This window comes from Pavona decussata, unplaced genomic scaffold (assembly GCF_977016875.1).
Source record: "Pavona decussata unplaced genomic scaffold, jaPavDecu1.1 SCAFFOLD_131, whole genome shotgun sequence".
Classification (NCBI taxonomy): Eukaryota; Metazoa; Cnidaria; class Anthozoa; order Scleractinia; family Agariciidae; genus Pavona; species Pavona decussata.
Genome location: NW_028145545.1, coordinates 390,105 through 460,164, shown reverse-complemented (window position 1 = coordinate 460,164; position 70,060 = coordinate 390,105). Strand labels below are relative to the sequence as shown.

Genomic DNA, 70,060 nt, shown 5'->3' with positions numbered 1-70,060 from the left:
TTCTCAACTGATTCAGACCTAACTTACCTAACCGGGCCTAACTTACATTGAGAAAATTAGTCCTGAGGAACATTTAAGGTAGTCTGAAATGTCAGCCGTCTCCTCTCCCTAACCCACAGGGGGCGCGGGAGAGCCCCCTGTGGGTTAGGGGGAGGAGACGGCTGACATTTCAGACTACATTTAAGGTTGACTCCGTCATATGCGGTCCTTTTGCGCTTGTCAAATTCACAATAAGAATGAGGTAGATTAATATATAAGTTTGTATCTAAAACAGCTTTAATAAATTTTAATCAGCAGCAAAGATATATCGGTTTGGACTAACGATCGGTACATTAGGAGATAAATGTAACATTTCTGGAAATGACAGTTGACTACATGTACTTACAACTAAGATCAAATGGAACTTATTTATTTTTCGTAATAAAGTTTTTCTCTATTCCAAAACTTGAGATTTCCTGAGAGATTGACAGTAGCGGAAGGCATGATCCAATTACGCAGCTTGATTAATTTATACAATTAAAACAGTATAGACGTAATATATCTGGCTAAGACACAGAGCATAATACTTTGCTCAGGATATTGATCCAGTAACATTACGATAAGAGAATTCGTCTTTAAAGGTCAGTATAAGGAATAACTAATGTTGACTATATCACAAACAAATTCAGTACAATTCCATAGGGTTTATCTCTCTATGTTTAATTTTATTTTACAACCGGCGAGGTGCCAGCCTTTTTCAGGGACTTGTGACGCACAATTAATTTTGATGGAGACACTAACATAGTACGACTTTGTCTCACACTGCTTTCTCTAAAGAGACATAATAATTATAATGATAACAATAGTAACAACTAGCAGTAATCAAATAATATATCAGTTCGGTTGAAACCCTAAGTGTAGAAATTCAGCTAGGGTGGATTTCACTTATTTCGTTTTATAAGTAATATATATATTTAGCCAAGCCTAAAAGCGGAGCTCCAATTTTTTTTGATAGCATTTATAGAAATCTGCTTATCGTATGGACGTAGTTCCTCATCCTTTCTAAAGTTATATATATTTTTAATGCATATGCAGCAAACTCCCCATCAACAATGTAATACCAGGAGCCCATGATCATCGGCTCCTGGTAATACAGAGAGCAAAATTATTTAAGGCTGATTTGTTGTAACAGAGGGCATTTTTTCTTTATTTTCCTTTCACCTAGCAAGGGTTGGTGATTGGTTGATCTTTGCGCTTGTACCCCAGTCTCGTCCACAGAGCCCACGCGCGTTTTTGAATGGGAATGAAATTCCTAGGAAAATCCATAATCCTTAAATAACAAGGATTGGAACCAGGTTTGTGGGCTCGCGAGAATTGGCACCCCCACACAACCATGTTTTCGCGAAAAGCGTTGGGCTCTGAAATCTGGTTTGTAGTCCTTGTTATCTAAAGTCTCCTTCGCAGCAGTTATACAACAACAACAACAACAACAATCTTTATTTGTGCCCAAAAATTATACAGATTTACATTAAAACAAGAAAGAAAAATTACTAAAGAAGAGGGCACAGCCACTTAGAAATAGCAAGCTAATCGAGCTAAGTGGCTGGGCCGAGCGGAAAAATCTGCAAATACCCTACATTAAGATGGAACTAAGGACACGATTTACCATTATAAGGGTCGTCACGCAACGCTCCTCCCCACAGAGCGTAGCGTGACGACACTAATAACGGCTGCGAAGGAGACTATGTTATCTAAGGTCTTCCGATTCCTGATCCTGGACTCCTTGTACCCAGATTCTTCATTTAAAAAATGGCGGCAATCATGTTCTCAGAGCAGAGCCCGCATTACCCTTATCCAGCGGAACGGGCGCTGGATAAGGGTAACGCGGGCTCTGAGTACGAGCGAAGAGGCGATTTAGTTGTCTTTGCTGGTCTTTGCTTCTAGAGATTTGGATAAAACAGGATAAAAGTAGCAGTGTTCAGACATCTTCCTGTATTAGGATGGTGGATAAAAAAGAAAGGATTAATTTCTGCATAAGTTTTCAGGTTTGGAAGCATCGAATTTTTCCTACGCCTCGTCTTATTTTTCCTGCACGACTGTGTGGAAATGTTCCGTTTTGACAGCAGATTTGAAGGAAAACTTTTAGTGTGATAAGCTTAAATGTCAAAAGTAGAAGGGGTTTTGCTGTGTCGGTGGAAGGCGAAAGGTCCGACAGCTCCGTCAATCAAGGAGGTAAGATAACTTCAAATCTTTATGTATGCATACACACCTTTAAACTGTTTGTAGTATTGTTTTTTTTCTGACGAGGGAGCAATTTTCTAAAAGACATCTTTAATCAAGATAATATTAAAATTGCAAGCTAATACGGACAATAGTAGGCCAGTGTTGTTATATGAATTCATGTGGTCTACTAATACTAGGAGATCGTTCCAAACTGGTACACCGTGGAGCAATTGAAAAACGAGTCATTATAAGTTATAGGGATTTACAAAATATTTAAAATTTCATCTTTTTCTAGTCAAATTGAATGATTTTTTTTTTTTTTTTGTTTAGGTTCTGTTTGAGGGAGATGCGCATTGGAGATGTTTGAATACAGGAGAAATATTTCAAGTCAAATTAGCTTTGTGCCATTTTTTTATTTTCTTATTGCACAGTTGTAGCTCATTAATTCAATAAATTAGATTGAAAAGCTCATTTTTAAAAATTTCTGTTATTCCCAGGTTGATAGCTATTCTTGTGTGCTTATTTTGGTTTTTGTATAAACTCAAACTAAATGGTCAGTTCCATGCAACTGATATTGATTTACAAGAGAGTCAAGATGTCTTTCTTGCTCTTAACTTAATCTAAGAAAGCAGTATAATTTTTCCCATTTGTTTCGGTAGGGATAGGAAAACATTAACCTTTCATAACTTCCTGTCAATCACATTAGTTCCATTGTTTTGAGAGTGCAAAGTGATACCATTTTGTTCAGAGAAACCACAGCAGTAATTGGCTGCCTGTTATTCTTGATATTGTAAAGTCAAAACAACAATCACTTGTGAATGCCTTTTGCTACTTTGTATATATGGAAACTAGTAATAATCAAAACTGGATCAGAGAGTCCGTTTGATAACCTTGATCCTAGCGTAGGTTCTCTCCTTTGCCAATTTTTGGTGATGATGTCATCTGCCCCTGCAAAATCTACAGGGGTTGCCAGATATACACATGTATGTCCCAATATCCTTTCATTCATGGCAATCAACTTTAGTTCTCCCATACAATCTCAACTGCAATCTGTGTAAGGAGTGTGTTCTTTCTATGTCGAATGCAATAAATGTCGTAAGTCTAATTATTCAACGCAATTTTTTTTTTTTTTCAGTCCCTAGTCATTTGTACCTGGTTTTAAATTAAGTTAGTAAATTGCTTGACATAGAATCAAATAACAATTGTGTATAAATCCTCAACTGTCGCTGTCAAAATCTTTACCAAAAAAAATCCATCAGGCAGTTATGGGAGCCGGTTATCCCCAGCAGTTTTTCTACACTTTGCTACATGAGAGTTAACTTGGAGTAAAGTTGGAAATAACACAACAATTAAGGGATAATGCAATTTTGTGTTGTGCAGTACTGACTATACAACTGAGAAAGCAGGGAATTATCCTTGGATGGTAAATTTCTGTGTGGGAAGGAAACCACTTAAATTTTGCATTACCCTAGTGAGGAGATTAAGGACGGTGCCTATTATGGTTACTGGGCATACGTTTTGCGCATCTCGAGATACTCGAGTTTCCTATGAGTGGTGCCTACTAATACAGGAATATTTTTGCGCGGTTTAAAACCCATGATACGGAGAAAGCAGAACTTAGCAAATGCTTTTGGTATCTCATAAGAAAATTGGGGGTAACCATTCATTTTTCAGAAATGATTAAGCGTCAATTTAGGAAAAATCCCATACATTGCTTTATATTTTGGCGCTTTTTAAAGATATTATTGCTTAGTTATCTCTGAAAAATGCATGGTTACCCCCAATTTTCTTTTTAGATTCCAATAGCCCTTGCTAACATCTGCTTTTCCCGCATAGTTATAAACCAAACAAAAATACTTCGGTATTAGTAGGCACCGTCTTTAATTTTGGTCCATCAGTGATAAAAAAAATCCTGGGGTCATAGGTTTTAATCCATCAAAGAGTTTTTCTTTACTTTTCATGAACCACAATTCCTTACTGAGGTAACACTGAACAGAAAACTAAGCAGTTTCGTTCCACCACAAAAATTTACACTGCAGATTTTATTCTCTGGTTTCTCAATTAAGGAGCAGGCCTTGCTCCAACCCATTAACCTTTTGTCCGTACAAGCAAAATCCCAATTTAAGAAGTCATTAGACCGCTAAACACTTCACTCCTGCAGACTCATCACTCCAGTTCATGGATAGCACCTCATCTGCGATGTCCCATTTACACAGCAAAATACCTACCATGTATCATATCATTAATTTTAATAAGCATTCTCTAAAAAATATTCCTTACTTTAATTTTCATCATCCTGTTTTTCCGAGAGAAAAAAATAGAAGGAACAAGAGTGCCTAAAGAGAGTTGAGTGCATGTACAGCAATAGTACTCTTCTGAATTCACAAAATGATGTACGACATATACTTTGCTTGAAGTATAATTTGCAAATTAAAAGCATTATATCACTTTATTCTCCAAAACAATCAGTGGATTAAACAATTTTCATATAAATAAAGATTTTACATAAACCCTGGACAGAATGGAAAAGGAAAAGTAATATTTACCTAGTGTTTTTCCTTAAATGTTACTGAAAAAGACAGTTATACCAGACTATGTGATAAGGTGTAGAAAACTGTAGCACTGGTTACTGCATGTCACAAAACCCATGAAAATTAACAGTTATTATTGGATAATCAAAAGTAAGTAAAAGAAAACAATTTACTTGGTATATTAACATTTTTATAATAATGTTATGTGACAATCACTTCAGTGGAAGTACTCTACTAATTTTTTTTAACTTCCTAGTGAAAATGAATTTTGTTCAAAAAATAGGAGGCAAAAAAGTGACTGAAGCAAATCCAAGAGAATTTAAACAACTATTTGTTCTTGAAGAATTGGGAGTGCTGAAAAACATTGAGAGTTCAAATAACTAAGATTGCACTGTAAAAATAAATAACTGTACATATTTCATAATTCATTACCCACTACCAAGTTTTAAATATTTCTTTCAATTAAAAGAGATGGCTGATAAGAAGTTTGACCTTGTATCTGTTAAATCACAGTCTCCAAAAGAAGCCAGGGTCTGGTTGCATTAAACATGGCCTGAATATCGATCAGTCATCTCCTCTCTAGATGATTGGTGAGAGATGGGAAACAGCTGATATTCAGGCTTTGTAAAAAATATATATATTTAACCAAAGGTAAGGTGAGGTTTTGTCTTACAGACAGTGCAACAAACTCAACCGGGGCCACCGATAAAACCGACACTTTGAAATTTAAAGACATGTTCTCATTTTTGATTGGTTTACCAACTACCAAAGCCAGACTCCTTTGTTGTAAACGTGACCTATGATTGGCTGATCAATGTTGGGTGGCCCCAGTTGAGTTCGTTGCACTGTAAAGTATACAGAACACATTTCCATATAAAAATGTACTTTACCATTTAAAAATGTACTTGATAAATAGGAAACATTAGTTTCTGAATCAACCAATAAGAATCCAAATATACTCAATATGATATCTTAAGAAACTAAGTTGCTGTACTAACCAATCAGATTATGTGTGTAATCTAAGTCTTACTTTGCAGCTACTAAGTTTACGAACAAACCAATCAGACTAAAGAATTTTTACGACCGTTAGAACAGTATCTATGTCGCGCGCCAAAATGTAATTGCCAAATTTAGCATCACCCGTGCTTTGTCTGTCAGCAAACAACTATGCAGACAATTAAAACCTTGTTACCAGCGCTTTTGTTTTATCTTCGATCCGGTGCATTTATTGTCCATTGATAAAAATCAGCTTAATTAAACCCCGACAATCATACAAGAAGATGAATATATTTTACAACACCAGCGGCATTTGTTTATCCTCATAAGTCGAAATCCACCGTTTATCAGGTTGTCAATTGCAAATTAATGCAACTATGTTACATTTCGCACTAGTTATTCCATTCGAAAATAAATGAGCGAAGGTATTTCTCTCGGAAATGGATTCCTCGTTGCTGCTTCGTTTGTTACCTCAGCTCAGGAATTATTTCGCAACTGGAGTTATTTTCTAACACGATTTTTTTTGCAGTACGGGATTATGTTCGTCACAAAAACATGTTGACAGGTATTGTAAATATTCACACGCGGCCGACACGCGAAGAACATTCCACCGAAGCCCGTAGGAAATTCTTCGCTCTACGCTACCTTCAACCGAAACAAAAGGAACAATCGTGAGACGCTTTCGATTATCGTTATTACGATCGGACTGTCAGGTCAAAGTCGATAATTCGACAGGGAGTACCTTTTCAGTCAGCAGTTTCGTAAGAAAAGTGCAATTTGATATTTACAGGATTACATACACTCTGTTGTCAATCGTCAAATCCCATTGTTATGGGAATTCTCGATCTCGCATTTGAATAGCACGGAAAATGTTTTTATATATTAACCAAATACGTAATCGTCAAACGCTGGAAAATAATGTACTGGCCATTCCTTCGATTACGTGAAACCTTGTGACATAATAAGGCTACTTTTTAGCATAACCAAATGATACAGAAATTACCGTCACCAAGCTTCGTTGATTTGGCGCCATTTTATCGTTTCAGCGATAGCCTCAAAGCCAGGTCTGATCACATTTAGTTTATCATTTATTTAACAAATAGCAATTAATTGCGGTACTTACCTATTACTTGTGCTTTAGAATTGATGAGCTTGATCTGCAACTAGGCAATCAGTTTCTTCCAGAACTGAATTTGCGGTAAACACACTGGTCCCTTGAGAATGCTGAACCCATTTATTATTTGGCGGGTAATCCTCTTCCAAACTTCCTCGCAAGCGAGCCGTGTATCGGGTATAGTTTATCGACCGATTTCCAACTTCTCTGAATTCTTTTCTCGCTCATTCTTTGAACGTATAGCGCCCAAAAGAGCAAGGGAAATATATCTTACCCGGTTTCAGTGTACCAAATAAAAAAGGGTCTAACGTGCGAGGTGCTTCGCGGGAAAGTTTCATTACATGATCAGATTACTATCTTATTTGTGTGGATGTCGTAATCTATTTCAGTTCCGTGATCTCATAGGCTAAGACCGATACTAATTCTACAACATAACGAACCATTGCCTTCCACGTGTTAACATGGAAACACATCCCAAGTTGAAAAAGCCAATCAATCTCGTCCACGTATAAAGACCCTGATACATTACACAGAGCTAACCAATGCCGTCCAGTCCACGTGTACCAAAAGATTGCGTGACAGCCGAAAGCGCGCCACTTCTGCACATGTAGCCCAGTACGCAGTACAGCTCTTTATACATTTTAATTTTTTCGTAACAGAGGCAAACTGCAAGTTGGGGCTGTTATTGAATAGTTTGCTTTTACCCTTAAATGGAAATTGTTCATTACGAATTTTAATTAGTTTATCGTTCACCTTATTTTGTTTGCTCACAATCTTTCGATTTTAGAGACCTGAGTACTTGCGGTCTTCAGAATATGACAATATGACAATATGACAATCTTCGTTCAATGGCCGGTGGGAAATACGATACTGATGTTATGAAATGTATGTGAATGTTACAGTGTAAGATGTGCAAGGCAGTTTTATGTTTGCGTTGTTACGAGGAGAAACCACTTCTCGCCCTGTCAATTAAACACCACTCCAAAGGAACAATTGTCATTTATTTGGTAACTGATAACCACGCGCATAAAAAGACATACATGGAAAAATCAGAAATGGTCCTATAGTTGCTAATCATTTTCAAAAAGTACCACAAGAAGCAATGGTATAACCCCCAAGGAGAAAAGATTTTATTTATCGGTCAAAAATACCGTGTTAAAGAACGACCTCTCAAACGTTAAATTTAAAAGTCTTTACATTGAGAAGAAAGTCTTAATTCGGACCCCAAAATTTCTATAACACACTTGTTATCACCACTTGAACATACGCAAACAGAAAGCATTGAGTAAAGTTTAGAGAACGCGGAAAATTGTTGCCTTGAATATTTCGCATTTATACTCTTGAAACAAATGCAAAAACAATGAAGCAATGCTTCTAAGCTACCTAAAATAGCCAGCTTTTTAAGGAGATTTCTTCTTTTTGTGTGGTGGTTCACTTCCTAGTTTCTTTCTTTCCTTGCCTCTCGCGGGAGCTTCCTTTGTTATTTGCACCTGTTTGACAGTAAAACAATAACACAGGCTGTAATAGACGGTTATCTTAAATGCTAAATAATCTTTTTTGGTTGCGGAGTTTATTATTTGGTTCCATGAACTGAAATGTCTGTCGTAAAACCTTGTCTCACACCGACGATCAAAATAGTTGTCATAAGGTGCCAACATGGTAGGAATTGCATCCATTGTTACTGTGTTTTCATTCCTTTTTATTCCTAACGGGTTTTCCTATATATCTTGTTTACGATTCAAAAGGGTGTTCTGCGAGACGGAAAAGCTACCACGATCGAAGGTTTGAGTAACTTACCTTCGGAAACTTGTTGTTCTTCTCAAACAGCCTAAAGAGTTCCTCCTCTCTCTTGTTGTATGCTTCGTCATTTTCCGTTGCATCGGTCTCAGGTGGTTTGTATCTCATTCGCAGCAAATCAAAGATGCTGCCAGCTTCCTGGTAGTCCTCATCTGCCATCTCCTCCCATTGCCTCCTTCTTTCCTTCTCTTCCTCCACAAACCGTTGCCACCATACTACCTCTTCTGGGGTCATACGCACCGAAACATGCTTCAACGCTGCCTCCATAGCCTCGATAGAAGGACAGCGCAAATTATCAGGTCTCTGCACGTACGGGGTGTCTTGTGGGAGCTGTCTGAGTACCACGTATGGTCCTTCCCATTCCTTTTTCTTTGCGACAGCCCAATTTCGATATGACATCTCCACCTCTCCTTGTTCATTTAATTTAAAGCGAAATGCGTGTGGATTACTGTGATTTTTAAGTGTGCATGTTGAGTCACGAAGCCAAGATTTAATGTCGAAAATATTTTCTCTGTATATAGTAATGGGAGAGGGCGTGTAGGCATTGTGTATAATCTCACGGAGTTGGTCCAAAGTTACTGCATTCATTTTCTTCAGGGCTTCGGCGATTCTGCTAAACATCTACAAAGGCAAAGTTTTGCATATTACTATGTTTCATGCTAGTTTTCAACGGAAACCTGGTACATGAAAACTCAGTAAATGAAAGAAAGTGAGCTAGTGATTGGAAACTGAATTCTCTGAAATAAAGCTTAACCTTCTAGCAACAATAAAACATACTGGAGTAGGAAAGGTTCTGCTAAATAACTTGAAAATAATATCAACCTGGTCGATGTCCTCATGTGTATGTCCCACCATCAGATAAGAAAGTCGAACCTAAAAAGATAACAAGATGGCTTGGGTTTTAAATCAACGTTAGGAGCGAGTTACTCAAGGAGAGTGAGGTAACACGTCTCTTCTCTGCCGCATAGCTTTACGTCATTCCCAGCATCTCTTCTACTTTTCAAATCAATTGTGCTCCTCTATTATAACTTTAAATAGTTGTTTTATCATATTTTACCTTTCTTGTATTCCGTAGAAGCACTTTTTCCAAATTTAGTGTTTGGTCGTCCAAACTTCGTTGTTCTCCGATCATCTTAATGAAAAGAAAACGATTTTATACTGTCGAAATTGCTCTTATACAATTCGGAGCTTTTTGTTGTTTGTCTGGTTAATAGTTAAACCCTCTCAGTTTCAAAGATGGACATTATAAATTCATGGCTAAGTCCCATTGGAAATGCAATCTGTCACGTACTGCATGCTAACCCTGGGGGTTGAGGGTCTGGTGGGGTTCGAGAGCGACTGGCTGCATTCTTGAGCTGACAATCTGCTGTTCAAATTTCTGTTTTAAATTTTTACCCACAGAAACAAATTTTTCTTCTTCTCTGCACGAACGCCGGATCTTCGTCGATATCCAATAATGTCAGCGCAATTCAATCCATTTTCCACGTGCAAAACCTCTTCTAAACAATAAGGAGCTTCTCAGCCTACGTCTATTGTGTGAGTCTACGATAAGGAGTGCCGGATGTGGTACTTGCGAGAGACCCTGTCGGTCGATGATGTCAGCTGCAGAAAACACTGGTATAGAGTCGGCGCGGGGAAAATAATTTTCGTACACATCGCCATTGTGTAACTTTGTGCATTAACCTAACAAAATTGTCAACGATTATCGGTAATGTTTCTGTTAAGTTTGTACTAAATTTGTGGCCCTAAAATTAATACGTCACGCAGGTGTAAAGTTAAAGACATATCACGCATGTGCTTCACGCCCCAATCACTCCTTGCTAAAGCATGTAACTTGCTTCCTTTACGTAAATCGGTGAACGTGATGTAGTTCCCTGATGAAGGAAGCGTAACTGTAAGGAAACGTACGTAGAGGTGCCAATGATGAAGCTGTAGAGCACTTTCTGCAATGATCACCTTTGTTGTGATGATTTTTATTTTTCCAAACTTGATTATCACAATTCGAGAACATCATGACTGGTATGTGATGGAAATCACTAACAGTGACGCATTAGACTGATCACGAGATACGCAAGTTTACGAAATTAATTGTGAAAGCAGTTGTGATTTTAAAACACGGAAATACCATAAATTAAAAAACGGAAATATCAGATGATTTTGAAACCCCCAGATATTATGGTTTTGCAACTCAAGAAAATCATGGTGTGTACGTCTACGTCTTGGACCAGAACATACTAAGCACCCTCCCACGTACACGTCCTTCAGTTTTCATCAATTATAAAAGAGCAGAATGCTCCGGCTTCAGCTAATCTATTTGCATCTGCCACTGCCAACACAACATTCCATTAGGTAAGGAGCAAGATTTCTTTACTTTTTTAAAATGAGTAATTACCCATATTACGTTCCAATCCTTCCGTCTACCTCCAATGCTGACAAAACGGAGGACACTTCAAGTGCAAGTGCACCCTACAACACGCCTGATTTCTGGTCGACAGTGACCATTCTCCGAGAAAAGATGAACCAAATGAAACCAAAAGATGCGCAATGGATACCGAAATTAGGACAGAATAGAAGATTTGACCAGGATGTCTTATATCTGATAAAAAGATATTGGACAAACCACTCAAGAAACGTAAGTATCATCCAAGTTTTTTTTATTATTGTCTTTTTGGGCGTTTTGCGTTTTCTGTAGGTAACACGTGTATTTTCCGTTCCTCTCCTTTTACAGAACTTCTACAAGGTTCAGCAGATTGCTAGACTGAACCCGAGCTGTTTCGCTCTTGTCGCGCAAATAGCTGCCGATCCAGCGAAATACACCACATCCCAAAGGATTACCAGCTACTCCTTTGATTTCTTGTCACCTTCGCTATCAGATAGCGAAAAAGAAGACATTCTAAGGGAGGTGCTTTCTGGCGCTAAATCAATTGCGGACCTCAACAAACAGAAGAGGGTGAGTGTTGTTAAAGCTTTACTTTTCAGTCTAAGTGGATTTGTTGATTTTTTTTTTTAATTTTTTTTTGAAATAAAATGTAATTATCACAGAAGTGTCGTAATCTTCTGATTGTGTGAACTACCCCTGACACCCTTTTTCACGACAGACAGGTTTACGCTGGAGCTTTTACTACATGTCATTGGCATGTTTTGTTTATTTCTGAAGTATCATGTAGCCTGCGACCAGGAGGGAGATTAAGAGGGAATGCGTGAAAAAGTGAGAAAAAAAAGTGGCAGAGGGGGTTTAATTTTTGGGGGATTTCTTTATTACAACAAGGGCTGATAATCCAGTGGAAGAAAACACCATTTTCTTGTTTCCAGATGCCACAGGTAATTCAGTAGCAGTAGGACGCTACGTAGTTTTCTCAGGTTTCGACCTTCTACAAAACAGTGCATACAGTTGATGTGGTTTGTTTTTTCCTGAGGAAAACCCACGGAGCTTCAAGATTAAAAGTAACCTTAATTTACCATTAAATAACAAAAGCCAAGGAATCCTCTGACGACCTGATATCTGGAGGCTTGCTAAGAGCGCGTTTTTTCAAACCAAATTTGTGGAGAGCGAAAACCTTTCCGGCATACAAACGATTGCTCAGGGTATTGGGGCGACTTCATCAACTAGTACCCTTCTGGATTTTGTTTAAAGCTTTGGAAGTACAAATTACATGAACGTGATTTGCTTTAATATGCATTTGTTAATGGCTTTGCCAGAATTACTGGGAAAGGCCTAATGGGAAAAGCTCGCAAAGGGACTCACTGAAAGTGCACATACCCTACAAGCCGTTGATAATGGGCAGAGTTCAAACATCGGCCATTTAATATCTAATACATTTCAAATAGTGGCTCGGGTTTTTTAACCATACCCCCCCCCCCCCCCCCCATAATAACTCCCGTAAATCCGTTGTAAGAACTCACTATATAAAGTAATGCTATCATTGTATAGTAGTGGTCGAAAGATTGTGAAAAATATCAATATTTCATTTTAAAGGATGAGGCCGCTGCAAGAAAAAGTGTTAAAGAGAAAGACGCCAGAGCTGCTTCAACAGATCAAGATGCTGTAGATTTGGTTAGTAATTTAGATTTTTTTTTTTTTGGTTGTTTTTTTTTCTAATTCAAATTAGCATTAACAGCAGTGCTTCACTTTTTCTGAGGAGAATCAATTATATGTTTTTTTAAAGGCCCACCTTCACTCAAGAGTCGTTGCGGTAGTTTGTTTTTGTTTCGAAATGCTGTATTGTCCAAACGCGTGATGTTATTGGCTATATGAACTCAAGCGGTTCATGCGGGTTTCCTTTTCGACTCGTGCTGGAGGGAAAGAATATTCGTGATCGCTTATTGCAAACTCACTCGACCCCCGCTCAAATAAAATGGGGGGGGGGGGGGGGGACTGTGGGTCTTTAAGAGCTTTTTTTCTTTCAAAATAAAAACAATGCAAGTGTCCTTTGTCTTTCCGTTTGTAGCAACGGGAAATCGAAAGACTTCAGCAAGAATTGGTAGAGGAGCGGAAGAGCAGTGAAACACTGCGAAAAAATCTCCAGTCAGAGATTGAGACCAATAACGGACTACGGAAATCTCTTCAGATGGTAAGTAAACAAGTTGTGAATATCTTTCCAAAAGACAACAACACTTTATTAAAAATAGACAGTTACAAGGTGTTTATATACCTACCCGCAAATAGCTGAAGCTAGTCGAGGCGGGAAAAAAGATATCACATTCATTAGCTAAGAACCTTTGGATAACGTAGAACAGAGTAGTTCTATGTGGGCTTTACTGTTAACACCGAAATCCCATGAAGTGGCACAACATGGAGGAACTCGCTCTGCTACACGTACCGCCTTTATAACCACGAACGCGCTGAACTAATGGCATGATAGATAACCAACAAAGTACGTGGCGCGCGTCGGCGCGTACATAATCGTCTGAAATCCAACAAACGCGAGTGAAATAATTGTTTTATTTGAAACAACCAAGAAATGTTCTGCTTGAAGCTGATCTCATTTTGCAATTACCAAAAGACGATATCTTGTCCGCTTGATTTGTAGCAAGGTCTTTTGAGAACTAAACCTTAGCCTCTAAGCTAATGGGATCGGCATCCAATGAGGAACTGATATCACCTATTTCCTAAGCAATGTAATACGGACGAGGAGATCCGATTGTATGCGAACCTGTCATTGCTGTTAATGTTTTATCAAGGCCTTGCAGGATAAACGACGTTTAGAGGAAGAAATATCGGGGATAGTGGATAGGAAGGAAGAGCAACGGAAATATTATGAAAAGGTAAACATGTCAAATTGGGTGTACTTCTTTACAATCATACCCTGCGGCTGAAAACTTCACGGTCCACAATTAACTGTTGTTTTCTGCTCTTCTGTTGTAGAACATAGACATGCTTAAGGAAAAAATAACTCAAATAGAAGGACCCATGCTAATGGCAACCTTGGGAGTTGATAGTGTGAGTAAAAACGTTTCTTTCTCTATTACGTAAGTTTGCGTAATAATGGGATAACTGTTTTGCTGTTGGATCAAGAGATGCACTAGATCAAATTAACAGATAGCACTAATAAGGCAAAAATGTGTTCACCTACAGGAGGAGGAGCCGGCCAGGGAAGTGAAAAAAGTGAGATTCACTGAACCACGTGAACAAAATGTGAAGGTAGAGACATGAGACCAAAAAACGTTTTTTTCTCGACGCCCTGATTTTTTTGTTTTTCATTTGCTTATTATATTTTATTTCTTTTATAGGCTGAAAAGAAGGGCTCTCGCTTGTTAGAAAAACGAAAGCATGAAAGCATAACCAGAACGGTTGAGGTGAATGAGTTACTGGTTTGGGCATTGTTAGCATTAGTGTCCCTGCCCGTTCATACTTCTCATTCTGTTTTCTTTGTCACGAAGGTGAAGTCCAAAGAGTTTAACCTCTTGCTTGAGGACGTAAGTTGTGTCCCAGGAGGTTCCACCAAGGTAAATTCCTGTACAGGGGTATTTGAGTATTCCCTATCTATTTTGACTACTTACAGACCATATGTAGAAGAACCTAAAATATCGTGACTGAACTAAAGCTGAACAAATTTTCTTAATTTAACAAGTACTCTTTCATGTTTCTGAAAAGTTCTTTAAGGTTTTCGTTTCTTTACGAATCCATTCAATGAATATGGGATGGGTTTTTTTTTTTTTTTCACTTTCAAATCGCCGTTCCTTTTCTAAGAAAACACCTACTTTTGATGGTGATCACGTAAGAAGGTGAAATCCCTGTAGTACAGCAAATGGGAGCTGTCCTTTTTCGGAGTTTACAGCAATTTGTTATCTTTTTGTTTTAGTCACTTTCTTGGCAAGACGACGCGTTTGACATTATAAGGTTTTATGATAACAACAAGGATACAGCAAATAACTTTTTTAAGCCTTAACTTTTTTATCAAAGGAATCTCCTGATTATAAGAAAAAGGAAGAAGATGACGGTGAAAGCCCTGTTTACGTGCAAGAGGATACCCAAAGCGAACATGTAAGAAAGGCCAATTGTTGTAAACAACTTCCCCGTTGGCTAGTTTTGCAGTGTAAATGTCCTAGTTGTAAGGGTTTTCTTAATACTTTGTACTACGCTTAATGTGATAAAAAATTGCAACAAATGGAATTTTCCTTTTTGAAACTCGCCCTTTTTTCCCAAAGGAATTGGCGGAAAATATCGATTGTGGAGTTGATGCTGATGAACTTCAAAGTTTAGTGCACGACGACTGCACACCAAAGCACGTAAGAAGGGCCAATTATTCTAATAAAATTTGTAGTAGAATTGTTTTCCATTTTAATTTAAATGTCAGAATCTCTTTTACTTGCCTACTGACGGTGTCTTTTTAATGTTTTGCCGGGTAAGGTTCATTTCAATTGAAGCAACAAATTGAATTGTGAAACTCAGTTTTTTCCCCCATAAATTCCAGGAAACGAAGATGGAGCCTCTACAAAACGAGTGAGAAAGGTAACTTGAAAAGATCCCAGAATCGATTGGTATATGATTCAAATGAACCTTTGTGATTGGATGGCCATCAGTGGCTTCTTCTTTTTCCTTTCACACTAGGCACCTATGATAGTCGCACCTGTAATGGGACATAATTTAGTAAGCTTTTTTTTTGTACCATTATTAGAAGTGTATCATTTGCCGTAAATGTACCACCTGTGACTGTGGACAAAAACTCTTAGTTTGAGGAAACCTCTGCTATTCTCCAAAATAAACTATTGAAAACAACTTTCAAGTTGATCATATTCCTTGAGTTTCATGAATCGCTTGAATGTTTGATTTTTATAGGACTGTGAAATGACGCTCGAGCAGTGGGTGGCAGTTTATTTTCCAAATAAGTTCTACGTTGGTAGAATAACCAAGTTCAACAAGGATGGGAATGTAATTATTAGATTTCTTGACCAGCGTCCGAACGACAAGTTCGAATACAGAAAGGACGTCGAAGAAGTGGATAAAAATTGGATATTCTATCGTGATGTGAAGGTCGTTTTGGAAGGTAAAAAGTCCTTCGTGATAAAAGAGATGGAGATTCTCCGCAAAAAATATGCAGAGTTCCGGAAGAACTGCCTCTGTAGAGCAAAGGTAAGGTGTAAAGGTGGCGTAATAGTTTTGGCTTTCAACAAACGCTTATTATGCACTCAAAGTGAAGACACCCTTATTTAAGTTAGTTCTCCTATCAGTATAAATAGCTACGTAAAGCCGTTGCAATCCAAGTTATATCAGTAAAAAAATGGGCCTGAAATATCCCCTCTTTGTCCGCAACTTTTTCCCACGAAGAAGAATTGCGTTGCGTTGCTAGTTTCAGCAAACGCAATCTTTGCAAATAGCGGCTTTCCTTATGGGAAATCTTCATGACCAGTAACTTGCGTTCGACCCTGAGAGACTGATGTGTACTTCATCTGAAAAGTTCATCTAGGTCTTACATTTCTAAGTTGTTCCAGTGCCCCAAAGCTTTAACACTTTACATTTTAATAAACGTTAATTTTAACGAGTGACGTTATGTTAATCCCAAGTGACTGACAGCGTTAGAGTACAGCATACATACATTGCAAAGAAAGATCATGTTCCGTAAATGCTGCTTTACTAAGCACTTCATGCGATTGCAATTACATTGCATTGATTGCATAAACTCTTATATCCCTCCAGGTGGATTCAATGTGGGATTTAAAGAGACACGCCGACCTCGAGGAGGAAATTGGAGACGTCGGCATCACAACAGGCGACTTTAAAACCCTGCAGTGCACCGTCTCAGAGGAAGATGAGGCAGTCCTGAAACGTTTCAAGTCCCGTTTTACTGCTGGCTGGTTAAACGACGAGGTATGTGCATTTCATGCCAAATCTTGGTCAAAGGAGGGGAACGTTCAGTGGGTTTTTCGGCAGTTATAATAACACGTTTTTTTTTTTTAATTTTTCTTTAGGTCATAAACGCTGTCCTCAAAATCATAGAAACTGCAGGGAAGAAGCAGGTACAATGCATCGTCAATTTATGTAGATTTGTGGTAAATTGATTTTAAAAATTTTCTTAAGGCAAACAGAAATACTGCCTAACGTACAGCAAAGTAGGGCCTTTTCTTATGAACCGAGTATGATGTGTAAACGATCTCATTGGATTTTAAAACAGGGTAAAAAGGTTTTGTGTACAACTACTTATTTGTACACAAAATTGGCAAAAAGGGGACCGAGCGAAGAAAACTTCAAAGGATGGATTGACAAGGTAATACTTTTCTTTGTTACTTTATTTCCAAATACTGAATATCCATTCGCGATTTAGTGCCTGTTTGAAGCCTACAGCAAACTGACAAAATACTATATTCACCGACAGAGAGAACTAGAAAGTGCAGACTTGGTCATTATTCCCGTGCACAAGAATGAAATTCATTGGGTTTTAGGGGTAAGTATTGTTTGTTTAGTAATGGATTTATAAATTACATGTATATATTGTAAAGAAAAAAAAAAGCCGGGAGAAAGTCGGGGACTTGAAAAAAAAAAAGAATGCTAGGCTAGCCGTTTAGCTAAGCGTAGTTAAATTCACCACGTGCCTCAACCATTGCCGTTTTGCTGGGCGTTGGCCTCTTAACATACCACTGACCATCGCCAGTATTGCAGAAACATTTGATGCACTTTCTATGTCGGAAACAAGCCACTTTCAAACACAAGAAAAGACACTGAAATGTAACTACATGTATTTCGAGTGGAGTTATGAAAGGTTTGTTTCTTTAGGTGCAAGAACGTGCAGGCCAACAATAAATAACAATGAAATTTAAAATGGATAGAACTAAGAAGATGTTATAATGCAAGTACCATGTGCCCTGCCCGTCGTACTTATATATGCCTTTCAAAGAAGTGAGATATTTTCGGAATTGGGTTGACTTTTACATACCCGTCATGGGGCATGCCAGTCAAGTTTCACGCGTTTGTCTGGCATTGTTAAGCTGCATTTTAAATTAAGTAAAGCATTAATTAAATATATATCATTTTATGGGAACTCACTTTGATACCTTTTCAGGTAGTAAAGAACAAAGAAGGAGTAGTGGAATACTACGACAGTTTTAGGGAGGCTCCTTTGCCCTCATTCTTTAGCAACATCAGGTATGTTTTTGGAATGAAGAATTATAATTATAGTGAATAAGAAATTAGCGCTAATGGATGAAAGTTACTGTAAGACGGTATAAACGCTCTACTTAGTTATTAAGAATTAAGCATTTGAAAGGGCAACAATTGGCTTTATAGACTTGCTTAAGAGCTTGCTGTCGTACTCAGTTGAACAGAATTAAACCAATAAACTAACTGGCAAAGGATAGGCCATTAATAATGAATCGTACACTTAACTCCAACTGGGGCAAGGGAAAAATAGCCATCTAGATGGTTTAAAACAATCATATAAATTATGCTCCCCAGAAATTTTTTTTCCGCGCACGGGATTCGCAAGGAATGGAAAACAATTATTAAAAGAAGCCCCAAGCAAGAAGACTACAATAGTTGTGGAGTGTTCATGCTTGAGGTGAGTGAATTGCTGTTACAGGTATGAGCTCGGCATTGTATGTACCTTAAACCTTTATTTCACAACTCAGCATAACGAGAAGTAAATGTAATTTCACCGTTGTTTTTTTTTTTAATTATCAGAATGCAAAACGTTTGGTTGAAGGAAGGCCACTGGATTTTCGACAGGTATGAAATTTTAAGAATTTGATCGTCAACTGAAGTTAGAATGCTGTAAAGTGTAATAAAAATTACCGTATAGTTTTCAAGTCGTTTCAGGACTTAGAATTGCTTTTCTCGAGTGGCATACATAAAGGAAGTAGTGCGCCACCTCCCCACCCCCCCCCCAAAAAAAAAATCCCGCCATATTGTCTTAATTTTGAAAAGTTTAAGAAATTTGCTGTTAAATTTGCTACTTTATTTGATGATTCTTTCTTCCTTTTAATTATAATCTATTTATGCTATTTTGTGCAGGAAGATGTAAATGATCTGCGTTATGAGATTGCCTTTGCCGTGTTGGAAAACAGCAAAAAAGTGATAGGAAGCATCTAATTACGCTTTTAGACTATTCAAGTTGACATTACTCGAGAAACTCGGTGTCACCGTTTTAGACATTCGTTACAAACGTGCACATTTTTCAAGGTGATTGTTAGTTTGTAGATGAAGCGAACTACCATAAGTCTCAGGCTTCTGTACCAAACAGATAAGTTTATTGCTTTTAACAAGTAAGTGTTTACTTGATACACAGTAAGGTTATACATGAAGAAATTACTTACACGGTATTCACTATTGTCAGACTTGCTATTGATGATATTCGTGCAAGGACTAATAAGGTTTTTCAATATACGATAATACGTGTAATGAGGTATAAATACACTAATTCAGTCAGAATAAAATTGGATAGTATAATCATCAGTAAAGCATTTTCAGTTAATGAGAATATATCCTGGAGCTGACGCAAATCTTTCATACATATGGAGGGAAAACCTTGCTATGGCCGCAACAGTATGACGTCGATTATCTTCAGAATCCCCATCGTCATTCCATCTTGAATGCCCACTCTTCCTAGTATGACGGTTTAATGAAGGCAAATGGAGGAAATTTTTTCCACATTGAGCACAATAAAACGGGCCGTGGTGTGTCTTTTTTAAATGTACTTTCAAGAGCGCTCTTTTCCTTGATTTTGCCTTGCAGTTGGGATACGGGCACCAGTAAATTCCATGAGGGTCAGGAGAAGTTATGATGGTATTCAGTTTGCAAAATGAACCTTCGGAACTTACATAAAATTTGACAAGAGCATTTTGCTTTCCGCCACGCGCTATCGTTGCGGCGAGAGTTATCGAGTGTCTTATATTTTCTGGAGTAGCTGGTGGTACCGTAGTATCCAAATTGATGGACTTGGAATTAAGACCAAAATCTAAACCTGTTAAGTCCTTGCAATACGAGAAGTCCTCATTAACGACGACCCTCAGGTGTGGCAATATCGTCTGATCGTGGTCAAATTCGTCATCATCGCTTTCAAACACGATTTCGTTGCAATCAAAAGCAAGCGACACTGAAATATTATTAACAGACTTCGGCTCTTCTTCGACAACTGTAATTCCTCCATCCCTAATAGCAAGTGTTGTCTTTAAAATGGATAAGGCGGTATCTTCTTCCACGTCATCACCATCGCTCTCCAATAACAAATCAACCTCGAAATTGCATTCGTCATCATCACTTTCAAAAGCGACTTCAAGGTCATTTGAAAGATTTGACGTTTTCGTAGGAGAAACTTCAGAAAAATCCATTTTTTTTTCTTATACACAATGGATCTTTCTGTACTATTTTAGAAATATACGACAAAGCACAAAGATAGTACAGAGAGCTGTACTGCGTACTGGGCTACATGTGCAGAAGTGGCGCGTTTTCGGCTGTCACGCAATCTTTTGGTACACGTGGACTGGACGGCATTGGTTAGCTCTATGTAATATATCAGGGTCTTTACACGTGGACGAGATTGATTGGCTTTTTCAACTTGGGATGTGTTTCCATGTTAACACGTGGAAGGCAATGGTTCGTTATGTTGTAGAATTAGTATCGGTCTTAGCCTATGAGATCACGGAACTGAAATAGATTACGACATCCACACAAATAAGATAGTAATCTGATCATGTAATGAAACTTTCCCGCGAAGCACCTCGCACGTTAGACCCTTTTTTATTTGGTACACTGAAACCGGGTAAGATATATTTCCCTTGCTCTTTTGGGCGCTATACGTTCAAAGAATGAGCGAGAAAAGAATTCAGAGAAGTTGGAAATCGGTCGATAAACTATACCCGATACACGGCTCGCTTGCGAGGAAGTTTGGAAGAGGATTACCCGCCAAATAATAAATGGGTTCAGCATTCTCAAGGGACCAGTGTGTTTACCGCAAATTCAGTTCTGGAAGAAACTGATTGCCTAGTTGCAGATCAAGCTCATCAATTCTAAAGCACAAGTAATAGGTAAGTACCGCAATTAATTGCTATTTGTTAAATAAATGATAAACTAAATGTGATCAGACCTGGCTTTGAGGCTATCGCTGATTACCCGCCAAAAACGATAAAATGGCGCCAAATCAACGAAGCTTGGTGACGGTAATTTCTGTATCATTTGGTTATGCTAAAAAGTAGCCTTATTATGTAACAAGGTTTCACGTAATCGAAGGAATGGCCAGTACATTATTTTCCAGCGTTTGACGATTACGTATTTGGTTAATAAATAAAAACATTTTCCGTGCTATTCAAATGCGAGATCGGGAATTCCCATAACAATGGGATTTGACGATTGACAACAGAGTGTATGTAATCCTGTAAATATCAAATTGCACTTTTCTTACGAAACTGCTGACTGAAAAGGTACTCCCTGTCGAATTATCGACTTTGACCTGTCAGTCCGATCGTAATAACGATAATCGAAAACGTCTCACGATTGTTCCTTTTGTTTCGGTTGAAGGTAGCGTAGAGCGAAGAATTTCCTACGGGCTTCGGTGGAATGTTCTTCGCGTGTCGGCCGCGTGTGAATATTTACAATACCTGTCAACATGTTTTTGTGACGAACATAATCCCGTACTGCAAAAAAAATCGTGTTAGAAAATAACTCCAGTTGCGAAATAATTCCTGAGCTGAGGTAACAAACGAAGCAGCAACGAGGAATCCATTTCCGAGAGAAATACCTTCGCTCATTTATTTTCGAATGGAATGACTAGTGCGAAATGTAACATAGTTGCATTAATTTGCAATTGACAACCTGATAAACGGTGGATTTCGACTTATGAGGATAAACAAATGCCGCTGGTGTTGCAAAATATATTCAACTTCTTGTAAGATTGTCGGGGTTTAATTAAGCTGATTTTTATCAATGGACAATAAATGCACCGGATCGGAGATAAAACAAAAGCGCTTGTAACAAGGTTTTAATTGTCTGCATAGTTGTTTGCTGACAGACAAAGCACGGGTGATGCTAAATTTGGCAATTACATTTTGGCGCGCGACATAGATACTGTTCTAACGGTCGTAAAAATTCTTTAGTCTGATTGGTTTGTTCGTAAACTTAGTAGCTGCAAAGTAAGACTTAGATTACACACATAATCTGATTGGTTAGTACAGCAACTTAGTTTCTTAAGATATCATATTGAGTATATTTGGATTCTTATTGGTTGATTCAGAAACTAATGTTTCCTATTTATCAAGTACATTTTTAAATGGTAAAGTACATTTTTATATGGAAATGTGTTACAGGGAATGCCCTTTGTTCAGCATATTTCTGTAGCCTCCATCAATTGAATAGTTAAAAGAATGATTGAGTGACAGTGCTAACTGTTGCTTAACGTGCAGCTATTGTAGGCCCAGACATCCAGTGGCCAATCTCTGTTGTACACAACATGCTAGAGCAATAGCCCTGCCTGGCCAGCTAATTAAAATCTTAACTGCTGAAGAAAAATTTTATATGCTCAGCGAGTGCCCATTCAATTTGGTTCCTGCTTTCACATCAACATTTATCAAAAGTTAAACAATTTAATACACAACTGGATCTATCACTTGATGGGAAAAGTGCACAAAAACTTTCACACAAGAATGGATGATTTACAAGTTTATGAACTGCCTCAACAAGAACGTCCATTAACAAAGTGATTCATGAGCCAAACTGTGTTTTCATCACATCTGTCATGATCTGTGATGGTAAATAAAAAGCTTACACCAATTTACTTTTTGCTACAGCTAAAACACAAGATCTAAACCTACCAGTAAAGGTTACACCCTCTGTGTATGGCTTTTGTGCCCAGGCAGTGGCAAATCGTAAAACACTCGTAAGTGAGGGTTCATAATTTAAGCAGATGGGGGCCTATGATGATTTTTAAATTTTTCCTTAAGTTCACGTTTTGGATAATGCTACTGTTTGATGAGGTCAGGTTTACGAGATGCCGAATTGTCCAGAATTTGCAAGTCTGATTACCACATCAGGATTCATCGAGCACACGAAAGCAGTGACTGGGGGAAAGCTGGCTGGAAAGGACTAATCCTGCAGGTGGCTGAGATGCCATTACCGATGGCGGTTCTATAAAATGGAATATTTTCAAAGATTTCATGACAAATCAGACCAAGAAATTTAGAAGACGACTGTGACTAGCTCTCTATGAAATTACGAAGATAAAGAATAAAAAGAAATGCATGGAGGGTTGCTCATGACATAGCGTTGCACATTGACGATGCACCCGTTGTCAGATTACATAAGGAAATTTGTAACAGAGAGGGAGGAGAAGGCAGGTTTTTTTTTTCAACAGGACCCAGCTAGTCAAGATTACTTGAAGGCATCTGAAAGTTCAAAAAAACATGTACCTGGCTATAATTATTATTTTGCAACAATTTGTGGCTAGAGTTATACATGGAATTTGTCAAAGACACCTGCAAGGTTAAGAAAGAGCAGCAGTGTGCTTCATGTGAAAATGGTTGGCTGGCTCCATAATGGGCAGAATTCCATGCCCTTTCCTGGATAAAGAGAAGTTAAGGTACAAATTAAAATGTCTTTGAATCTCCGGCTACTTCTTTAGATGGAACAACATGACCAGTACTGGTGATGACTTTATGCCTAATTCCTTCAATGAAGGAAAGCTGAACAGAGCGACAGAAATTGCAGACTTTTCTTCTACTATAGTTTGTGGTTTTTGTGGTTTCTGAGGAGCTAGTGAAAATATACCTATAGTGCATTCAAAACATCTCCTTTTTTCCAAAGATTTGCGAAGTCAAGCAACCATTGAGAAGCGATGAAACAGAGAATGAGGATAACAATTGGGAAGAGTTACTACTATCTGGAGAGTTAAAATCTCTTTTTTTTTTTTTTTTAACTTAACACTCTCTTGAAAAAACACTCCCTTCCATACAAGAAAAAATTGAAAAATGAAAAGGATTGTGCTAATAACCAGTCATCTACAAGAAGCAAAGGGGACAGACATTAGCGACAATGAAAGTCCCAGGCCAGCGTCTTTTAAAAGCTAACAAACCCACATCTGATGATAATGATAAAAAAGGTGGAGGCGACACAGTTGTTGTGGGTGAAACATGGTACAGTGAAACTGAGGGGATGCTGAGTGCGAATGATGATAGTGAGTGTGAATACCATTGCCGGCAAATAAAAAGTGCAACACTAGAAGTGGACACACTGTAGTCAATAATTATTGGTAAATCGCTTAACCCTAAATAGTATAGAAAAGTGCTTAGAATATTGTTAGCTGTTAACTGAAGGGGTATTTTGCAGAATACTGAACGCCGAATGTTGCATTTTACGCCACCTATAACAGTTTGGCAGTAAGGTTACCGTATACCTTTAGGGGTCTTTCGCGTCGAAGCAATGTAGCATGTCCGGTTTAAACTGTAGATATGTAAACCCCTATATCGAATTAAAGCTTATAGAGCTGGCTTAATCAAACTATATCAAGAATTTTGAAATTAAATGAATTGTCGAATTTTTTACCACCTCTAAATGTGAGCATCCGAATCACCTTTGAAACGGCTACAAGTCAAGTGAATTTTGTTTTTCGCTAATTTAATTTGCTCCTCAGTTTCCGGTACACCCAAAGCACAAAAAAAAAAAAACATGTCTGCGTTCTGTGATATTAAATTGCAGTGAAAAGTTACAGAACATTTTCGAAATACCATTAAAGAAATGTGAAGTGATCGTATAAAAATCACTCGGAGAAAAAATATTTCAAAAGAAAAAAATTTGCGACACGTCTTTGTTCCTTATATGTTAAACTAGCTACTGTCCAAAATTGAAGGTAAACAAACAAATTCCATTTGAGTTTTAGCAAGTGCCCCCTTCAAGTGAAAAAATTGATTCAAGAAAACAGCGCTAAAAATTCGACAATTCATTTTATTTCAAAATTCTTGGTATAGTTTAATAAGCTGGCTCTATATAAGCTTTAATTAATTTGATGTGGGGGTTAGGTATCCACAGTTTAAACCGGACGCTCTACATCGCTTGGACGCAAGACACCTATTAAGCAACGAACAAAGTTATGAAGGTCTAAGCACATTTCTTTTCTGTTTAGGGCTAACACTGATTATACAGACGGTTAGCTTTAATTTGTTGTTATGGCAGCCATTGCATTAAAGGACTTCTATAGATTCAACATTCGGTGTTCTGCAAAATACCCCTGCCGCTTGAAAATTAAACCTTAATTCTACTCGGCCTCATGCAAATAAAAATACTATCGGCTATACAATAAGGTACATTAAGGTGTACATGTAGTAAGTAAGGTGTCCTCTTGAAACCCACAAACCCATTTCAGCAGAACTGACATTCTTAAAGCTACATGGATGTGAGTGGGCGGTACAAAAAAATATCAAAATATTATGTACACTGTACAGGAAAATATTCAGGACGGGATTGGCTATTTATCGAGTTTTGATAGTTTTCTTCACGCTCAAAGTATCATTTTGTTGTTATTACTCTTTTTAGTTTTAAAGATAATTGAGGCGAACTGTCACTGTCTTAGGCAAATTTTGTTGATCAACCATAAACCTCAGAGAGAAAGGCTACACTAACCATGAAACAGACTTAAAATATACATGTATCCTGGAGTAGTAAAAGAAAAAAAAACTGTGATAATTCACAACAATCAGAACAGAGATAAACTAACCGAGGATCTTCAAAAATTTGCACAAACAAGCGAACAAATTTTGCGTACGCTTGATGTTATGATGAAAATGAGGTCACACCAATGACTAATTTTACATTCGCTTTTAACGTTCTTTGAAAAGACATATCCTATTTTTTAAAGTATTTGTGTTTGTTCTCTGTGAAGATTGTCAGAAATAAATGCAAAAATTAGAAATATTTGCCAGAAAAACTTGTCAGTAGTTTGTGCTAGCTATATAACGACAACAAAGTGTTACGAGACGTTTGTTTCACTGACTATTTTACCTGAGAATCGAATTTTCTTACATGAAGCAAAAAGGAATGAGATTAGAAAATAAAACTCCAGGGGAAATAATGAACATGGACCGAGAAATGAGCTCAAGAGGCTTTTCTGAAGTTAGCAGTAGCTTAAGTTAAACATGTTGCAGTGTAAACACTGCAAAAAAAAATAACTTGCAAAAGTCGACAGCAAAGTTTTGTCAACAAAATCACATATAGGACTTAAGCTTAAATATACTCACCTCTTTGGAAATTACCAGTCCTTTTATTCCATTGCTGATTTTTTCGTTCGTTTTACAACGTTAAATGAGCAAAAAGTTTCACTTTAAGAGGAAAAATCCAACGTTTCTTCGAGGATCAGATCCGCTGTTTATAATGTGCCGCCTCTAGAACAGTCCTTTTTCGCCGCTATTCGCCTTGCTCTTTTTCCCGCTGTTGGAAAGCAAAATTGGACCAGATTAGCAAATAAAACGCCAAGGGATCGAAATAATGAACATGAACCGAAAAAAAAATGAGCTAAAAGGAAAACTCTGAAGTTAGCAGTATTAACTGCGTGTCAACACAGCAAGAAATCAATTTATTGCAAAACAGCCGCAAATGAGCAAAGTTTTGTCGACAAAATCACATGAATATACATGTACTTGCCTCTTCTGAGAATAGCCAGTCCTTTTATTCCATTGCTGATTTTTTCGTTCGTTTTACAGCGTTAAGTGAGCGAAACGTTTCACTTCAAGAATGAAGAGGAAAAATCCAACTTCTCGTCGCGCCGGATCGGAGTAAAATGATTCACTTCACGATCAGCGACGCTAAAAGCAGGAACGGTGGAACGGCGGAACGGCGGAATGGTGGAAAATCACTACAAATCCTAAAGCATGGAACGGCGGAAATCACCCCAAAAAAATTGTAACCTTGACCCTAACCCTTACCCGTTCCGTGTTCTTGGATTTGGGGTGATTTTCTGCCTTTCCACCGTTCCGGTTTTTAGGGTTGCCCCTTCAAGACTCACGGCGCCTGCTGTTTATGATCAATGCCCCCTTCATGTAAATTCCCACCGCGCGTAGTCTTACTCTTTCTCCCGCTGTTGAAAGGCAAAATTTGGAGGAGATCGGAGGAGATTAAAAAATAAAACTCCAAGGGAAATTTTAAACATGGACCAAAAAAAATGAGCTCAAAAGACTGCTCTGAAGTTAGCAATATTAAGCTCAAGTTTAAATTACACGGCGTGTCAACACTGCAAGAACACAAGATCTTGCACGATACGGATAGCAATCCAGCAAAGTTTTGTCAACAAAATCACATGAATATACTCGCCTCTTCTCAGAATAATCAGTCTTTTTATTCCATTGTTGATTTTTGTCGTTTGTTTTACAACGTCAAGTGGACGAAACGTTTCACTTCTAGAGGAAAAGTCCAACGTTTCGTAGCGCCGGATCGGAGTAAAATGGTTTCACTTCAAGATTCTGATGACGTGCCAGTCAATTTGTTTCCTCCACCGCTAGACGTCTTGCTGTTCCTCCCGCTGTCGGACACATAAATTGACTTTGTATTTTGTCGTCTTTAAAATTATGTTTTGCTTTTCTTTTTTCTAAACCGCAGTTGGCGATGCAACTTCCCGCCGAAAAACAAGAAAAACGCGGTTTGCCACTCAGGTTGACTGTGGCATTTCACAATGGCTTACATAGAGGGGCGGAAGGACGTACGGACGCCGGACGGACAGTGACGTCATAACCAAACCAAAATTTCTCGCGTTCACGGGTTACCAAATTCTCTTAGCTATGGGGCTCCGCTGCGCGCGCCTGCGGCGCGCGCGAGAGCTCTGCTAACACTAATCACTGAAAGATTATAGGAGTGCGCTTTCCTACACGTTTCGGTTGGACTTATTTGATGTAATGTTATAATGCTAAAATCATCATCTTTGAGGATTATTTGAATTTTCTTCTCAAAATTAGCCACTGCAGTTCTGCCCGCAGCTAGTCTGGGCTTGTGCACAGCTGCCCGCCTCTCCAAGGAAAAAAAACTCCTCCAATGTTGGCAGTATTACTACAACTAGCTAAGTTTATCGTGACGAAGTTCCAGTAGAAGTACAAAAAAAAATACAGAGACAGAAAATACAAACAAACCTGAATAGGAATAGAACGATCTTAAGTTTGAGTACTAAGGGACAGCAGTGTGTTGCGACTGAAAACTGTTTGTGATTGGCACTACATAAGGACAGTCATTGATGGTTTGGTTTCGGACTTTTTAAATTGTACCGTTTTGGTATTCAAGAAAGAAGAAACTCCGAAACGCTGAAAAACTCCACGACAAGAAGCGGCCGTAATAACAGCAACATCACAAGCGCATTCACTGATAGAAAGGTAAGCTGTAAAAATGTTCGCTTTGCGTGAGAATTTAATTATCAGCAGCCCATAGACATATCTTGAAGGTCTTTCGGAAAATTTGCGAGCACGCGGTCATTCGCCGTTTTTTACTTCCAAGGACGTTAGATTGATCGGACCGGATCGCTAAAGCCGGCAACACACCTGTCGATTTTATACGCCAATCGCGGCGAATTTGATCGCCAGCGAAATTTTCAAGCGGTTTTCGCCTCCGATTGAAGTGGACACACTTGGCGATTTTTTTCACCAATCGCGGGTATGTGGCACTTCAACATTGTTCATATGATAGAACCGCCCAGCCTGATTAATTGACTTTACTATTCTTAGCGATGGGCGTAGAAAATCGCGGGAATAGGCACACTTTGCGAATGCCGACGCATTTAATCGCCGATATCTGACATGCCAGATATCGCTAGGTGTGTCGCCGGCTTAAACGAGCCATGTGCCTTCGTTAGTGTGTGATTATATTTGGCAACAAACCATATTTTATCAGCATCTGAGTATTTCAAAGAACAATTCAATGGTCTAATCTAAGTTACTTGCGAAGAAACAATAAAATGAAATAATTATTGATGTTAGAATAATATAAAGTGAGAACAATCTTTCAAAGTTGCGAAATAGAGAAAGTAATTTTATATAGCTATCACTTTTTAAAGAATACACGTTTTAAGTCAGTTATTACTCATGACGAGAATTTGCATTTGGTCCACAATACATTAAAAATGAGCTACGTTTCAAGGGGCACTATTTTAATGAAATCATCCCGTGATCCCATTCTTGTTGATCAACTTAAAACACCCTTTTTAAATGTGCTGACGTAATGTTAGGGCGGTTTTACGAGAGATGATTTTTAACGCAATATTGTTGCCTGAAAGGCTGGTACTGTATAATATCGCGCGGACAACTTTTAGAAGCATCAGGCCAATTTCGATATATTGAAATTAAATTCTACATTACCTACTACCCCAGCTACGTCCTTTGTTCTCTCTCTCTCTCTCTCTCTCTCTCTCTCTCTCTCTCTCTCTCTCTCTCTCTCTCTCTCTCTCTCTCTCTCTCTCTGTCTCTGTTTTTTCAGAGATGAAATTCAGCTTAGATAGCTCAATGGTATAAGTCAAATGAGTCGACTGAGCTTGAACAAATGAAAATATGGTGCATATGTTATAGCCTTGCTTGTCTAAAACACAGTTTTTTTGTCAAGCAATGTAACTGGTGTTAACAGACGGCCTTGAAGCCCGAACTTAGCCTGTCATTTCAGGATATGTTGTATCTAAGAAACCTTTTAGCCTTTGTTTTATGGCACTCATTAAGGACATGATTTCTAGCCCAAAAATAAGGCTAACAGGTTTTCTTAGATACAACATATCCTGAAATGACAGGCTACGTTCGGGCTTCAAGGCCGTCCGTTAACATCAGTTACATTGCTTGACCAAAAAAATGTGATTTAGACAAGCAGGGCTATAACATATGCACCATATTTGCATTTGTTCAAGCTCATTGAACTCATTTGACTTATACCATTGAGCTTATTAGCACAAGGGTATAGGCTCGAATTTCCCAGAAAGGATTGATATTCTGCTTTGCATCATAAATCACTTCAGAATGATCCGTAGCAATCAAATGAACAAGAAGCGGTGCTTTCAAGAGTTGTATTTTTGGGCTAGAAATCGTGTCTTTAATGAGTGACATAATACAAAGGCTAACAGGTTTTCTAAGATACAACATATCCTGAAATGACAGGCTACGTTCGGGCTCCAAGGCCGTCTGTTAACATCAGTTACATTGCTTGACCAAAAAAATGTGATTTAGACAAGCAGGGCTATAACATATGCACCATATTTTCATTTGTTCAAGCTCATTGAACTCATTTGACTTATACCATTGAGCTTTCTGAGCTGATTTTCAAAAAGGTGGCTACAGAAATTGAGCACATTTTGAGACTTTCTAAGCTGAAGGAATATGCTAGTCATTAACAATACTCCAGTTACGGTTCATCACAAGAAGGTAAGGTCAGGAAATACTATGCAAGAGAAAAGAGGGGCTTTTCTTTGGAATTATACGTGACATTGACATCCGAGTGAAATGAAACATGACCTGTGATCCGACTAAACAAGTGTGACATGGCAATTATTAACGGCGCCAACGCATCGTTAATCTCACCCAAAACCCGGTCTTTTAGCGCTCAAGTCTAGCTTTCTAAAACAGAATCGGCTTAATCGGAGCAAGACAGCGTTTTAAATTGATTTTTCGTCTTCAGTCTAGATCCATGACACAATCCGAATCACGCCAAGCAAACATCTGGAAATTATTTATGACATTGAGACCGGAAATCCGACCCAAAATCGCACTTCTTTACTAATCGATCACTAGCTTAACAACGCTACAGTTATAAAGGCGAAAAATAATAGAATAGCTTTTCAAACTCACGCTTCTTGAAGACAAAATCCTTGCCCATTCTTGCTAGTGTTTTCCATATCAGCTTAAGTCCCGGATGTAGAAATCAACATTTGAAAAGGGAAGGGTTAGCGCCCTTTTCCACCACAAAAATATACTAAGTCTTTGGCTGGTAAACAATTCGCGAAAATTTCACGTTGCCCGAAAATAACTCATCCCTAAGACCTACTTTTTAAAGCCAAAGACTGTCACCTCCTCAAGCAAAGCCCACAATATACAAGCCTTTAATAGTCCAAGCCCGAGTAACTGAAAATTACCCGTTTAGCTGATACGAGGACTACTGGTAACAAGCATATTAGACGAGACAGGAACTGCACTCGTAAGACTTTTCCCTCACTAGACTTAATGATGTCCTCAGGAAAACTTTGCTCCAGGAAGCCAAACGAAACGCTGGGTCTAATGACTTAGTTCTGAGCTCAGAGCGCGCGCCGAATTCAAAGCCAAATCGTTGAGCGGTTAAAAGACGTTTGAGAGAGAGTGGGGCTAGGTTAACAAACCAGGGAGGGGGGGGGGGGGGGAAGAGAGAGAAATATTTTGATTTTATAAATATTTGCTAATGACCATTGTAATATATTTACTTACTGATGTGAAATTCAATAGGAAACGCTAAAAAAAAAATAAAATAAATAAATAAATATCTTAAGAAAAGTTAACAAAAACGTCAATTTCTGTAACCACCTTCTGGAAAATCAGCTCAGATATATATTAGCCATCGCATCGTTCTTTCCTTGGGGGAAGGGAAGGGGAGGAGTAATCCATTATATAATCTGTATAGATTTGTGCCGTTCGAGTTAAGGGGTATAGTTCGCGATATTGAGCCGTTTTGGTATACGATAGGTTTAACATGGGTTTATGTTTTAACCATTTTGTTCCGAAGTCTAAAAGCGGGTATGGATTCTATAGGCCAGCCCTGAAAACGACGCTGAAAAATTAAATTACATAGCATATTTTTGGTAAGAGATAATGAGCCCGAGTCTCTTTAACAAAATGACGATCAATCATACGCGAAATATACAGGGACAGGGACATTGCCATCCATTTTAGTGACCGCTTTAGATATCCAAAAATCACCCTTGCGTCAATGGAAATGTTAAGATATTGGCTTAGCGTTGTGTCAAAAATTACATGCATGATAATTCATCTTGTTCATAGTACAGATGGCTACGATGGAAATGAACTGCAAGATCCATATGCATGTAATTCCGTATGTGTCTTAGAAAAATGACTAAAACTAATAAGGTATATATATGGTTATTTTTCCAGGAAATAGCTTGGAATTATTCTATTTGTGCCTTTAAGATCAACCACGTTTGACCAAGATATACTTTGTCATAACAAAGCACCAATATTCGGATACAATGCCTCTAAGTTTGCTCGGAGGGTGAGGGTGAGGGATGAAGGGGGGGGGGGGGGGGCGAGGGAAGTTGTTGGAAGACACCCATATAAAAGCCACAGTTATGTTCGTCGAATGCAAAACTGACGCAACATCCTTTCTTAGTAAAGCTGAATATCTCCTTCAAAGTAACTACGATTCAGTGAAGAGAACAAGGTATATTTCGATATACTCGGTTGATCCAAACTCACTTCTAAAATGACAATAAATTATATTAACATGTTCTGCTTATAGAAAAAACAAATGACAATCCAATAAGAATGCATGATGGCAATGAAGTAACGCTTTGATGCAGTTTCACTTATCACCCTTCTCTATGCTATAAATACCACTTACGAACTTGTTTTAAGATTACCACTGAAGATGTCTTAGTGTATAAACGAAAGATATTCTCTTCTCTAAATCGCGGTTACTTTGAAAGGTAGATAAAACAAACACTCAGACTGTATATATTATATCTCTCTCCTTTGTTTTATTTTAGGAAAAAATATCGGATTAACAGCTTTGCCTTCTATGAAACCTCATGTGCTATGTTAGGCACATTAAACAATCATTTTGGTTTCTTACAAAGGATTATAACGACACTTGGTGTCGTAAACAATGTGTCACGCGCCACTCTAGGACTGCCGTGTAAACAATCTTCAGTAAGTAATATAACCCTTTTTACGAAAAAAGCTCAGGCAAATTATAATTTACCCATTAATTATAGGAAAGAGAAAATGTGTTAGTAGTACAATGGAAACAAATAAAAACACATCCATATAACGTTAAGGGTAATTGGCATTTAAATCAAAAATGCGAAACCTAATAAAGCACCATATTTTTTTCCAAAGATATGAATAGTGCATGCGTAATTCTAAGCGTATGAACCAACTTCGCATTCGTTTTTCTCTTTCCGGTTGATACACGAGCTGTTCGAAGCTGTCCGACAATGGACACAGATTAAATCTTCAACGACCGAAACATAAGTGTATCTTGTAATGTAAACATCTAGTATTCTTGGTTCTTGAAAAGCTGATTGCACAAATCCTAGTCGGATTGCAACTGCGCCTCGCTTTCTTTGGTCCCAATTGTCAACTAACGGACACGAAGGCAATTTAAGCGATAAAAGATACCGCTTGTATGAACGAATTACTAATCTCTGCAGTTTTTTGCGGATATGCCGTTAATAACAACTATTTTTATAAATAGTTTTATAAACCTTGAAATGCCGGAAGCGAACATAACCTATATTGGCGTCTTGCTGTGTTCCTTGGCGAATTTTTGTTATCATTGCCAAGATATCCTTAGAACTGTAGTATCAAGATTTAGCATACGCAATCCATTCTGTGTACCAAGAACAAAATTCACACGACGAAGTAAGGAACATACTGCCAACTTTGATAAAGTTGTTTCAGTGTCGCATCAAGATAGTTAAAAATGGACACCAAATCTGAAGGGCTTCAACATAACATGGCAAGGGATGAATGGAAACAAGCAACTCACGTTCTGTAAAATACGATCATCTTTTCCGAGTCCTTTCTTCTTTGCTGCCAAGCCCTGTTAGAAACTGTCAGCAACTACCAAAAATACTACAAACTTCAAAACACTTTCAAACCTTCAGACTAACAATGGAAGGAAAACTACAGACTACTACTACTACTACTACTACTACTACTACTACTACTACTACTACTACTACTACTACTACTACTACTACTACTACTACTACTACTACTACTACTACTACTACTACTACTACTGCTGCTGCTGCTGCTGCTGCTCTTGTTTCTGCTTCTACTGCTACTAACAAAATTTCCATTACAGAGACCAAAACGTACCACCACAGAGTACAGCGAATACAACTAAAACTACTGGACTAAGAATAAGAACTATTACAAGTGCAATCACAGCTTCTAGAAGAAACGCCATGTAATTATAAACTACAACAATTACCAATAAGACTATTGAAACTGTATTGGTATGGACTTAAAATAGCACTACAACTCTAACTATACTACGCAACACCTTCATCAACAAAAAATACAACTAGGTCAATTAAATCTGCAATAAAAAAAATCAACGGCTCGGTTGGAAATAATTACTACGTCAATTAAAAATTATTAAGATAACTACTACGAGTGCGACTACTCTAACTTTTAGCACAAGCACTGATTTATCCGTTCCTGTTACTATTCGCCGATGTCACGCGCGGCCATATTGGGAATTTCCAACATGAAATCGAGGCGATGCGTGTCTGGTGTACTTGTCGGGATTGTAGTGATGGCGGTCGCGATGGCGACCGTTTCTGTTGTGTCTGAGTTTTGGCACAAAAACCTCGACCAAATACCAGTTATCACTGGCTCGTTTATAGAAAAATTTGCAAGGGAGAACCTTCCTATAAAGGCCACGTTGTCAAGAGGGTACAAGTTTTATCATGAAGGTTTTATTCATGATGTACAAGGTTTGTGGTTTCTCAATAAAAATGTGTTCGATAAGCAGTTGTGTTGGTGTTTTGATTGTAGTAAGCTTAAGCTTAAGTGGTTTTTCTGTCATTTTTCGTGGAGTCCGGCTTCGTCTAGTTCCATCGATAATTGGTAGCCGTGTTTTAGCGTTTTTTCTTTCACATGTCACACGCAGTGAGAAACCCCTCAAGGACAGTTGGTTGTGCCGTGCGTTGCCGTTGTTTTAAAGGAAGAAGAAAAACGAGGAACCACACTTAATCACTGTTGTCTTTTCTAATCAAAACGATATCGGGATAGACAGTTTCAATTGCAGCTGTGCCGCTGGGAAAGGCTTGTGTCAACATACAATTGGCTTACTGTATGCGTTAAATCATTACCAACTTCTTGGTTTGAAAAGTGTTCCGCCGATTATTTCGAAAACATCATTGCCTCAGGTATGTGTCAAACAGCTTTTCTTTTCTTTTTTGGGGAAAATAGAATTTTTAAAGTGGAATTAAATTGTGTATGGGTCTGGGAGTGAATTTAACTGGCTTTACATGCATAAACAAAACGGGACACGATTTATGAAAGCTGATGAAAAGCCACTCGTGAACGTAAAAGTTAATTTACGATCGTGAATTTAACTGGCTTTATATTTACGTGCGTACGTATACGTATAAAATAAAACGAGTCGAGAGGCAATGCGTGTATGAGAAGCCACACGTGGGTAAACGTAAAAATTGAACTTTGTTTAATTCGTAAAATTTATGCGGAAGTGTTAAAAATTACTAATTTTTGATTTAGGTAAAGAACTGACACGTGGTGAATAAAGTTTAAGTTTTACGACCTACAATTGTGTTTACAAACGATTGATTTTATTTCTTAGACATGGCATATTCCAAAAAGAGTTGATGGAATCAAACCAAGGCCAATGTCCGAAGTGACAATTGAGAAGCCCCCATGTAAGCCCCCTACAGTCGATACTGGTATAAAGAAAAAACAAAAAATATCCGGTGTTGCCCCAAAGGTGTACACGCCCTTCAAACAGCCCCTTGCAGACTTGGATGTGCCTCGAAATTTGAAACCCCTGATTAAGGACACAACTCCAGAACCAGGGTTTTTAAGAATATGGCCAGACAGTGACGAGGATACCCCGCTAGTAGACAGCAGGTTTGGGATGGTCCCCAGAGGCTGTGTGTTGTCGTACCAGCAACCACTCTCTGCTTCTGACAACTCTCGTGTGAGTCATTCTGGGATGACTGAAGCACCAAATTTCAACTTCCCGCACTTGACATATCCACCCATAGTTCTGGATGAACAACAACAACTCCACTTCGATAGCCTTCGGGTTACCGAAGAACAGTCCCAGGACTATGAGCGTCAAACAAGGGAGCAGTCTTTCAGTAAAGACTGGTACAGATTAAGAAACTACCGTCTGACTGCGTCAAATTTCAAAAGTGTGTGCTCTAGGAGAAAAAACTTTGAAGCCCTTGCTGATCGATTGCTGAGAGGATCAAAAATCCAGACCGCTGCTATGAAATATGGAATAGAACACGAGGACGAGGTGGCCCAATTTTACGCCGAACATTTCAATCGCGATGTTTTCAAAGTTGGTTTTGTGATCAATCCCAGTGTGCCCCATCTCGGTTGCAGCCCAGATAGGAGGGTGTACGACCCTTCTGAAAGTTCTCCCTGGGGTCTCTTTGAAATCAAGTGCTCTATGAAAGACGAGCGGAAAGATGTGCCATACCTCCAACAAGATCTAACAACAGGAGAATACTCTCTTAAGAAAAGCCACCTATATTACTATCAAGTGATTGGCTGCTTGGGGATTTCTGGTAGTGGGTGGTCAGAGTTCTTTGTGCAATGCCAAAAAGAATACCATTATGAACGAATCTACAAAGATGACAACTTGTTTTCAAACATCTGTGACGATTTACATCAATTTTATTTCAATTATTTTCTACCAGCATCAGTAGCCTCAGGAAATTAATTAAGATTGAATTCAGGGGCGTAGTTAGGGGATGGTCCTCAAATACTCCTCCCCCCTCACCCACTGGCCATCATGAAGTACCGTAGTAGTGTCCAAGATGTTGCCATTTGGGCAGTAGAGTAGAGAATTCTGGACATAATGTTTGAAATTTTCCAATGATGGGTGGGGGCATGACCAACATTGCACCTAGACAGCAGCCAGCACCCCTTCCCTCTCTCAATCAAAAATCCTGTCTACGCCCCTAGAATTACTATGTAAAAATTATTCTTCAAAGGTGCTAGGTATCTGGCTTGAACATTCAGTCTCCACCGAAATTTTTGGTCACTGAACAGTATTCTATGTTCAGTTGACAACACTGGAAAAATCAATGTTTCACTTTAAACCGTTTTGTTACCGTACACACATTTGCTTACTTCCCGGGGAAAAGGTTTTTGGTAGTCCTTCCCCCGGTTTCTTCTGGTGCAGGCATACTTTGCATACATTCTTATGGAGTATTATTTCTTGTAAATAGACATTTAGTTATAATATTCTTGTAAATAGCGCTTTAGTGTTAATAGTTTCAATGTGTTTTTGTCGCATGAAATAAGCCCGTTGATCATGATAAGGGCGCATGTTAATAATTGTTTTATGTCATGTTATTTTTGGCGGGGGACCACTGTGTTGACTGTGCAGTCATTGTTGTTTATTTTATTTTATTACCCATTTAGCATGCAGGGGTATCATGGGGTCACCATCCCCACTCATTGTTGCTCATTGTTGTTGTTGAGCTTCAAATCGATGTGGTTCCCTGAACCCCCTCCCCTTATTATAAGTATTATTAAATATTATTTTACTATTACATACATTACATTATATTACATCACATCACATCATATCACATGATATTATATATTATAAGCTGAATTGTGTTTTCAGTCTAGGCTATAATTGTTACCCTAACAAGGGTGGCTGAGGGGTTGCTGGCACTTGCCAAAGGTGCCACCCCAGACTCTGGTGGGCAGATGCGTCCATATTCCCACAGTGGGCTGAAACATAAGCTTGCCCTACCCCAGTGCCCATTACCCTCAATTAAATTTTAGCATATATTTATACTAAAAATCAGTAGTTATGAGTGGAACCTAAAGATTTATTTAAGACTCTGGTTAGGGCGGGAACGTCCAACTTCCCGTAGTAGGGAGCATAATTTAAGCTTTGCCTACCCCATGCCCTCACAAGCTAGTATTCAATATTAATTATGATTTTTCATAAAATAGTGGCCCCTGAAAATTAGTTATGAGACATGCCACTGTCCACAATTGATTGACACTGAGAGGAATGATGCCATCAAAGAAATGAAATTCTTTGACACGTCGTATGGCTCGCTCGACATGCACTCTCAAATTGTGGATGCGCTTGCTCTTTGTCAGATCTTCCTTTGTAAACTGACCCTTGCTGCTAAGGAATGCAGGTATTGCTAACTCACACCCAATGGGGGTTAGGAGGTCCTTGATTGTGAATCCCTTATCAGCAAGAATCTGATCACCAGGTTCAGGTAATACCAAAAGGCCAGACTGCTTCACAAGTTCCTTATCGGAGATCGATCCAGCAAACAGTCCACTCACATGAATTACCTCGCCAGAGGGGGAGATGACAACATTCCCTTTGTATGCGGTGTGGCTCTTGTAAGAAGAGTAGAATTCAGTGTTCAGCATTAAACTGGAAGGTGCTTCTGTTTTAATCTCTGACGCGTCGATGATCCCGCGACATCTTGGATAGAGCTTTTTGAAGCACTCAGGCATGTGTTTTTGAATTTTTTTTCTTGAAGGCCAAATTGGCATAGTGCCAAACACAAAATATAAAAAATTTGACCATGAAATAAAAACACGACTGACTGTTGCAACTGAAATGCCAAATTTGTCTGCAAGGTCCTGGTTAAATGATCCCAGTCGCAATTTATGTAAAAATAAATAGAATTGGTGAAACAAGCTTAACTTGCAGTTCTTCATCGCATCCCTAAGTTGATCCACTTCCTCAACCCCCTTATGTTTTAAACGCTGCATTTGGGACCATGAGAACATTTTTTCAGCAGTTGGTTGAATAACATAAAATGTGGCACTTAGAACATCATATGAGGGGAATCCTGTGTAAAATTTTGTTATTTCATCTGGTTTGGACTGGAGGTCCACAAAAGAATGCACTGCCTGTAAATGATTTAGCTTTGTTTCCAGCTCATGGATTCTGTTTTGAGCAGCTAAGAGCATGTCCTCAGTAGATGGTGTCTGGACTTGATCTTCACTGGTAATATAGTCATGGTTGTTAATAGTTGGTGTGCAGGTTTCTGGAACTTCACTTTCCTGTTCACAAACATTTTCTACAACTGAATAAAAATAATTCGGGCGTTAATAAGATCCACACATACTTTTTTATACCTTTAATTATTATAATAACACAAACAACAATTTGCATGAAATTGTGCTCTAATAGCAACATTATTATGTACAACTTTTTAATTATAAGCCAGAATTAAACAAAAGAACAAAAAGGCTATAGATTGTATGATAGAATACCTTCCAGACGCAGTCACTTATTCATTTACATGTTATTGCATCTTATTGAATAGCTTTTGTTTTTGTACGCCTCGTTCAAACTAAGACATGTAATTAGCGACCGAGTAGTCTAAAATCTAATATTTTATCGGTGTATTTTCCGATCGATTCGCAGATGAGAATATTTTAACATCAAAAAATAGCTGCTCGCTAGGCCGCTCCGGATTAGCTCTTGTAGTACTGGTACACAATTACAAGGCAGAAACAAACGACTATCCACTAATTAAACGACAGTCTAATTTGAAAACGAAAACTATCAAAACAACGACCTCCGGGCCGCGCCGATGAATCGCTCCAACTTTTATCAAATTATGTTTACATTTTACGCAATACAGTTTCTCGGAATTGCCTTTTTTTGTCGGAATTTACCTTTTTTTATATCTCTATATTCTAAAGTGAATTCCGGACTACAAAAATTGTAAAATAGAAAATGTGTTTAGTACGAAAACAAGCAAATACCCGTGTGCGGCAAATTCGTTCGCTGAATCCTGCTTGTTGTTCTGCATGTCGGCCTTTTCTTAGGTGATTTGGTCCATTTAAATATACAAGGAACTGCTCCCTGGGCAACCACAGTTTTCCTTGTTAATGTTTTTTTTAAGTCTTGTGGCTGGAAGTGCTCGGAGCACACCTTTGTGCTGTCTGATATCTGAAACAACAAGTTGTTGTTGTACTTACTACTGACAGCAAATAGTCAGCCGCACGAAAATGACAAATGTGACAACGACGTTTAATTTACAACTTGTAAACATCAAGCAAGTCAAAACGTTTGTAAATTCAAACTGGCAATAATGTATGTAATCATGATAAAAATAACATTTTGCACTTTTTATCTTCCCAACGGCACATGCAGCTTAACAGCCGCGGTCGGCCGCCGGCGGGAAAAAGTGGACAAGCTTGTGCATGATGTGAAATAATGCGAACAAAAAACATCGGCTCACCTTGAAGAATTTGCCCACATCTTGGCGAATTTTTATGACCCAATCTTTCTTGGTCTTTTTAATTGCTGGAAACCTATGAAAAGTTATCCCTCGTCTTCGTGACTCTGCGGACCTTTTGTTGTGACACAAAGGTACGCAACATCTGTCTTTGTTCGGCATGTTGCGACGAGGAGTTGCGGTGGCAACAGTTGCTGTAAACAACAGCACGCATCGCCTCGATTTCATGCTAAGATGGCCGTCGCGTGACATCGGCGAATTACTGCTACTACTACTAGTACTACTACTACTACCACCACCACCACCACCACCACCACCACCACCACCACTACTACTACTACTACTACTACTACTACAAGAACTAAAACTGTAATATCTAGAGCTGCAAAAACAAGCACTGCTCCAAATACTGTTACAACAACCGTTTTGGGGGACTGAAACGAAAGTTACTACAACTACAAACACGAAGACGACTAGAATAAATTAACGTGAACTATAACGTCCCCACACCTGTAACTACTACTACTTGAGCTATTCAACTAAAACTGTTTCTATAACTTGAGAAAGTATCGACAACGACGTCTATTTCCCAATAACATTATCCTCAACTCACAAGAATTTCTGATAATTGCTTGGGATTACGAGTAACTAAATTTGAGGAGGGAAATAGACAAAATCTGCCAAACTAAGATATTAAGAAGTACTAAAGACTTCTGGCAAGTTGCTGACAATAACTACCAAACGAATCAGAATGTATTAACAGATGACGGATTGGCTGCTCTTTCATTTGTGGCTTTTCCTCATGACATATTGATTTCCAGAGTGAATTTGTGGCTTTCCATCATAACTTATGCCATTTATAACAAAAAAGCCCTTCTTCCTATCTAACAATGTTAACCAATATTTGACATTTTACATTAACACCTAGCAGTGCACATAATACGGGATTAACAGCATCCATTTCTGCAATGATAAGCTACACAGGTAGATATACGTTTGTCTTATCATCCAGCTACATCATACTACGGATAAAATAAGGGTGTGACGATCCAAAGTAAAGGTTGGGAGAATGATCGTCGAGTGTTCAGTTAGAGTAGTTTACAACCTTGTGTCAAAGACAGCTATGTCTTCATCGGGAGTTGACGATCCCTTATCTTGTGACGGTTGCTCTTCACCATTTCCAAACTTCTCCTTTTTCTTTTGCCCTGGTTCTGAAATCACAACAAAAATTCAAGAAGCGAAAACCCAGGATGAAGGATCAAAGATAAATGAAGAAGCAGTGGTAGCCAAAGATGAGGTATCGGAATCGGAGGTTGCTTCTTAATGTTCAATCTCGACTTGTTCATCCTCAGCCCCCTTTGCTTCAAAATCAACACCCTTTTCTCCTTGAGCTTCCAACACTTCGTCTAGATCCTCTGAGGCTTCACCCTCCGATTCCGATACCTCAGCTTTAGCTTCTTCTGCATCTTCCCTTGTTTCTTTTGTTTCATTCAGGGTCTCTCTTACTTCACTTTTAACCTCCGTTGCCTCACCTTCAACTTGCTCTGTTTCTCCCTTTATCTCTTCTTCATCATCCTGGGCTTTCCTTTCTTCATCTTCAGTCTCCACTGATTCACCTTCCTCTACTACTGCGTGAACATCAAATGTCTCTGCTTTTTTAGCTTCCGCGATCTCTTTCTTAGATTCCGATGCTCCACTCTCAGCTCCAGCTGCTTCAGCATTACCAACGGCTGTTTCATCCTCACCTTTCAATGCCTCATCCTTATCCTCAGCTGCCTTATCTTCTGCTTTCACTGTTTTATCTTTGGCTGCCACTGCTTCACCAATAATGTTCTCAGCTTTATGTTCATCATCGCTAACTTTATCCTCACACCCCAGTGATCCATTTCCAGTATCTGCATCTTCCTCGACCTGTACTGCTCCATCCTCTGCATCCGCGGAGTCATCTGTAGCCTCAATCATTTTGACCTTTGCTCCTACAGCTTCACCTTCAGCATCTGCTGCCTTACCTTTAGACTTTTCTGTTTCAACCTCAGTTTCCAATTCTTCGTCTCCAGTTTCAGCTGTTTCATCTCTCACTTTCTTTTCTCTGTCTTCATCAGTTTCCTCTATTTTCACCTCTGTTTTCATTACTGCATCTTCAGCGCCCAGTGCCTTGCCAACAGCCTTGTCTGCCTCACCTTCAGCCTCAGCTGTTTTGCCATCAGCTCCTGGTGTTTTATCTTCACCTGTTGCTGCTACCTTTTCAGCTTCTTCTCTTGCTGCTACTTTAAACTCTGCTCCTGCTACCTGAGCCTCAGCCTCCGTTGTCGCAGTCTCTCCTCCTTCAGCTTTAGCCGCTTCTTGTCCAGCTTCACCATCTTCCGTGTCATCTGCCTCCTGATGAGCATCGCCTTTTCCTCCTGTTGTTCTAGCCTCTACCTCTTGTTTCACTTCAGCGTCAGTTTCAGATTTGCTATGATCTTCACCAGCTTCTGGCTCTGCTTCATCTTTTGTTCCTGGTTTTTGTTCTGGGTCTTCGCCGTCGTCATTTTTTCCTCCTTGGTCTATCATCTCGGTACGAGGACCTGCGTTAATACAATAGCACACATAAATGAAGTAATCTGATTCAAAGTATTCAATACAACAATGGTAAAACCGATTAAAATGTGGAAATGAGCGGGAAAATACAACTCAATGAAGGAACCAGGTAGTTTCGTTTTAACTTGGGTTTTTAATTTACGATCTAATCATATTACAACCTAATGACTATCAAAGCACAGTCCTAGAGGCGTTTTGGAGAAATAGAACGAAAGTTAAACCGAATAAGTGCATTTAGACGAATATTTAGGCAATAAATGCGAGGAAACGGTGGTTTGTTTCAGTAATATTTCGATATAATTCTATATCATCGTCAGACTAGGTGACAATGCGGTAGCTAAAGTTTAAGTATTAAAAGGGTGGTAAATTAGCATCAATAGGCACGTCAGAATGAAATAAGTACAGAACGAAAAGAGAAAAACTGTCATGAGAATAAGCAGAGTTCTCTGCTGGCCTTCAAGCCATTGTTTAAGGATGGCGATGAACTTTTTATGTGATAGGCTTCTTTGTATAGAAGGAGGTTCCAATTGTCGTCACTGTCAATTATCTTTGTTTTGCTACGCACGGTTTCGGTAAAAAATTATTTGTTGGTCGTAGAAGGTGGGCCGGTCTTATTGGAGAAAATGTCTGGTAAATTATACAGGCTTGAATGTGTTGGATATTATCACACTGTCGAAGATGTTTGTATATAGCACTTTCTTTATCCGTGAGCGCGTGTTCTTGTGTGCGAGTAAATAGAGTTCTGTTCGTTTTGCCGATGTAAGAGCAATTGCAGCCGGGACAAGTGAATTCGTAAACAACATCTGATTTGCATAATGGTGGTGTTTTGTCTTTAGTACTCGTGAAGAAGCATAATTTTGTGGTCTTCTGTTTTATTCGAATGTCCACATTCGGGTCGATGAGACTTCTGCGCAGTTTATGCTTAAGTTTCTTAGTAAGCTGTGTTGTTAGTTCACCAACGAATGGGATGGTAAGCCATATAGTAGTTGAATCCTGGCTTGTTTGGGAGGTGACATTGGTGCAATGATCAGGAGCCCTATATTTTGTGCCATAGTAGTAAAGCGTTTAATTAGCGATTTTGCAATACGCTTGGGGAAACCGTTCCATGATAAAAACTGTCCGATTAGTTTGAGCTCGGTTTTAATTTTGTTAAGAGTGCAGATTTGGTGTACGCAGTCAATCAGTGCTCTAACCCAAGATATCTTGTGTCGCCAAGGGACGAAACTATCAAAATTAGTGTACTGCCCGGTAAAAGTATCTTTACGGCCTTGTCTGCCTCACCAACAAAGAACCAACACCAAAACCGTGCGTAGCAACACAAAGATAATTGACAGTGACGACGATTGGAACCTCCTTCTATACAAAGAAGCCTATCACATAAAACGTTCATCGCCATCCTTGAACAATGGCTTGAAGGCCAGCAGAGAACTCTGCTTATTCTCATGACAGTTTTTCTCTTTTTGCTTTGTACTTATTTCATTCTGACGTGCCTATTGATGCTAATTTTACCACCCTTTTAGTTTTTAAACTTTAGCTCCCGCATTGTCACCTAGTCTGACGATGATATAGAATTATATCGAAATATTACTGAAACAAACCACCGTTTCCTTGCATGTATTGCCTAAATATTAGTCTAAATGCACTTATTCGGTTTAACTTTCGTTCTATTTCTCCTGAAATTATCAGCGGTAATGGTTTCTAGAGGAGTTTTCTCGGGTGCTTTTTTACAGTATTGCCCGGGAAAGCGAAACAATTAGCTGTTTCCTTCATTTACGTTTTCGAATACAATGACTCGGTGCCAGCCCGTAGGCTTATAACAATTATAATTGTGATTTATACCGTTCGGTTGCATTTTTCAGCAAATTATTTCTTAAGTTCTATGGCGATGCTGGCATTTGCTTGTTATTGACGGGATAGCAATGTCACTCCTTGCAGCAGCTACGAAAACCGTACAGAACACTTGCAACTGAGGACCTCTAACTTATCATCTGTCTTCTCTTTAAGGGATGTGAATAAATGAAGTGCTTTACCTCGTGCGACGACGATCGCTGGCTCTTCCCGTTCATAATCTGCTTTAATAAAAAAAAAATAATAATGGTCAAGGCTGTTGTACTTCTTAATAAGATTAAATAGAGTCACTTCCGTAATACAGGTCTCCTGAGGAGGCAGGTATCATTTAATCGGCAGCTTTATAGTGGGTATTTATCAATACAGAAGCTTTTCTTTAAGTTCCTATTGATTTTGATTTTTTTGATTGACTGATTATATGTTCTCTGAGAGCCTAAATTTATTATGGTATCAAAAAGGTCACCCTATCTTAAGATGGAGGAGTTGTAAGAAGCTTTGTCGAAACTAACTTATTAATTAAGGAGAAGCTTCAGGGTGTAATACAGGCGTACCTGTGTCCGATGATGCATCGCTTACTTCTGAATCTGAAAGCAATAAGAGGGAAGAAGTCATATCAAATACTCTAATACTCATTTGACGTTTTAGTGACGTATATGGTGAAAAACTCTTTATTGTCTCATGAGAAAAAATGGACAAAGAAAGAATCCTGAGTTAGGCCATCTAATATACATGAGTGATAAAATTGCGCACATACCACACACTGACATTCAAATCCTAGCAGTGTGCAGGATGTTTGTCCCATAAACCTAGTTTAATGGCCTTAGTTCCTACTGGTCCTCTTGATGTCAGTGGTAGAACATCCGAACTAGTAAGGTTTTAGGTTTGACTCTTGAAAGGAGCACTCGAATTTCCTCTTTCCGTATATGCCTCTGCCATTCACTGAATAATACATATTTCTCAAAGAATACCAGTCCTTTTTCTGACCACAAGGTAACTTTTACTTTTCGAAGATCCATTTATTACAAGAATATATCTTTCTTCGAATTTTCGTTGTCTGTTATTCTGTAGGTATTCTGTAATGGTACACAGCACTAGATTACTCCTCGAATCACCTTGTACAGCAGCTGCTTGACCGAGAACTTGCATCTCCAGCAATTCCTGGTCTTGTTCATCTTCTGGCAAATTAAAGGAAAGCCAGAAAAAAATACAACTTATTAATAACAAGTTATAAAGAATAAATGCACAAGTATTTTACTAAATAAAGGCAAATATATAACCAGGAATAGAACGAGACTAGTGTTTAAAAAGGCGCCACACTATTAGTGAAAAGCTTATAGTACACACTAAAAAGGACGAAAATAAGGGAATATCAGGCGGCGAATTGTACTTTAATACTAGATAAATTTACCGTGGTCGCTCTCATAGTCGTCAGTGTCCTCGTCTTCCGATTCATTATGTTCCTCTTCCCCTCCTTGTTCTATTACAAGCAACATAAACGTGAGAATGGTAGTAAAAACTTAATTTAATTTTAATTTCAGCTTTATTTTTTGAGGCACTGGCTACGGACAACCCAAAGCTGGTTCCTTTTGGGGCGTTTACACAGCAATATTGATAAACAAGTTGACATGAAAGTGCCGAGATTATTTAAAACTCAGAAAAAGTTTTAATTGTACTAACCTTCATCGCCTTGACCACAGAGAGGAATCCCACGCAAATAGCACCAGAGCTTTAGCATTTTCTGTTTTAAGATCCCTCGCACCTGAGAAATAAGCCGTTTAGTTAATTGTTAAAGTTTTCATTAATTATTTTAATTTATGAAAAATAACAAAAGCTACCAATATGGTAAAGTAAACAATCATGTTCACACTAAGGGGGGGAAAGGAATTGGCCAGCATGAACTTGGAACCATCCTACACTGCGACCCGTCCTCAAAATTTTATTTGACGCTAACATAGCAAAACATTATTTTCTGTGTTTCCATTTTTGTCTTTCTTTATGACTTATTTGATCTCCTTACCGCTAATATTACATTTTTAAATCGTTTTTTTTTTTTCCTAGCTTGTGTGTACGTTTTGTCAATTTTGTGGTATCGAGAGGATTTTAAGATAAATGAGGATATAAAAGATGCCGGGATCTGTTATTCCTGGGCGTAAAAGGTGTGCAAAAAAAAAAGCAGTATGTTCTTTTCGTGCACTACTGAAGTTGTACAAACGTAGGTTTAGTTCATAAACACTTATGCAGATTGTACTATTAAAGAAAGTCAATGTTCCCCCATGTTAGCAAGATTCACTCAATGAATGAAGAGTCTATTTTTGTAATAGCTGAATTTTTTCTTTCTAGATTGTCTAATGAAGGATACAAGAGGTTACATACCTGTGGGGTTGCAAAGGTGTAGAGCACTGGATTCATTGCTGAGTTAATTGGTAGGACAAAGACAGCAATCCACACGGCGATATCGTCAGGTGGCTCAAAGGCTTCGTTTAACACTGAATTCAAACCAATCACCACAATCGGGATCCAGGATACAAGGTCGGTTAAAATAATCCAAAACACACGTTTGGCGAGGGACGTTTCTCTCTTGGCATCTCTTGCCCTGGCTTTTCGTTCCCTTCTTGTACCTTGACGGGTGAGCCGCCATCTCGACATGCAGGTCTTGTACAAAATCATGGAGTACGCCACAATAATAACGATAACCAGAGCCACATTCCAACCCACAAATACGGCAATTGAATACTCCCATCCCGAAATAAAGTCGGGGTCAAGCTGGAGGGGGATACACACGACTGATTTACCATAGTAGAATATGCTTTTGTCATGGTCATGGAAATAGCGGATACCGAAGGTTGGCATGTAAGCAAAAAGAAAACCGATCACCCAGATGGCAAGGCAAAACTTATGGGCCTTCTTTCGAGTGAGTCCCTTGAATTGATAAGGGAACACGATCTTCTTCACTCGCTCAATCGCGAGGAGCGCCAGAGTCATGATGGATACCTGGCTGGACATCGCCGACATTCCCCCTACCATCTGGCATCGGAAACCGGTTCGCCACTCAAAGTCATGCAGATAATATTCACCAGACCAGACAAGATCCATTACTCCGACAGTAATAAGGTACACTCCCATCAGTCCATCCGCAACCGCAACGTGCATCAACAGAATCGTTTGCACGACATTCTTTTCTTTAAAGAACACTCGCCAGGTAATCACAAACACAGCCCCAAGAATCGACAAAATTCCAACCACCCAGATGCACCTTTTTGGGTTTACGTTCCGAAACATACTGTCACAGTTTGCAAAATTGTCATTGATGAGAAAAGCACAGCCGGCGTCTTCCTTGAATTCCGCATGGCAGCACATAAGGTTGGTATCAAGTATTCTGCAAGATAATCATTAAGGCCAAACAATTAACACTTTAAATGAGTAACTTCGAAGGTCGCTTCATGTCACTGTGCAATTGGCTGGATTAGTCAGTAAAGCGTTTAATAAGACTTTTTATTTGCGTGCTGACAATGCGTAAGGTTTGCTTATTGCTAGATAAATTGCGACAAATGTGGGCATATGACATAACATGACCCTGTTAGCGTTTTAGGATTTCAGTATTATTCTCTGCGATGAGCATTCATTCCTTTTAGCCATGAATTGTTGCTATAGGAAAAAAAATCACAAAAGGGACTTTATGTTTTTGAAGGCTTTTTATTATTTTTGTTGAAATATGTATGAAAAGTAGGGTGTAATAATTTGTAGATTTAAATCAAGATCCTCTTGTGTAGAGGGTATACCACTGTCAAACTCAACAGTAGGGCAGGAAATTTATACCAAATTTGGGCATAGCGTGACAAAAATGTGAACAAGCTAATCCCGTAACGTTCAAATACTTCCCGTTATTGCCAGAGCTCATAAGGCCACAAATTTACTGGGACGCGAATGATCACCTTGTAACTTACTGGTTTCGAGCACGGGTACAGCAAGTCAAAGGATGGAACCCACCATAAAAGAGACTAAATGCTTTATCGTTCATATTTCATGCCACGACTTCATACGCCTCTTAAAATGACGTGCAAACTATGTCCTTTAAAACCCAACAAGAGTTTGCATTTTTGTTAAAACAGTCATTCTTAGTTTCCCCTAAGCCTAACTCCTGGAAATGAATCAAAACCTGCCAATTACAGCTAACAACAGGATTTCGTATCTGTACAGAGCTAAATTTCCTAGTTTTCAATAGGTTTTCTACGATCATTGGCATCATTGGTGGAGTTTCCATCTTCTTTGCATGAAGCTATTATGAAATATTGAGACCCCGGTTCCTTTTTCTGTACAGTATGTATTAATTTCAAAGTGCGTAGACAGGTTTTCACAATAAAATTTGTTTGGGTATTCTTTATTGGAAACTCAGGACTAGTCAAGTAGAAATTCGCTTTATTTAGTCCGCTGAATTGCATAGCCTTATAACAATTATTTTATCAAAGAATATTACATGTGTGTTATGTTGTCCATTCCAGCGAAAAAACCCACAGGAAGTTCAGCCATCAGGTTATAATGCATAAATCTGAAATTCAACACATAAAGATTTAACTTATTTAGGCGCTGAGTTGCTCGCGTAATTTAAGGCCCGGTTAGTGTAACTTTGGAAATAATGTTAAGATATTCAAACATATTCACACAACTTCCCGTCACGATAAATCTTTGGCGAATTAGGTTTCAAAATAATTCTGTTCAGCCTGGTGGGGGATGGGCTAACTTTAAAAGATCGCAACTTTCCTAATATTTGAAGCAACAGCACCAACATCTGTGACCTTACCTAAGATTTATACGAAAGAATGTGATACACCATGTGTTTCCATGGGAAAAGGTGTACCGTCGTTACTTCGCATATTTATTCCATGGTAGCTTTTGATAAAAATTTTCGTTCTTGATTATTTTGTAGTCAGGTTAAGCGTCTTTCAAGACGTTGGATTTTGATCGGTGATGTAATTCTCACGTCAAGTGACGTAATGCCACTTGGATTATGAAAGAAAGAAATTAAGTGGGGTTGAACGCCGGCTAGGTTGACATATTTTTGCACAAAATGATACTTAACATTTACAGCTCTGCGCTTAGCAGAATGGAGTTTAAGCGAAGGTAGAGCTGTAGGCGGCTAGATATTTTTCCATACAAACGAGAGACTCAGTACAGTTTTTAAGAAAGTAAAATTCATTTAAATGCCCAGTCAACAAACACCGTACTATAACGGCGGGATATTCCCTGAAAGCCTGACTAATGTCTTCTTCAAATTGAATCATCAGTGATAATAATAACGGGAATTTCAGTTGAATCCACACAGTGGCTCTTCTCTCCACTGTTTCCAGGACTAATTGGAATTTGTTTTTTTGTGGAGGGAGGAAAACCGGAGTACCCGGAGAAAAACACTCGGAGCAGGGACGAGAACCAGCAACAACAACGACAAAAACAATCAATCAATCAATCAATCAATCAATCAATCAATCATTTAGTCAGTCGTCAGTCAATCAATCAACCAATTAAGCAGTCAATCGATCAATCAATCAATCAATGATTCATTCAACCTATCATCAAACAATTAACCAATCAATCCATTCACCCATCTATCATGCTAAGTATGCTTTCATTTCCTTGAATGGCACAAGGCAATCACTTTGCGTAACAAATATTGTCTTCTAGGGTATTTTTAATTGATGTAACGTGAGACAGAACTCTATTAAAGGCCTATTTAGACGGTACAACTTTTGCTTACACGACTGTCGCTAGTGATTTCCAGAGCGCGCTGCTCGCTTCATAGGATGTTAAGACATTTTTATGTGACGTAAACGACAGTCGTAAGCAAGTCGTAGGTTTAATTTACAAGAAAAATTTCGTGTCTTAGGTCTGTCGTAAGTCTGTCGCATGCGACAAAGTAGTACCGTGTAAATCGCCCTTCTAACATAGGTGTTACACCAAGGTTCTTCCAACAATGATTGCGACCTATAAAGAAATCATTGGTTTAAAACCTTTCGAATTAATTCTAAGCTTAGATGTTTTGTCCACGTTTTTCTTTTTTCACACAACTCACACATAGCCAGCAAAAATGTAAATTGAATATAAATTTGTTCCTATGAAAACCAACGAGTTATGCTTACAAAAATCGCAATGTTTTGACGTCTTGGAAGGTTTCTAAAGAGACGTTCAGGATATCATTATCGTGGATGTCACTACAAAAAAGAGATATGTGTTGTTAATATTATATTGATTTGATACGATTGATGCTTTTATGAAGTTGTCATTTCACAACTATAATGTTTCGAGAAGCGGACACCCACAAGACCATCATTTGGTGTCCGTAATAGCGAGAGTCCACAATTTCATCGTACCCCGCTATTGTGAACTCTCGCTATTACGGACACCAAATAATGGTCCCGTAGGTGTCAGCTTCTCTAAACATTATAGTTGTGAAATAACAACTCCATGAAAGTATTGATCGTATCACATCAATATCATATTGACAGATGTCACTATAATGTTACGAGCCAAAGAAGGGGCAAGTCTGTCTACAACAATGAAATGACAAAATCAGCTAAAATACCGTTGTCGTTGAATCGTTTATTAACATGACGAAGTCTCCAACAGAAATAGTTAGCCTTTTGCATATCTTGGCTGTAGTTTCAGATTGCTCTTTTTTTCCTTCCGATTAGGCATTCTCGTCGCCTTTGATTTGTCAGCTGCATAATAACTGTGGTGACGTTATTTCTGCGTAATATAAGGCGCCGCCGAGTTCGGGAATCGAACCCGGGTCACATAAGGAAAACAAACAAAAGAAACACAACCCACATAAGCTGTCGAGTCCGAGAATCCAATCCAAAACCACATTGGTGAGAGTCGAGTTCTCTCACCAGTACGCCATCCCTGCTCCCAGATTTTATTATTCTTGTACTTTTATGACGTCGAGTAATCCGTCGATTTTCCAAACGTTGCTTGTGGTTCCTTGCTCGAGCAATTCGTTCACGAATTTAATTTATTTGGAAAGATTGGCCATAGTGACAGGAATTAACAATCCACTGTATTGATATGAGGGGACGTCCCGTACGCTGATTTTTTCATGGGCCGATCTAAAGGAAGTTGAATACTCTGATACTGAGCAGCTGGGGATTCGCAACAATTCATTCGTTTGTGCCGAAATGATTTATTGAGGTCCTCTAAATCGTTGTTTTCAGACTTTCTACTGATTAATCGCAATAAGAACGTAACAAAGTAAGTCCCTGAATGGCTCGACTAGCAGCAACATCCTGAAGCGATTTCAGATAGTTGAATTTGTCGATCTTCGAGAGAGATGCGTTATCGTGCACCCTAGATTTGTACACGAGTCCCAATGTTTTCCCCAGGTTGTTACGTCCCCTCGAAATTTGGGATCATTTTCAAAATGAAAGATTAAACAGGTAGGTGGTATAGTAAGTACCACTAATCAAAGCCAACCGGTTAGCTCACTTCGGGGGCATTCACAACCTATCACTTCATTAATTGTAAACTGCACCACAACCATTCTAGCAAAGTCCCCACACAGTGCTGTAAATCATCCTTGAAAATCACCCACGAGGAAGTGGATAATATGATATATGTAGGTATATATGTAAATCTTCTGACTTTAAAGTAACTTAGCTATTTATAACTCTGTGTTTGTCTAAGATATTTTACCCAGTGAAGGGCTAACCGTTGTCTACTCACAGGGACAAAAGACTCCTCATCCTCTTGAAAATCCGCTTGGGTAGTACTTTAATATGATTATTCGACAGATGCCTTCAAAAACCAAACAAGTTAAGAAGGTATCAAAACCAAGAAACTCGACACGCGCTTCAATTTGGTTACTATGTAGACACTTTAAATAATGCTGAGCCATCACTCCCCATTTCGTTCAGAGGCGTATATGAACACCATCAACAAGTTTCCATTTTACACACACATAGCTAGTGTTCACTGGCCGGCTCTTCAGTTGAGGTTTAAACAAAAGGAACAAATAGGGTTTCAGGGTCGTTTAATGTTTCCCTGTAAAACTGTTGTTAGATGATTTACATTTGTATTGTATACTTTTATTAGTTTGTTTATCAATCAGAATTAGTCTAGACTGGCAATAAATGGCATTATTTACAAATCAAATAAGTCCTCCAAGCCTCTGAATTGACCAGGATGAAGCTTCGATATGTTGTTTTCCTCCAGTCTCCTAATATAGTTTTGTAGCAAACAACAAAATATAACAGGTGAGTTGATTATGATGCGCAAAATTACATTTTGTAACAGGTAACGAAACCTTTGTAAAGGGGGAATAAAATAGTGCATACATTATTTGCATACTGTTAGTTCTAAATCGAATTGGTCTAATTAAAATGTTAAACAATAAATTTAAGTGAAAATCGCTGGCTTAAAATTTATTCAGCCAAATCCTCTTTTAAAAATTTACTTCCGAATATTTTATACCAGAAAACCGGCAAATCTCATTGAGATTCATAACACTGCAAAATTATATCCTCCTTATGTTTAAAATGATGTTGTAACGACAATAAACTGTGTGATTATATGTTAGCGAGTGTTTACTTTTAAGAAAGAATATTTATTTCTCCTTCGTCTCACTTGTATTCATCTCGAGGGTTGGTGAAGGAGGCAAAAGAAGTACTAGTATACGCTTTTAAAGGCCAATTATGTTTTATATATCAAATGAAAAGCCGAAAAACCTTGTTAGTTTTCTGGCTAAGATTGATTTGGCAACAATTTGAATGTCATTTTGTCGGAAGGGTTTATCGAACTTTTAATTTTCTAGTTTTATCGTCATATATTTTACATCGTATAGTTAAAGTTTACTGAAAACCTTGAGTACAAATATTAAAACTAAAGCTGTCCGACGTTTCGATGATGCTATCATCGTTATCAATTCAAAGTGGCTGTTTCTCCGTGGTTGAATATAAATAAGTGAAAACAGTATAATAGACATATAGTTTCCCTGTGATAATGTAAATAACTTGGCGCGGATGGAGTCAGCTTGCATGTTCAAAGCTGGCTTAAGATCTTGAATGATAGTCGCGGCATTTTTTCAGCACTGAAAAGTTGTTAGTTAAATTCGGTTTATTATCCCGTGCAAATCGTACATGTGCTTGCCAATTGAAGAATTCAGTCAACTGTGTTCGGCAACACGTTGATTAACTGTCGGTTGGTGTACCCGACATAGTCCATATCGCATAGATCACATTGAAAAGGCAAGCGAATTTCTTCACCAATTGATACGGATACACTTAGCGATTTTTTTTTTTTTTTTGCCGATCGCGGCGATATGGCACTTTAACATTATTCCCAGGCTCCATCGTATCACTGCTAACCGCCATTTTGAAAAGTCGTGTGATAAAATAGCCCATCCAGATTAGTTGACTTACTGGCAATTCGCAGCGATCAGCGTAGAAAATTGCGGGAACGGTCACATTAGGCGAATTTAATCGACGATATATGACGTGCCAGTTACCGGCGATTTTATACGCCGATCGGCGTATAAAATCGCCTAGTGTGTCACCGGCTTTAACTCACGAAATATTGATCATTCGAAGTCTTTAACCAGCTTTGAACGTGCAAGCCGACTCCATCCGCCAAGTTATTTACATAATCACAAAGAAACTAAATGTCTGTTTTGTTGTTTTCTCTTTTTCACGTTTTCAAATTTAAATTCAACAACGAAGAAACAGCCACTTTGCTTTGATAATTATGATAGCATCGTCGAAACGTCGGACAGCTTTAGTTTTAATATATTTTTACAATTGAATATCATGTCAGCGTTTGTAATGTTTTTATGAATTTGTCTATACTTTTGAATCAATTTTAACAGTTTCATGAGATTCTTAAAACATGGATACGTCCTATTACACGAACCACAAAGGGAACGATATACCTTACAGAACCAATTGTCATAACTTTGTCGTTATTTAAATACGTGGGCGGTGCTTATTAATCCCCCACCCCTACCCCTTCCCTCCCGCCTGCCCTCATCTGCTCCCATAAGGCTTAGAAACTCAAAACAGATCAAGGGAAAAAAAAACAAAAACAAAAAAAAAACATCAATACAGCCAAAATTGGTTTGCATTTGTTGGTTTCTATCACAGTTCCTGCCTGATGCAGTTTTCCAATTTAGCGATTTAATTTTTCTATGAGCCAAACCTCACTTACAGTATCTTTATCTTGGTCAAGTTCCTGAAGACGTCATGGGAGAGATTATTAAGTTCGTTGTCAGCCATCCACCTACAAAACATACTTACGTTTTAGCTGTACAAATAATACAACTAGCCACAATTTAGCTAAAAGTACTCAGAATTAAACATGTGGTGCTATAATTAACTTGACCCTTAATCTACACCGGTAAGGGATAAATTATGCCACGGCGACTTTGAACCTAAAAAGCTTTTTCAATATTTGCACAAACTCCATAAAAACTTTTGGACCTTTCCAGGTATTTATCTCGAAAAGTTAAGGTGTGATCGGTTAGAGTCCATTGAGTTGGATGTTACCATGGCAGTCAATTGTTAACAGAGATTTTTTCAAAAAATTGGAAATACCTAGATGTTACTTTTGTGTTTTAGCTGATGTTATCTTTCCCTATTGGTTTTAATTAGTTTTCTTTCAATTTCAACGCGTTTCTGAAGTCTTTCGAAATCCAGAAATCAAAAATGGCGGATCCAATATGGCCGCCATTTGGTAATTATGATGTGTTTTCCGCGTCATATGACGTCATGACTTCTCGTTGCAGACCTCAAAGGAAACATCCTCGGACGTACTGTCTATTCTCCAGGCCTGATTGTCGTAGCTTTTATAGTTGCGAAGTTATGGAGTGGGGGGAAGGAATCCCCTCAATACCCTCCCCCAAAACACAATGAATAATATAATGTGTTAGTTGGGATACATTTTGTCCGCTGGATAGCGACTTATTCAGTGGATAAAGTTATACGCTCTTTGAAAAACCAGAGCCTTGATGAAAGTGGTTAATGCTTCCCAAAAAAAAAAAATACCAAGGGCAAGTGTTAACGTCTTTAGAGGCAAATGGAATCTATCGACAAAAAAAATAATGGAGCATTTTTGTCGAATTCCACCTTACTGAATGTTAACACTTACAGCTGCGTCAGGTTGAAAAGGTTCCCAAAAATCCTGCGTGGTAATCTCTTAATATTATTGCGAGACAAATCCCTGTTGATCCAGGAAAAAAAATACAATTAGGAATCTAGCAAAACACACAGCTTTTCATAACAGCAAGATTAACATCGACTGAGTTTATAGACTTACTTCAGTCACTCAGCTGATATAAAAGCTACGCGTTTCTCTCCCAATCATCCAGCACCAAAGTCTTACTTAGCCCCTAGATAATTTGTTTCTTTTCATTCTAGTAGGTACAATTTTGATCATTCAGAATAATTGTATATGCAGAATGAGTCTATATGCATTTGAATTCTTCAACTACAACATCTAGCTAGGACTCACCTGGTGCACCATGTCGTGGCAAAATTAAAAGTAACTGACACGAACAACTGCACTCATTAATATTATAATTTTTTATTCAATATTAACGTTACATGTCTAACCACCAAATCCACATCTCCTGTCCTCTTTGCTTGAAAACACATTAAGTTGAATTTTACGCGGGTGGATTTCTTTAATGGGATAATCAAGTAAACTCATTTCCTGGATATTATGCATGTTACAGCAGTACTGTTTTGTTTGTTGTGTTTTAAGCGCTACTCATTAATTATTTTTAGTAGACTAAAATTATTGGAAATTGGTAGTAGCACATGACTAAACAATTCGGTAAGACGATTTGATCTCTTGGTACTCACAGTTCGTCCAAGTTTTTGAGATCTGCAAACAGTTCAGCAGGTAATATCTCGATATTGTTATCGTGTAACCACCTTCATAAGACAAAAATGAAGCGAACAAAATCAGTTGAGCCTATCTGATATTGACGTTGCTCGAACAGCACTAGGTTGTATAGGAGAAAGGAAAATAAATCCAAGGCAAGAAAACTATTACAACTAGCTGAAGCGTTAAAACAAGATTAAAAATGTGAGAAAACGGGAAAACATAATTAAAACAGTTAAACTTCTTTAGCATCATTAGAGCCATGGGTGAGTACGAGATTGTGTTTAATCATTAATGAAAATACCCTGACCAAAATGTTAATATGTAAATTGAGATTCACAACTGAAGACAGACTCATTGTTAACAGTTAAGCCATTAAACGATGGTATAATCCCAGGGGGCTTACCATCATCTGAGTGTTGAAACATGGCATAGCTTAGTTTCTTACAGAGACAAACGAGCATGTCATTATTCCTATCTAGACAGGGAGGGTAGGGAAGGGTACGGATTGTGCCTGCGGCAACCATTTAAGGTTCAAAAAGTTAGTAAAAGTTAATGAAATAACTTTGAACATTTGAGAAGACGCCATGAAACTTTAGGTTTTTTTCAGAAACTAACGTGTGGTTATACTAACTTGAAGTTAGATTGCTTTACTCACAGTTCGTCTAAATCTTTCAATCCACGAAACAGACTTTTGTTTAATAGCGTCAGGTTGTTACTGTTCAGTCGCCTGCACAAGTAACGAACATATCAAGGATTACTGACTATTATATTCCGCGTATTAAACTTGATCATTATCGAAATTATAAGCTTCAAATTTATTCTTATTCTTGTTTGTCGCGAGATTTGTCTCTATATATTGTTTATATGAAAGCAGGAAAATAATAATTATATGTACAGCCGCATAGTAATAACTTGTAACGGATGTATTAAAAACCTAGGGAGACTAGACATTATAATTTATGTCTGGGAGCTTTAGCAGATAGAGGGCGTCCATTGAAAGGAGATATTTGATAAGCTCAAACAACTTCATCAATTTTAAGATTTTTTAACAATGTAATTGGAGCTGTAATGGCTCAACAACTCCCTTTAGCCATTGTTCTCAGTTGTGTTTCCTGATATCAGTATCTCTTCCAAAGTTACGGTCGACAAAGTACTGAAGTAATACTTCTTCAGCTACTTAATTCTCCGTTATATATATATATATCCTCAGGAAGCTCTTCACTTGGCCCTTTAGTGCGTATAAGGTGTTCTGGGCCCTGTTGTTCAAAAGCCGATGAACGCTACAACCCAATTAAAAATTAACCTGGGTTTTCTTCTCTCTCATGAAAAGTGCTTTTAAAAGCTAATTTTAAGCTAGCGGTAAAGAAGAGGTTTACATAAATCTGAGGAATAGAAATCTTTTTGAAGATTCTTCATTCATTAGCAATGAAACTCAAATCAAAGTTTACGTTACCCCAGAATTAACGTAATTGGGCTTTGACTGAACTCTGCCCTGAATGCAGGCTCAATAATTATAAACTATTGATTAGTTTGATTTCACATGAAATAAGGGTTTGTTTGATTTACTTCATGTGTAAAAACAAACGAAACAACAACAACAACAACAAAAGCAAAACAAAACAAAAAAGAAACAAATCAGGCTAATAAAGGGTTACCCTGCGGCTTGAATTTCGTCATTATTCGTTCGTCTTCTTAGGCATCAAAAAAGTCATAAGAATTGAAAGTGTATCATTTATAAGGAAAAGAATAGAACGCTACTTACAGCCGGATTAGCTTTGTGTTGTTGCTGAAGATTTTTGGTGGTAGGTTTTGCAATTTGTTGTATTGCATATACCTTCAAACATGACAGAAAAAATCGCGCTAAGAAAAAGGGAAGATTTCAATGATTGTGGAATAGGCCGTTTCCGAGTTGAAAACGAGGCTAAGTGCTAAGCTTTTCAAATGAAAATTAAATTTGTTTGCATATGAATGAAAACAAATTTTCATAATAAAAACTTTGCAGTTAGCCTCGCTTTCATAATGAGGTTCAAAGTAACTCGGAAATGGCCGATTCGAATCGTGATTATGGTCTATTTTAAGGTTTACTTACAAGTGTTTAACAGCACATCGTGTGCAAGCTGCAACTATAGAAAGTCTCACGATCTATTTAGTGCTCAATTTAAAGATGAATAACAATGGTACAGTGTAAATTCAAAAAAAGCTGCAGTTAAATACTTTAATCTGTTTTGCCCGTTCGTCCACTCATTCATTCTCTCTTTTTTTTATTTTCTTTTGCCAACAGGGACAGCTATCACAGCAGCTGTTGTTATTGATTTTTAGCTTGCCGGTAACTGTTTTATAACGGAACGTTTTCGCCAAGTGATGGCACAAGTAAAAGTAAAGTTTCCCTACTTAATGTATCTCCGAATTACCCTCAGAAGATGTTTGATTGAGCTTTTAGTTTACACTTAATCATAATACACAACACACTTCTTTAAAAGAGGCCAATTTAAAGAACAATTTTCAGGCGGAGCCTCTGACGTTTGGACCGTGCTATATAAAAGTTCACGGATTACTTGGCGTTACCTCAATCAGTTTTTTTGTTAAGCAAATGCAATTAACCATTGATCCGTTATGTAGTATCTGTTAAGTTGTATTTTTTCAGTGTACAAAATAAGTAAAAAAATACTTACAAATACTTCAAATTCCTCAAGCCATGAAACACACTTTCGTTCAACTGAGTCAGATTGTTGTCGTTCAAAAGACTCATCATTTACGAAGGAAACACATCAAGTATGTTAGCAAGGTAGCATCATTCAAAGATGACAACGTTTAGTATCGATCATTGTAAAGAATCCTATTATGAATACTGTAAATGACTAAGGTCACCGCGTTGCTTTGTGTCAGGTAGTCATGAACATTCGCTTGTTGCGAATGGTCATGGGCTCTAACATCGCTTAGGACAAAATTCGTTCTGCCACTGAAGGAGTGAACTGAATTACATTAATGGTAGTGTAAAAGGCTATAAGCGTTGCCGGGGGATGAATGCTATGCATTTATGCATGTTGTAGAATGACTTTGTAATTTACTTCAAGTTTCTTCAACGAGATCATGACATTAAAGGACGGTTTCTCCTTTTGCTACAGCTACCGATCTATGCATCACAAGATGGTCCAGGAATCTCGGGTTTTTTAAGAACGGTACCTACTAAAACAAAAATGTTTTTTCTCGGTTTATGATTATACGGAAAGTAACGCAGATCTCAGTAAGGATTACTGGATTAATAAATAAATAAAAAAATAAATATAAGGATAACCAATTTTGAAAAAATGCTTCTACTGTTATGTACTTTAAAACCTTTTAGGATTATTGTCAGTGCATTATCTTCGAAAAAAATAGGCAAGTGGGCATTGTCCTTCAGTAAGGGCATCGAAAACACACCAAAAGACGTTGGGAAATTTGACTTGTAAGTAAGCCGTTGAGCCGGTCCACGAAGAAATTTGTACTTTTCAGTACCTATCCATTAGTTCTAAACAGCTTCCGTAACGAATTTCACAGACTTAAGGGAAGGAATGAAAGTAGGGCTACCTTTAGCTATTAATTAGCTAAATATTTACTCCGACAATACAATGTTGTCGTGTGCCCAAACTGATCCTGCATTGTTAGACCAAAGACAGTTTTTTTTTTTAGAGTAGTGGGATTTTCGTTGCCCCTTATTGGTCAATGTAACTTGATATGGAAAACTGTCTCAAATGTCGGTGCGATAATGCTGATTACTGCTTCATTCAATGTCAGATTAAGTGATGCAAATATGGAGCTTGATCTAAAAAGTACCTCTGAAACGCATTATTTTGTGCCTCCTTCTTATCTGAAGTTTAAGCAGGAGTGTTTTGCCAGATTCTAAAAATAGCATTTGTTGGAGTTGAAATAAAGCATCCCATATTAAGTGGGAGTTCCTGGAGTCATTGCCTGCGTTTCAAAGGATTTTCTCGAGCGCTGAATTGGATCACTTGGCTGAAGAACACAAAGAAAACATGTATAGAAGAAGATCATCGAGAACAGGGAACGACTGCAGATAACTCCCACTTTTCCGAAGATGCTTTAATGTGACTCGAAGGCGTTTCGGTTCTGAAAGAACTACTTAACGGGTACAATGTTTATTGCCAGAAAATCGATTTTTAATAACTTAGAGAGCTGAACCATTGAGACCTTTACAAGGTCAAGAAGCACCTTGGGCTAATTTATACGAATAAACACCACCAATTAATAGGAAATGGATTTTAAAAAAAAGTGCTGGGAGTTTTGAGAAAAGGATCCCCTTCTTCAACTGAATACGAGTTTTTTACTCCTGGCTAAACATTTTATACCCACTTTTAAGGTGGCCTATTTTAAGTAAATTATCTGTCTTTTTTATGCGTTTCTGCACATTTTGATAAAGGTCCCAATGTTCACTTACATGGTCTCCAGTTTAGGACTGTTGTCAAATATTCCTGAAGGTAATTCTTGCAACCCGTTGTTTTCCAACCAACTACAAAATGTAATGAGATCTGTAGAACTATACAAAAGGGCCAACAGAAACACATGAAACGACAACACTCCATGTCCTATATAATTATGCTTTTTAAGATAACCTGTAAATTTACTCTCCTATGGAAGATGGACACTTCGTTTAGCCTTTTGTGGCATTCATGTATGCTCGTTACCGCTGATCACTTTTTCGTGGACGTTCTGAGGTGTCGTGTTACAATTGAAAGATGCATAATGGTTGAGTTGTTTGAGGTGGAATGTTTTTTGAGATTTACAATTTATTTTGTGATAGTTTACCGGAACAGGACACAAAAAAACTTGCAATTAAGTATCGATGAGTTCATGCGGATTTTTACTTAGCTCTCACGTCCATTGTGGTTCAATTTTATCCAGCGAACTTTTGCATTGTTTTGAATTTCAGTGAATCGTTGTTCGCGTAATAAATATGCAGTACAACGCATCTCAAAGGGCCTGTTGCTGCTGGTTTAGTAGAAACATCTACATTATCAATTAAAAAATATAGATAATCAAAATTCAAAAATCAAACGTCTAAAAAAATTCAAAAAGCCATAAGTGCTTAGAAACAATAATTTATTTGTTCCGAATAGAAATCTTTAATGTTGAAAGAATAATTATTAACAATGGTTTGTAGAAGTAAGGATAAAACTGATTTTTCATTCGGTGCATATCATCGTAGGAAACTCTAGTTATGTATAAATCTTGTTCACATTAAACAGCGTTCTCACATCTCATTATTCAATTTCTCCACTTTAGATTAAGATGTGCGACTCAGCGAGCAATAACTTACACATTGCTCAGCCAAGGATTGTTATCGAAGACGCCAGGAGTTAAGTTCTTCAGTTGGTTATTCGACAAAAATCTATAAACGTTAACAAACAATAACTGAAAATTAACTCTTAGTTAGCGGGTTGATAAGCCATGTTTCAGCATGTTCGAATGAGTACAGTAAAACTGCGCTTATATATCTCAGATAGTGGTTCTTTTTACGTACATGACAACTTTAATATGTTAATTACTAGCTAACAGTTATGATAGATATGGAAAGGGTGTTAATTACGTAGACAAGGACAGATTGACACGTGAAACGTGTTGATTGAGAACAAGCTCTTTGCACTTAATATACAAGCTTCCTTCATTTTGAGTTGGAAATTTGTCTAGGCAGATTCCTTAACAATAAACCGATCCGAAAATGACGTAGCGCGACAAGGCACCGGATTTTCAAGATGATTCTACTTGGTTCCGGAAGTAAAAAAAAAAAGTATGTAATTAAAGTCCTGATGAGAGCCAACAACCTCGAAACAGCTATCCACGGTTGGATTTTGATCCTCGGTTTAGTCTCTATCATGTCGCTCAACCTTGCAGTTATTTCAGTTATTAAGGTGGCCGAACACAGTTTGCGCGCGCTAAACTGATTCTGTTACTGATGCTATTAAGCGCGCGCTAGGGTTGTGGTACGCGAATACGGCGGTCGATGAAGTGATCTCTCAATTTCACATGAAATGGATAATAAAGTTAAGTTTTGATCCTAAATAACGAAGTTTCTCGTTTCTGAACTCTTTTTCTTTTCTTTCCGAGCAAAAAAGTCATTCACCAAGACCTTTTGCATGCTTTTCATCTTTGCCATGAAACCCAATTAAAGCCACTCATGCGCATTCGACCAAAAAATTGCGACTGGTTGTTTTCGCGGAAATGAACTGTTTTCTAAGGAACCGCTCATTAGAATTTCGTGACATTTGGCATGAAAATAGTTGCCTAAAAGCGTAACTCGCCTACAAAGAGAAACTTAAATCTAACAGAGGGTATCTTCACAAAACATTAAAATGCAAAATCAATATTTATAGGAGATCTCTCTGTTAAAATTACATGAAAATAGTGCAACTGTGTCAGTATTTTGTGAGCTTTTCTGGATACAAAAAATGGAAAAAATCTAATGAGTACATTTTCCAAAAATGAAGGAAACCTACTATTTATGGACGTTTAATAGTTCGCTGCGTTGCCATGGAAACGGTACTTAGCTCAACAAGACCTACGAAAATACATTCCTTCTTAGTTAGTCTTACACCATACCAATTTTGGGCGTCGAAAAATACATAGTTTCCAAATAACGTCTTCTAACACCTGTACACTAAAAAACTGTATTCGGCCAACTTAAAGTGATTGCATTCTGGTGGAGAGGAAGTGTCACCCACAATCGTAAGCTATCAAATAAGAGGTTTAGTAAATTTACTCACAGCCCATATGAAAGCTCTTGTTTGTCCTCAGATTCAGGATTTAGGTTTGTCATAATCCAATCACTGTAACAAACAAAGGCAAATAATACCGTGGTTTGATCATCTGTGATGATGATTAATTGACATTATTATTCAACAGATCAGTAACACTGCTAAATATGGTTATGGTACACTCAATATTCGTTGTCCGTACCCAAGAGATATTTTGCCATATACATTTGAAGGTCACATTCCACAGGTCACAAATACAGGTCACTAGTGTACAGGTACTGGTATATAACCAAGAAGTTAGCATGCCCTTTGGATTAGCTTTTTAGTATGGAGTTTAATTTGGGCTAGAAGACCCTGTTTAACTTGTTTATATAAAATTATCACAGTGACCTGTGAAAGAAACCTACCAAATTCTGTGTATCACCATCGACATGTTGTGTGCAAATTTGAGTTTGCCTCTTAACAATTAGCCGACATGCTGTAATCCACTTTTGGCGTCTCTCGTCCTCGCTCATTTTGTGAACGAATTGTTTAATTCTGCTGTTTAGCGGAAGACAACAAAATGCAATATTTACCAGTTTGGGGCACGTACTATGTTTGTGTTTGCTGTTGGTGCAGTTGTAGGTAAAAAATACAAAAATTACAAGCCATTCTCGTTTAGAAACTCCAATAAAAGACAACGATTTCTCTCCATATTATCCTTGTATCCATGCTCATGAGAAGTCTGTCGCCACAGGGCCGTTGGGGAAAACAACAATTGTCTTTCAGATTAGACAAGCCGCTAGTACCATGCCAAAAGAAAGTTACCCTTCACCACGACCTTTAATTCCTTAAGAGTCAAAAAGGTTCTGTGGAGTTCCTATCAACTCCTTTTTGAGCATGCGCATGCGATACCGTTGCCTGGGTACAGCTCCAGCAAGCAAACAAACAAGCGAACGCTATGCATATCGAATTTTAAACATAATTACTTGAAACTGTGAAGTTTGTGTAGAAATATGCTGAAATTTTACTAAAACAAATGCGTGTCCGGGACAAGCACCCCAGGCCAACATTTCTTTGCTGAAACAGGAAAATTGTGATCTTGAATGAAATGTCTCCGGGTATATAAAGGATTTTTATGAAGTTCGCAGTTTTGCTGACGTTGGTATCCTTCTGTAGTTCTGTAAATAACGGCGGGAATATTTTTCGCAAGTATGGTTTTCAGTATTCGGTGATACGGCGACCTACTATACGCGTCTTAGTCATTGACAGTTGCACTGTCGCTTTCGGAAAACTGATCAGGCCAAGCACGTGACACTATTTCCCACCACAGGCCATTGTTGCAGCATTTTAAAGGGCTATTGTAACTTTAACTCCTGTTAATATAACTAATTGCACTTAATCACGAACAAAATACTTCCTGGTTCCATTTTCTTAACATGAAGGTTCACCGCGTTTCCACAAAGATATGGGAACATGGCTTTCAACCAATCAGAACAAGCGATTACTGAAGGGTAACCTGGGGGTGATGTGCGAGGTGCGATTGTTTACACAGTATTTTGGTCACAGTTTTTACACCCACGGAACATAAAGACCAGCGATTTTTTTGTTGTTTACTAAGATAGAGCTTTACTCACAACCCGAAATCCGCTCCCAGCAGATTATTCTTATCAAAAACTCCTTGATGTAGGTATTTCAGCTGGTTGTCATTCAAATTCCTGTCAACATATAAGCACAATTTAATGGCTACCATCACTTAAGGTACTACTTGTCGAGAAAAAAAAATCCGTCGTTTCGAAGAATTCGTGTAACAGGATAAATTTCTGTTTCTCTTGTAGAGGAAAGTATTACTTACAGACCTCTCAGTTGAGTAAGTTGATCAAAAACCCTTGCAGGTAAGTTCTTTAGCCCGTTGTTATTTAAGTTCCTGTAAAAATAAAAGAACAATAACTAAAAAACTCATTAACTAGGTTTCAGCATTACAAAGTCCTCTTTATCTCATTAATTACTTCAGCAGTCATCAGTGTAGGTCCACTTACAGAATATACACTCAGCTTTATGTTAAAATCGAAGCAGTTGATTTAATACCAGCCCCAAGACGGTTAAGCAGTTTGTTTTCGAATTGCTATGTTAATAACGTCCTGATTTTCATGAGCAACAAATCTACCGGATTTTATTCAACATTTTACTTTTCCATCCTGACATTTAAATGGAAAAATTATGAAGAAGCACTGGCGTTGCATTCGAACTATGCAAAGTTTGAGAACTTTGATGGTTTGCTTTGACGTGTTAGACAGTTTTCATCTTGTTCAACCAATCAAATCATTTGAACCATTTTAACAAGGATTGCGATGGGCTTATTTTAGCGTGTTTTATGAGAGTACACGAGGAGCCGCGTAGAGGTAGTAAAATTAATTAGGTTGAGTGACGATTGCTATGATCAAATTCCTGAGTTCAAAAGCAGCAATCTATCAACAGTAGTTCAGTCGCGTGTAATGTCTAGATCGAGCTTGCCGCAAAGCAATGAAGTATTTGTGACTAGAAGCTTGGCTTCTATGGAAACGCACTGTTAACTGGAAACGAAAACTCATCCCATCTGTCCAGAAACCTGACTATACATCGACCGTCGGAAATGGAAACATCGCAATTTTAACTAAAGATTTTCGTTTTCCCGCCAATCTAATTGGCGCGCTAAATGGTCCTAAATCGACAAACCATAACATCAATGATGTGTTCGCCCATCGTCTCTACGATGCAAATGTAGAGTTTAATTTATTTTTCGGCAAGCTAATGTCTACATCATTTTCCAATAACTGAGTGATAAATAAAGTCAATCGTCATCCTCCATTCGTCCGCAAAGGTAGGTGCGATTTTTATGTTTACGTTATATATCAGTTTTATCAGGACTCGCGATTTCGTGATTTGGGAAAAAGTGTAACGGCGTCGATCACCAGCTTCCATTTTCCACGTATGTAGGAACTCTTAGCATCAGAGTCAATACTAAATGTATTCTTAAAATGCCTTTTATGATGATATTGTTGTGGTACCGTGTTAGTTTTTTCAGACGGTAAGACCAAAACAAAAATCGAATATCAATGTCTACCACGCTGAGTGCAACAAAAGTGTCCAAAAATGCCGGCTAAATATCCACGGTTTTATTTATGTAAAGGTAACAGACAGAGTTAGGTCAAAGTTGTTCTCTCGGATATGTCGCCTGAGAACAATAAGCAATCGGGTGTGTCGCATTTGCTTTGCTGTGTTTAATACTCGCTGCACATCGACGATAACTTTTTTTTTCTCTGGATTTTTCAATTGTTCGGAGGTTTTTGACTGAACTGGAAATATTCGACTGCACGCAGAGAGTGAATGTTGATTGCTGTCATTTTTTTTACAACGCACTGGGGCTCGCGTTGCACCAAAAATGTTGTTTATAACTGTCAATAGCACTCCCGTAAACAAGAGGCCTCCTGTAGTGATCGAGAAAAAACTTTTGATGGCAAAATCGATTGCTAAGGCATGCGGCTCGCCATGAGATGCAGGGTGACACTACTTATGCTCGTTTGGAAAATGAAGCTTGTTTTGTAAATGAGGGTGACTGCATGGGGAAATAGAATGATTCTTCATCATAAAACAAATTAAGAAGAAGCGTCAACTGTGCTCTGTTCTGTTGTAAAGCACTAAGGAAGCGGCTAGTGCACTCAAGAAGTACACCATACTTCGTTCTCAAGCAGTTTAAGGCCTGGGTTAAGGGCTTTTAAGAGGAAAAATGGTTTATTCCAGATAACTTTAACAAATTCAATGGCACTGAACTGAAATTTGGAAGATAAAAAGATCTTATCATTCTGAAAATTTCTAAGCATAATAAGTAGTGGTATAGATCACATGGCATGTCACGAGATTGTTTTTGTGAAAAAAAGCAAAGATTTGACAGGTAGACGACGGTTTTAAGAGAAAACATCAAACAAAAACGCGTTTCTAATAAAGATTAAATATCTCCATCGCTTCACGTTTGGAATGATCGTCCATTGTTCTCCAGAAAAAAATTATCAGCACAAAGGTCATTTTTTAGTCCACAATTCAACCTTCGATTGTTAATTTCTCCAATTTAAAAACTTAAGAACAGTCATTCCAAACGTAGAAAGTTAAATATTTAAAATCTGCTTCGGAAACACTAATTCAGTTATCTATATGAAGAAAATTCGCCGCCATATCGCCAATTTACGTAATTTTCATTTTTTGGTCACGTGATGTGTCACGTGATCAAAATTATACGTTAAGGCAAAAGAAAACATCAAGTTTAATATTCAGGGAAAATTTCATCCTGTTCTAGGCAGAGAAACCGAAGATATAGGGGATCATTCATAATTTCTGAACACCCTTCAAACCCAGGCCTTAAAATGCTTGAGTTCGTGATCTAGCCGCTTCCTGCGTGATTTGCAACAGAACAGAGCACATTCGAGGCTTCTTTATCTGCTAATTTTGGAACATATGCCTCTATGAACATAATTTATGAACATAAACACTGACTGATCACACCAAATTGTTTTCAGACCTCTTTATTTCATCAATTACTTCAGCACTCAATCTGTGTATGTTTACTTACAGAAGCACTAGTTCTGTGTTGAAATCAAAAACTCCTTCATGCAAGACCTCCAGCTGATTGTTGGCCAAGGTGCTAGGAAGAAACAATAGCAACGTGTGCATAATTATCAGTCTACTCAATAATGTTATTGAATAAACATATTAGCCACGACAAACAGCACCCATAAAAGAATCCAATTGGATTCATTGTTGTTGTTGTTGTTGTTGTTAAAGACTCTTGGAATCAAGACCTTTATGTGGTTGTCACACAGAAACCCGTAATTGAACAGGGATACTATTGTGGGTGACATGAATTATTTTTTAATGTTTGATTTTCCGTGCAGTAAGTATAGAAAATCATCTACATTGCTCGTGAGGTCTAAATAAATGATTCGTGGTCCCAAGACAGCGATGTTTCAAAATTTCATTTTTTGGACTAATCACAGGCGTCCCAAGCTCACGTTTAGAAAAAGCGAAAAATTAATTATCTATTTATTCATATATGCGTCACGGTTTTGTGAGTTGGAACGTGACCTTTCATCTTACGCGGTGTAAGTTTACATGAGAACCGTTGAGAATTTGAGCGCTTTATAAGACGTTGTATGGGGAATAAAATATCGTTCATTTAAAACGCTAAATACTTTAAAATATCCTCATTTTTTACGTAAGATGATTAAAAAAAACTCACCTCTTGTGTGTCCGTTGTGCTTTTTTGTTATTTTCGCTGTTTTGGGCTTTTTTTGCCACCACTGTTCTCTCCTTCATAAGACGGAGTCAAGGCAGCACAGCCGGGTTTCGACCGTTTCCAACTCGGAGGCGGTTTGCGTCCAGAAAATCCATCTGATCGGAATTTTTTTCGCCCACAGTTAAAGCTCTATGATCCTTGCACCCGCAAAAATGTCTCTTCTTCGAAAATCCTCGCGCATTACGCTGAAGGTGAGCATTTTCCACCGCAGATTCCATGATCGCTCCTTTCTGCGGCACCGTGTGATTTTGTGATTGATCACGGCCGCGGAAGAAGCTTGGGTCCAAGGTCAAATTTCGCGCTACCCAGGGTGGTACAGTCGATTAATGTTCATCACTTACAACATTCCCCGAGTGAACTATCGCCTTGCTCCATTGTCCTGATCAACCAATGACATAGCGAGGTGACGCGACGAGATATAAACAACGGACACCATTTGAATATTCTGCGGGGTTTTCCGCGAGCACTTACGAGCACGACTAGACTGGAAGCACTGCTATGTTATCGAAGGCGAAGAGACCCGTCGAAATAGACGACGAATCGAATCCTAAAAGAGTAAAAAGTGGCAAAGGTTCAAGTTTTGTATCGGGAAATATTGATCAATGTAATGGATGTTAATAGTGTCCACTTTGATATATCTACCGGAAATTTACTGTAATTTGCTGTCAAGTTATACGCCGTACGGTGATATAATTCATCGGTCACTGGGATATTTTGCGTTTTTTTTTTTTTTTTTTTTTAACGTTCCCCTTTCACTTGGGGGATGGGGTAAGTGATGAACATTAATTGACTGTACCACCCTGGGTAGCGCGAAATTTGACCTTGGACCCAAGCTTCTTCCGCGGGCGTGATCGATCACAAAATCATACGGTGCCGCAGAAAGGAGCGATCGTGGAATCTTCGGTGGAAAATGCTCATCTTCGGCATAATGCGTGAGGAATTTCGAAGAAGAGACATTTTTGCGGGTGCAAGGATCATAGAGCCTTAACTGTGGGCGAAAAAAATTCCGATCAGATGGATTTTTTTGGACGCAAACCGCCTCCGAGTTGGAAACGGTCGAAACCCGGCTGTGCTGCCTTGACTCCGTCTTATGAAGGAGAGAACAGTGGTGGCATAAAAAGCCCAAAACAGCGAAAATAACGAAAAAGCACAACGGACACACAAGAGGTGAGTTTTTTTAATCATCTTGCGTAAAAAATGAGGATATTTTAAAGTATTTAGCGTTTTAAATGAACGATATTTTATTCCCCATACAACGTCTTATAAAGCGCTCAAATTCTCAACGGTTCTCATGTAACCTAACACCGCGTAAGATGAAAGGTCACGTTCCAACTCACAAAACCGTGACGCATATATGAATAAATAGATAATTAATTTTTCGCTTTTTCTAAACGTGAGCTTGGGACGCCTGTGGACTAATAAACCTTCCCAAACATCAAAAATAGTCTATTTTTTTTTTAATATTTAAGCTTTAACTTGAAAGTTTTATTTTATTAAGGGGAAATTTC

At 38.2% G+C, this 70,060-nt stretch overlaps 6 protein-coding genes and 1 long non-coding RNA gene across 10 annotated transcripts; 3 read left to right on the top strand and 4 right to left on the bottom strand.

Annotated features, from left to right (window-relative positions):
* Positions 1 to 13,816: 13,816 nt before the first annotated feature.
* On the top strand, positions 13,817 to 15,489 carry LOC146468376 (uncharacterized). The gene is made up of 7 exons (XM_085124662.1): positions 13,817 to 13,905; positions 14,006 to 14,080; positions 14,216 to 14,281; positions 14,371 to 14,436; positions 14,521 to 14,586; positions 15,044 to 15,124; positions 15,289 to 15,489. Exons 2-7 carry the CDS (start codon positions 14,015 to 14,017, stop codon positions 15,472 to 15,474), a joined length of 531 nt encoding a protein of 176 aa, XP_084980788.1. The 5' UTR covers positions 13,817 to 13,905; positions 14,006 to 14,014; the 3' UTR covers positions 15,475 to 15,489.
* Positions 15,490 to 15,564: 75 nt separating this feature from the next.
* LOC146468375 (uncharacterized) lies at positions 15,565 to 19,221 on the top strand. The gene is made up of 8 exons (XM_085124657.1): positions 15,565 to 15,592; positions 15,920 to 16,213; positions 16,778 to 16,948; positions 17,403 to 17,522; positions 18,138 to 18,220; positions 18,530 to 18,632; positions 18,755 to 18,799; positions 19,085 to 19,221. Exons 2-8 carry the CDS (start codon positions 15,929 to 15,931, stop codon positions 19,160 to 19,162), a joined length of 885 nt encoding a protein of 294 aa, XP_084980783.1. The 5' UTR covers positions 15,565 to 15,592; positions 15,920 to 15,928; the 3' UTR covers positions 19,163 to 19,221.
* A 3,150-nt stretch (positions 19,222 to 22,371) lies between these two features.
* Positions 22,372 to 27,849, bottom strand: LOC146468374 (uncharacterized). Of its 3 annotated transcripts, XR_014867521.1 has the most exons (4): positions 26,693 to 27,849; positions 26,290 to 26,479; positions 23,536 to 23,619; positions 22,372 to 22,804 (listed from the first exon to the last, which is right to left on the bottom strand). It is a non-coding gene; the product is annotated as an uncharacterized LOC146468374 (long non-coding RNA). The 3 variants fall into 3 exon arrangements; XR_014867520.1 differs by lacking the exon at positions 23,536 to 23,619; XR_014867519.1 differs by lacking the exon at positions 22,372 to 22,804 and having other exon boundaries at positions 23,453 to 23,619.
* Positions 27,850 to 32,744: 4,895 nt separating this feature from the next.
* On the top strand, positions 32,745 to 36,693 carry LOC146468373 (uncharacterized). Its single transcript, XM_085124632.1, has 3 exons — positions 32,745 to 34,845; positions 34,943 to 35,147; positions 35,579 to 36,693. Exons 1-3 carry the CDS (start codon positions 34,451 to 34,453, stop codon positions 36,683 to 36,685), a joined length of 1,707 nt encoding a protein of 568 aa, XP_084980758.1. The 5' UTR covers positions 32,745 to 34,450; the 3' UTR covers positions 36,686 to 36,693.
* A 1,209-nt stretch (positions 36,694 to 37,902) lies between these two features.
* LOC146468372 (uncharacterized) lies at positions 37,903 to 40,459 on the bottom strand. The gene is made up of 3 exons (XM_085124653.1): positions 40,209 to 40,459; positions 39,730 to 39,916; positions 37,903 to 39,041 (listed from the first exon to the last, which is right to left on the bottom strand). Exons 1-3 carry the CDS (start codon positions 40,455 to 40,457, stop codon positions 37,918 to 37,920), a joined length of 1,560 nt encoding a protein of 519 aa, XP_084980779.1. The 5' UTR covers positions 40,458 to 40,459; the 3' UTR covers positions 37,903 to 37,917.
* Positions 40,460 to 40,535: 76 nt separating this feature from the next.
* On the bottom strand, positions 40,536 to 52,400 carry LOC146468371 (uncharacterized). Of its 2 annotated transcripts, XM_085124647.1 has the most exons (11): positions 52,344 to 52,400; positions 50,765 to 50,836; positions 49,108 to 49,179; positions 47,007 to 48,009; positions 46,311 to 46,392; positions 46,042 to 46,110; positions 45,746 to 45,808; positions 45,185 to 45,217; positions 44,816 to 44,854; positions 41,738 to 42,772; positions 40,536 to 41,416 (listed from the first exon to the last, which is right to left on the bottom strand). In XM_085124647.1, the coding sequence occupies exons 1-11, from the start codon at positions 52,361 to 52,363 to the stop codon at positions 41,304 to 41,306; spliced, it is 2,601 nt and encodes an 866-aa protein (XP_084980773.1). In that variant the 5' UTR covers positions 52,364 to 52,400; the 3' UTR covers positions 40,536 to 41,303. The 2 variants fall into 2 exon arrangements, with proteins under 2 accessions (XP_084980773.1, XP_084980774.1); XM_085124648.1 differs by lacking the exon at positions 44,816 to 44,854.
* A 2,414-nt stretch (positions 52,401 to 54,814) lies between these two features.
* LOC146468370 (uncharacterized) lies at positions 54,815 to 63,917 on the bottom strand. The gene is made up of 9 exons (XM_085124661.1): positions 63,257 to 63,917; positions 61,813 to 61,884; positions 60,934 to 61,005; positions 59,171 to 59,242; positions 58,261 to 58,332; positions 57,154 to 57,225; positions 56,474 to 56,545; positions 55,758 to 55,829; positions 54,815 to 54,890 (listed from the first exon to the last, which is right to left on the bottom strand). The coding sequence occupies exons 1-9, from the start codon at positions 63,307 to 63,309 to the stop codon at positions 54,815 to 54,817; spliced, it is 633 nt and encodes a 210-aa protein (XP_084980787.1). The 5' UTR covers positions 63,310 to 63,917.
* Between the last annotated feature and the right edge of the window lie 6,143 nt (positions 63,918 to 70,060).

Bases quoted from the DNA above. Each gene is read 5' to 3' on its own strand.
- LOC146468372 (XM_085124653.1), bottom strand. From the start codon at position 40,457: ATGTCACGCGACGGCCATCTTAGCATGAAATCGAGGCGATGCGTGCTG. The intron at 39,917-40,208 runs GTGAGCCGATGT...TTGTTGTTTCAG, and splicing joins ATGTGGGCAAATTCTTCAAG to ATATCAGACAGCACAAAGGT. The intron at 39,042-39,729 runs GTATTTGCTTGT...ATTTTTATTCAG, and splicing joins AACGAATTTGCCGCACACGG to TTGTAGAAAATGTTTGTGAA.
- LOC146468370 (XM_085124661.1), bottom strand. From the start codon at position 63,309: ATGACAAACCTAAATCCTGAATCTGAGGACAAACAAGAGCTTTCATAT. The intron at 61,006-61,812 runs GTAAGTTATTGC...TACATTTTGTAG, and splicing joins AATCCTTGGCTGAGCAATGT to TTGGTTGGAAAACAACGGGT. The intron at 58,333-59,170 runs GTAAGTATTTTT...TCATGTTTGAAG, and splicing joins TTGAGGAATTTGAAGTATTT to GTATATGCAATACAACAAAT.
- LOC146468371 (XM_085124647.1), bottom strand. From the start codon at position 52,363: ATGAGGAGTCTTTTGTCCCT. The intron at 45,218-45,745 runs GTGATTCGAGGA...TATTGCTTTCAG, and splicing joins TCAAGCAGCTGCTGTACAAG to ATTCAGAAGTAAGCGATGCA. The intron at 41,417-41,737 runs GTGAGGCAACGG...TTGTGATTTCAG, and splicing joins AGAAACAGAGCAAGTTGAAG to AACCAGGGCAAAAGAAAAAG.
- LOC146468373 (XM_085124632.1), top strand. From the start codon at position 34,451: ATGTCACGCGCGGCCATATTGGGAATTTCCAACATGAAATCGAGGCGA. The intron at 34,846-34,942 runs GTAGCCGTGTTT...GTTGTTTTAAAG, and splicing joins TCTAGTTCCATCGATAATTG to GAAGAAGAAAAACGAGGAAC. The intron at 35,148-35,578 runs GTATGTGTCAAA...TTTATTTCTTAG, and splicing joins CGAAAACATCATTGCCTCAG to ACATGGCATATTCCAAAAAG.
- LOC146468376 (XM_085124662.1), top strand. From the start codon at position 14,015: ATGCTTAAGGAAAAAATAACTCAAATAGAAGGACCCATGCTAATGGCA. The intron at 14,437-14,520 runs GTGAATGAGTTA...TTTGTCACGAAG, and splicing joins GCATAACCAGAACGGTTGAG to GTGAAGTCCAAAGAGTTTAA. The intron at 14,587-15,043 runs GTAAATTCCTGT...TTTTTATCAAAG, and splicing joins TCCCAGGAGGTTCCACCAAG to GAATCTCCTGATTATAAGAA.
- LOC146468375 (XM_085124657.1), top strand. From the start codon at position 15,929: ATGACGCTCGAGCAGTGGGTGGCAGTTTATTTTCCAAATAAGTTCTAC. The intron at 16,949-17,402 runs GTATGTGCATTT...TTCGCGATTTAG, and splicing joins CTGGCTGGTTAAACGACGAG to TGCCTGTTTGAAGCCTACAG. The intron at 18,633-18,754 runs GTGAGTGAATTG...TTTAATTATCAG, and splicing joins GTGGAGTGTTCATGCTTGAG to AATGCAAAACGTTTGGTTGA.